We start from the raw sequence: 54,366 nt of genomic DNA on the forward strand, positions 1-54,366 counted from the left end.
TCAGACCCAGAGCTGAGGTCTTCTGTGTCCCTTGACTGGTTGCTTCCCGTCTTTTGGATTCTTAGATGTGATAGGTACACAATTTGGAATCAGCACACGTAAACTTTCTTAAACTCTTCCATTTGTAGTTAAATTATATCTGTACCCATAACTAGGACTTGTACAGCATCTTTTTCCCCATGTGGAAATTTAAGCACGTTCACGTTGATTATTTCTCATTCATTCTAAAATGCAGAATTTATGGCAGAAATTCTACCCCCTCATTGCTTTCTCTCTCCTTCCCATGACCCTATGCTCCTGCTTTTATCCTAGGAGTCTGCCTTGTATTGGGGTTCCTATTACATGAGTCAGACATCCCTTCTCTATTGAGCTTAGAGGTGCTGCTGGAAGAAGTATCTGAGAAACTCAACCTCAGGGGCTCTGGGAGAGGGAAGTTGTGTGCCTGCTGTGGAAGGACAAGCTTCACATTATAGTTGAATCTAATGCGCCACACGCAATGTTTTTCTTTTTTTTTCCCCCCCCCAACTGAGGTGAAATTCACATAACATAAAATTAACCTTGTTAAAGTGTACACTTCAGTGCCATTTAGTACATTCACAATGGTGTGCCATCACCACCCATATCAAATTCCAAACCATTTTCATCACCCACACCCATTAAGTAATCACTCCCCATTCCCCCTTCCCCATCCCTGGCAACCACCAATCTGCTTTCTGTCTCTGTGTATTTACTTATTCTGGGTAGAGCTCATATAAATGGAGTTATACAATATATGCCCTTTTATGTCTGGCTTCTTTCACTTAGCATGAAATTTTAGAGGTTCATGTACATTATAGCATGTTTCAGTACTTCATGTCTTTTTATGGCTGAATAATATTCATACACACACACACACAGACACACACACAGCATTTGTTCATTCATCCGTTGATGAATATCTGGGTAGTTTCAGGCAATGTTTTTCGGAGCATGTCTGTAAAGATAAAGCTAAGATGGGAATCTAGTGCTTTCTGACTAACAAAAGAACCTCCACCGCAGTGATGAATTGAAATAACACAACACTGGTTCGGTTGGTCAGTTGCTTTGGACACAGATTACAGTGGTGGGTTAAGTATCATTAGTGTGTTTATTTACAATGTTCGAAGCAGATACCATTTCCAAAAACAAACATACCTTATGTATTTGTCATCAAATACATTACATTTCTCCACAAAGCCTTATTTCTTTTTTTTTTTTTTCATCTTAACTCAATAAACCTAAGGAGAAGGTTTGTCATAAAGGCAACACGCAAGATGGCATGGTGTGGTGTAAGCCAGAAAACCTTTGACCCTCCTGGTTAATGATGTTTCATATAAAACAGCCTCTAACCTTTTTCGTATCTTGCTCTTCGATGGAGCAATTGAAGGTTACAGGGTTTCTTATTATAGAAAATTGTAACACGTTTTATGATTAAGGTCCTTCAGAGACAATTTCTGCTTAAGACACATTGTAGGCATTAACAAGCAGCTACACCTTTGCTGCTTCCAACTCGGGGAGTGCTTTTGGCTCCCCACCCCTTTTCTCTCCAGCACCTGCTCCTCGCCCCTCAGAGCTGCCTTGCCCCTGCTCTCTTTCTCATCCTCTCCAACCTGCCTTGACCCTCTGGGTCTCCACCATGCACAGTTAAGCTCTGCTGGTGGCCCTCCTGTGTGCTGGCCACACCTTCCATGGCCTCTCAGCTGAGGTCTTTCCTTTCTTCTCTCTGCCCCATTCTGGCATCAGTTTTCCACCTTCCGGAAACACTGCAATCCACAAACTCCTTAGGGGACTTGGTTCTTTATTCTGAGAAGCACAATGCAAGTGCATCAGACTTAAGAGAGAGATCAAAGCTTTTCCTTCAAAGCCTATCACTTTATGCAGGTAAAAAAGTGTCCCGAAAAATTGGAAACCTTGTGACTTTTGACAGAAACTGAACTGCTTTTGCAATATATTTGGATATATTAATTGTTACACCTGAAAATAATGAGATTGCTGATTGCATTTAAAATTCAATGAAGTAGGTTAATATTTTACGGGGATAAAAGAACTGCTTGTGAAATATGCTAGCCTGATATAGAAGAAAATTCTGAATATCCTATCATCACTAATAAGAAACTTTGAGTCCTGTAGATACAATACAATCACATGGAAAACTACATAAATTGTGTTAGAAGATTCCGTGAAAGGAACAGAGACTAAGAAATATAATCATCTAAGCTAGGATGGGAAGAACATCAAAATTCCTTAAAGCAATGATTTTCAAAGTGTGTTCTCTGGACAGCAGCAATCACCTGCAAACGTATCAGAAATGCAAACTCTCTGGTGCCACCCCCGACCTACTGGATCACAAACACTAGGGGTGAGACCTGTATTTAAATCTGTGTTTTAACAAGCCCTTGGGTGATTCTGATGCACACAGAAGTTTGAGGACCACTCCCTTAAATGATACATGAATGGTTAATTTATTACAAAATTTGCAGGTTTCTGTATTATTGTGACTTCTTATTTTGCAGGAGTCAAAAAGCACCCTATGGTGGTGGAGATGAATGGATGTGAAACACCAACAAGAGCAGAAGAGATTCTTTATGACAGCTGAGGTCTATCCTCCAACCCATCTGGCAGGTTTGTGTTCTTTGTGGTTTAACAGTCTTTAGAGACATATCTGCCACATTCTGGGTACCTGCATTCTTCCTGCCATTAGCAGGGGCAAATACATTCTAGGAAGCACAAGAGTAGAAATCTGTCCCTCCTCACCAGACTCTCTTAATGGACTTTTGGAGAGAGAAGAGTGGGGCTTTTGGTAGAAGTAGAAATGGGAAGGGTGTCAGCTTTTGGCTCACATTACAATCTATCTTAATTGGATTCCCTCCAGAAGAAGATCCTGAGGTGATGATTGAGAGCATGTAGTTCTCCTGGAAGGTGCAAAGACAAGAGCAGAGGGAAGATGATACAGGAAAAGGAAGACTTCCAATAAACCAGCTATCAAAGTAAATCTTAATCCCATGGAGAAGCTGGGGAAAATGATGCAGAGCACATTCCTCAGAAGTACCCTAGCCAAGGAGTAGGGAAGTGGGGTATATATACCACCACACATCATTCCCAAGAACTTATAGCCTGCATCCAACAAAGGTATAGGTGCTTGCCATTAGCAGATGCTGGCTGATGTACACAGACAAGTAAAGGGAATCCTAAGGGTCATGGATCACCAATAGCGTTGGTATATGCAAGGCCAGACAATAATGTCTGGTCCTGATTCTAGGATTGGAAAATGAGGACTCAGTCCCTGCTTAGGATGGAGTTTTATTTTGGTTTATTCCTGAAGCAGCAAATAAGCTTTGCAAATGATCAAAACAAAATAAAAAACAGGTGGGTACACATGGCTCTCAACGGCCTCCCTTATGACTCACTTTCACAATTCTGTGGTCTCAGCAGTTGTACTGAGAAGAGCCTACTGTTGTGGGTTCGTAACGTTTTATTACCTCTAACCCAGACACAACTTATTCTACTAAATAAGACATCAGTTATAATGCTCAAGAATCATGTTTTGTGCTTTTTGAAAGAAAAAAACCAACCTTTGACCTTTTAAATAAATAGATGCCCAAAGATTACTAGACAATGAGAAAAACTAGCGGCATAAAAGAGAAAAAGCTAAGCAAACAGAGCAAATTCACTCTTGGAGAAACAGACGACTGGAACAGAAAAGAAGGTCACAAAAAGCCAAGTTCTAAAAGATTTGAGGTGTTGGTGGATCCATAAAACAAGAACAGGGTGCTACTTTAAAAAAAATCAGAATAATAAAGTGCTTTTGAAAATTAAACACACAATTGCAGAAATAAAAATTCCATTGGAAATCAAATAAGTCCTCCGAAACCAAGGACAAAAGTACAAAGGGATAAAAAAACAAGAGTGAACAGATTAAGAGACATCAAGGGTCAATGAAGAAAGTAAAACTTCCTACTAATAAGAAGAGAACAGAGAAAATGGAGAGGAGAAAGTATCTGAAAAGCAGTACAATGATGGGACTCCTGGTTCTGGATCTACATCAATACGCAGCTCAGGACAGCGATCCTTGAGAGAAGAGAAACAACTGAGATAAGTTCTGTGATTGCCCAGGCTGACTTTCTGGAGAGAACTGCCAGGAATCAGCACAGAGAGGAGGAATCCAGAGCCCTGTGGGTTGAGTAGATGGAACTAGGAATCCACGAAGGCTGAAGCAGCTAGATTTCACAGGGCAGAATAACAGGGTATAAAATCTGGATATCAGAAGAGAGATCTAAGTTGAAGACAATTTTGGGAGCCACCGGGATAAATGATAGCCAATGAACTCATGGAGGGGAAGAGGCCATGAGGGGAGATTGCTTAAAATGAGTAAAAAGAGGGGTTAGGACAAAACAGTGAGGGACACCAATATTAAGTAAAAAGCAGTGGTGTGGGTTTGCGATGGAGCTTGAGAATGGCCAGAGAGACAGAAGGAACAGCAAATGAGTGTGAAATCATGAGACCCTGAGAACAAGGGAACAGGGAACGATGTGGTATATATATTCAATGGAATACTAATCAGCCATTAAAAAGAATTAAATTTTGCCATTTGCAACAACATGGATAGACTTGGAGGGTATTATGCTTAGTAAAATAAGTCAGAGAAAGACAAATACTGTATGATATCACTTTAATGTGGAATCTAAAACACACAACAAACTAGTGAATATAACAAAAAAGAAACAGACTCACAGGTATAGAGGACAAACTAGTGGTTACCAGTGGGGAGAGAGAAGGGAGGAGGGGCAAGAAAGGGGTAAGGGATTAAGAGGTACAAACTGCTATGTATAAAATAAATAAGCTACAAGAGTATATTGTACAGCACAGGGAATATAGCTAATATTTTATAAGAACTATAAATGGAGTATAACATTTGAAAATTGTGAATCACTATGTCAAAAAAAAAAACAACCCAGTCAAAAAGTGGGTAGAAGATCTAAATAGACATTTCTCCAACGAAGACATACAGATGGCCAAAAAGCACATGAAAAGATGTTCAACCTCACTAATTATCAGAGAAATGCAAATCAAAACTACAGTGATGTATCACCTCACACTGGTCAGAATGGCCATCATCAAAAAGTCTACAGGGAATTCTCTGGCAAACCAGTGGTTAGCGCTCTGTGTGGCACAGGTTGGATCCCTGGTGGGGAATTCCCGCAAGCCACACGGCACAGCCAAAAAAAAAAGCCTACAAACAATAAATACTGGAGAGGATGTGGAGAAAAGGGAACCCTCCTACACTGCTGGTGGGAATGTAAATGGATACAGCCACTATAGAGAACAGTATGGAGGTTCCTTAAAAAACTAAAAATAGAACTACCATATGATCTAGCAATCCCACTCCTGGGCATCTATCTAGAGAAAATCATAATAGAAAAGATACATGCACCCCCAATGTTCATTGCAGCACTATTTACAAAAGCCAAGACATGGAAGCAACTAAAATGTCCATTAACAGAGGAATGGATAAAGAAGATGTGGTACATATATACAATGGAATATTACTCGGTCATAAAAAAGAAAGAAATAATGCCATTTGCAGCAACATGGATGGATCTAGAGATTGTCATACTGAGTGAAGTAAGTCAGACAGAGAAAGACAAATATCGTATGATATTTCTTATATGTGGAACCTAAAAAAATGGTACAAATGAACTTACTTACAAAACAGAGTCACAGATGTAAAAAACAAATTTATGGTTACCAAAGGGGAAACGTGGTGTAGAGGGATAAATCAGGAGCTTGGGCTAACGTACACACACTATTATATATAAGATAGATAACCAACAAGGACCTACTGTATAGCACAGGGAACTCTACTCAGTATTCTGTGATAACCTACATGAGAAGAGAAATGAAAAAGAATGAATATATGTATATGTATAACTGACCTGAAACTAACACAACGTTGTAAATCACCTCTACTCCAATAAAATTTTTTTAAAAATTGTAAATCACTATGTTGTACCCCTGAAACATATAATATTGTACATCATCTATACTGCAATTTTTAAAAAATTAATAAATAAGAAAGAAAAAGAAAGAAAGGCTGTGTCACTCCCTTGGTTTCCCTTTTTTCTCTGGATGGCTATTCTGGGACCCATTTGTAGATTCTTCTTTTCCTTCCTGAATTTATGTGCCTGTGTTCCTTAGTTCTCTATCATTCTCATTCCATACACTTTCCCTCTTAGGGACCTCATATGCATGCATGGATTCATTTAATAAAATATAAAGCTGATGACTACCAAATCTATTTTTCCAACTCAGACCTCTACATGCAACATTTACCTGCTAAAGCAGGTAATGTGTCTCAACATAAACTCATTGTCTTTTCCACCCTACTCTTCATTCCTCTTCTATTTTCTGTCTTGGTGATGGGCTCACCGTCAAGTCATTCTTCAAAGTGGAAACCTAGGAGTTATCCTTGTTGACAGAAATAATCAATAAACAGTCTATAACTGGAATAGAAAATAATTTTATTTGAGCCAAACTGAGGACTATTGCCTGGGAGACACAGATTCAAGAAGCACTTGAATTCTGTTCCGCTGGACTACAAAAAAGGGGAGGCTTATAAAAGCAAAACCCACAAAATTATATAAATTTGTCAAGAATTATAATTGGAACTGGCAAGAAGTAAGGGTGTTTGTGAAGCAAGGATTGGTTGGGGTCTGAAATGGTTGCATAGTTACAAGGGGAGACCTCGAGACCAGAAGGTTGCAGCTGGCAGCCACTAACAGATATTGTTTTGAGAATGGCTGTTGGTGTCCTTGAGTCTGATACAGTTCAGAAAATTCAGGTTCTCAGTGATGCAGGAACATGTCTGAAACCACATCCACAATGGCCACCCAGTTCCATTTTGAATGGTTGAACTACAGCTACTCCATTTTGAGTTTTAAATGCATTCTTTTCTTTAATGGTTAAAGCAGATGTACAATGCATGTTTAATAAGCCACAAAACAGGCTGTTCTAGTTAGCGTAAAGTTAAGCCAGAATGACTTCCCCATATCTCAACATGTGAAAATTTCTTCCATCATCCTCAACTACAACCTCTTCCACGACTAATTAGCAAAAGATAGACGCTGCTCCCTAGTATTCACTAGCTCCTTACCTTATCCATGACTCCAATCCTACCTTAAAGGCCATCCCTTTTATCCTGGCCTAACCGCAACCATATTTTAAGAAATCTTTCAGTCTCCCACTGTTCTCTCTAACTCACTCTCCACACTGCTGCCAGAGTGTTTCTACTGGAAAATTGGATCAGGTTATTTCTCCTTTTAAAGAAATCCATTTATATATTCTCCATAGCCTTCAATTCCAAAATTAAACCTCTCAACTTAAAAAGGGTTTAAAAAAAGAAGAAAGAAAGAAAAGGAAAGAAGAGCTGCAAGTTCAGATGCATGTGAGATTTTGGTGGTGAGAAACTAAAGTCTGATCTGTGGTTGCTTGAATTTTCCAAGAAAGTAGGAGTTGAGTGGGACATCTGTTGAAAATGAGAAGTGGTGGGGCAGAGATTTGCAGTGAGTGCAGAAGGTTTTAAATGTCAGCCCAGTTGAGGTTAGACAAGAAAGTTTTGATTTTGGGGTCACGATCCTTCAGAATAGCAGACCTAGATCTTCCCCCTGAGCCTTTCTGAAATAGAAAATACAAAAACCATAATGGCCAGGGGAAAAATTAGCCAATATCTATTGAACACCTTGTGCCAGATTCTGGTGTTGGGGTTCAGGGAGGGTCACCCCAAAATATGCTGATGGCATGTTGATTATTTTGAATTGAAGTTGTTTGAGAAGCAGTGGATGCAAGAAGAAAACGGACCCTCCTCTGTCCCCCTGAAAGCAGGAAATAAATCTTCCATGTGAAAGGTGCACTCCCTTGCATCTGGAAGTAGGACACCCTTATCACAAGAGATAGGGAATTCAGGCCCAAGAAGCCTATATAAACCAACTTTGTTACTTCTTTAATTTACTACCCCAAACCCAAACTCTGTTTAATATTTATTTATTTATTTGGCTGTGCCAGGTCTTAGTTGCAGCATGCAGGCTCTTAGTTGAGGCATGCAGGATCTAATTCCCTGACCAGGGATCAAACCCAGGACCCCTGTATTGGGAGCACAGAGTCTTAACCACTGGACTACCAGGGAAGTCCCCCAAACTTTGTTTAGATTCTGCACTAATTAAGCACCCAAAACTAAGTTTCTTTGTCCTGACAATTCCTCACAAATTTATTATTTCTTTATCAAAAAAGTATAAAAGCTGCCTGCTTTGGCCACTTCTTAGGGCCCATTTCTATGAGAACTCCATATATACAAGTTAAAATTTGTTTCTTTCCTCCTGTTAATCTGTCTAGTGTCAATTTTATTATTAGTCCAGCTGCAAGAACTCAAGAAGGGAGGGGAGGGGGAAATTCCCTCCTCCCTGACAGTTGGTAAGCCAGCCAGGAGACTGGCCAGACCCTTGCCACCCCAAGGCTGCTACAGCTGAGAGATCCTGAGACACCTGACAAAGACCAGCAGAAGCTAAGATTTCTTATCACATCAGCCTCCCAGATCTCTGCCTGCAGGGTCTGGTTGAAGGGAAAGTGGTGGGAGTCCCTTTTCTCTCTCTCTCTATTTAGATTAGCAGGAGATTAGTTTTGGAGCTAGTTCCTTGTGACATAGAGCCTCTGGCATTTGGTAAATGAGTACTCTTGCTTTTTATTGATTCTGTCCTCCCAGATGGTCACTGTTTTTCTTTGTCTCTATCTGTTTTGTCATTTGTCAGAAGGAGGAAGAACTATAGGGCAGAACACATGAGTAGGCCCTATAAGCCTGCTGTTCAAGCAATAGTAGAAGTCTTCCCCCCCAGATTAATTGGTCTAAGGTCAAACTATACACTCAGAAGAATGGGGAACATCCAAAAGCCTTTGTTGAACGTTTTATACAAACTTTTCAAAGACACACCGCACTGAACCCAGAAGCCCCAAGAACACAGGAATCTCTTCATATCTGCTTTAGTGGGAAATTTTCTCCCTGTTATTAAAAACAGATTCAAAATAGTGTGGTCAGTTGGTCTGGGCAACCGCTAAGCTAATAATGGAAGCTGTAGCTCAATTCTTTGAAAATAGTTTGCAGGAATGCCAGGGGGGAAAAACAGTTAAAAGCAAGAGTTCTTGCTTTGCAACTGGAATCTTTAGAAAAACAAAAGCATGATTCTAAGAGCAACTCCACGCCCACTCAGAGCTCTTCCAGACAGTTGCAGATACTGTAAGAAATCCAGACATTGGAAGAAAAATTGTCCTGCACTTAAGAGAAAGGAAAGTTTAAGAAACAACCCCTCTAGGTCCCATTACTCCCAGGTTCATTTTTCTCCTCCTGACAGACAATTCCCCCTCAAATGACAGTGTCAGCGGATCCCCAGTTCAACCCCAAAAGCCTACCATTAAACTTAAAACAGAGGTTCCGAACTGGATTTCTTAATTGACACTGGTGAGATTTTCTCTACCATCTGCTCAGAGGATTTATCTCTACCTGTCACCTCTGAGTCTATTCAAGCAGCTGGAGTCTCTGGGCAGCCTACCTCATTGCCCATGTCTCAGCCCACCCTAATATCTTGAGGGCCTCTTAACACCTGTCATGCTTTTCTAGCTTCAAACTCCTCACCAGCAAGCCTTTTGCTACCTCCTTTGCAGCCTTAAAATTAGCTCTGGCTATACCTCCAGCTCTTGGCTTACCTCATTTTGACTAACCTTTTCATCCATACTGCCATGAAAATAATGGAATTACTGCAGGCATTATAGGACAGTCTTTTGCCTCTCAGATGAGTCCTATAGCATATTTCTCATGCCAGTTAGACACTGTAGCATTAGGTAAGGCCCCACACTTACATGTGGTGGCCACAGCTGCCACCTTGATTGACAAAGCCAGTACTCTAACAATAGGGTGTCCCATGCAACTTTCTGTTCCCCATGCTGTGTCTGCTATCTTGCGAGTTCATAGGATGCAGCATCTCCCTACATGGGCAACCAACCACCTATGAGCAGGCTCGCTTATTCATTCATTCATTCATTTATTGGTCACGCTGCATGGCATGCAGGATCTTAGTTCCCAGACCAGGGATCGAACCCACGCCCCCTGCAGTGGAAGCATGGAGTCCTAACCACTGGACCACCAAGGAAGTCCCCAGGCTCTTTTTTTTTTTTAATAGATCTTTTTTGGAGTATAATTACTTCACAATACCGTGTTTGTTAGTTTCTGTTGCACAACAAAGCGAATCAGCCATATGCATACACATGTCCCCATATCCCCTGCCTCTTGAGCCTCCCTCCCACCCTCCCTATCCCACCCCTCTAGGTCATCGCAAAGCACCACCCAGGCTCTTTTAATTAACCCTTCCGTCATCTTCCATCGTTGTAATACTCTAAATCCAGCTACTTCATGCCCCCTCCCTGGTGATGGAGAGCCTGAGTCCATTCCACATGATTGCCTTGAAACTACAAAAATGGTCTCAAAGCCACAAGAAGATCTCTCAGACATCCCTTCAGACAACCAAGGCTTACTTCTATTTTGTGATGGCTCTTATAAATGAAATTTTGAGAGAAACATAATAACTAGTTATGCCATGGGTTCCCCACATGAAACACCTGAGGCATAATCTTTGCCCACTGTCAAACCAGCCCAAGCTGCTGAACTTGTAGCTTTTACTAGAGTGTGTACATGAGAAAAAGGGAAAACCACCTCTTTTTTGCAGTCTGCCAAGCTGTTGGCTCAATTTGGAAATCCCGTGGATTCTTAACCTCTGCAGGGACTCCTATTGCTAATGGGCATATAATTGCTGCCCTATTACAAGCTATCCACCTCCCTTCTAAAACTGCTACTGTTCACTGTTCAGCCCATACTGAGAAGACAGATTCTATACCTTTAGGGAACAATAGGGCTGGCAGAGCAAAACGGACCCCCTTATCCTTTCTCCAGCCAGTTTTTAAACCTGCCTTCATCCCTGACTGATATTATCAGGCAAATGTCCCACAATCTGAAAAAAAAACAAATAAAAATAAAATGGTACCAGACAATTATGAGATGGATTAGACATTGAGCCAAACGAATTTCCCGTAGCTCCTTTTCTTTTGACTTTTTGATTTGCACTTCTTTAATTAAAACAAAAGTTTTAGTGCCCCCATCTTGGTTTCTAAATACTATTTCCCACTAAAAGAAGCCTGGGCCCCTTGGAGAAATGGTTGATTTCAGGGCTGGGGCAGGAAAAGTATAAAATGAGCCTAGAACATTTTATGCCCAAAGGTAAAGAAGTGCTCAAAAAAAAAAAAAGATGGGATGTATCAAAAGAAACAGGAGCCAGCTTGAAATGGCTCCCCCTGGCCAAGACTGGGACAATTTGAGCACTAAAATAAAAAGGGTGAATAGCTGGAGTACAGGGGATTTTGGGAGCAGTAAAACTATTCTTTTTTTTAAATAAATTTAATTATTTATTTATTTTTGGCCGCATTGGGTCTTCGTTGCTGCACATGGGCTTTCTCTAGTTGCAGCGAGCGGGAGCTACTCTTCATTGTGGTGCACGGCCTTCTCATTGCAGTGGCTTCTCTTGTTGTGGAGCACGGGCTCTAGGTGTGCGGGCTTCAGTAGTTGTGGCACGTGGGGTCAGTAGTTGTGGCACATGGGCTTAGTTGCTCCGCAGCATGGGATCTTCCCAGACCAGGGCTCGAACTTGCGTCCCCTGCATTGGCAGGCAGATTCTTATTTTTTTTTTTTTTTTAGAAATTTCATGTAATGTCTGAAACATTTATATTAACATATTTCCATACAAATAACCCAATGAAAGTTTAGTATTAGTTGTTTTGTTTGTTTGTTTGTTTTTATACTGCAGGTCTTGTTAGTCATCAATTTTATACACATCAGTGTATACATGTCAATCCAAATCGCCCAATTCAGCACACCACCATCCCCACCCCACCGCAGTTTTCCCCCCTTGGTGTCCATATGTCTGTTCTCTACATGGCAGACAGATTCTTAACCACTGGAGCAGTAAAACTATTCTGTATGATACTGTAGTGGTAGATTAATGACATTAACCATTTGGCAAAACCCATAGAACTATACAACACAAAGAGAGAACCCTAATGTAAACTATGCACTTTAGTTAATAATAACGTATCAGTATAGAATCATTAATTGTAACAAGTGCACCATACCATTGCAAGATATTAACAATAGGTGAAAGGTGGTGTGGGGGGGGGGATGGAAGGGAATATATGGGAACTGTTTATACTTTCTGCTCAATTTTTCTATAAATCTAAAACAGCTCTAAAAAGTGAAGTCTATTAATTTAAAAAGTTTTTAAATAAATAAGGATTGGGACTTCCCTGGTGGCTTAGTGGTTAAGAATCCGCCTGCCAATGCAGGGGACACGGGTTCAAGCCCTGGTCCGGGAAGATTCCACATGCCTTGGAGCAACTAAGCCCGTGCACCACAACTACTGAGCCTGTGCTCTAGACCTCGCGTGCCGCAACTACTGAGCCCACGTGCCGCAACTACTGAAGCCCGCGTGCCTAGAGCCCGTGCTCCACAAGAGAAGCCACCACAATGAGAAGCCCACGCACAGCAACGAAGAGTAGCCTCTGCTCACCACAACTAGAGAAAGCCTGCACGCAGCAACGAAGACCCAACGCAGCCAAAAAATAAATAAAATTTTTTAAAAATCATTTTTAAAAATAAATAAATAAGGATCGTAATGAACTATAAACACTGAATAAAATAAGAATCTATGAATCCATACTGATAATAAATGGAAAGAAGAGAAAGCTCTCTCCTATAATATGTCAACCAATACCTGCATTTGGAGAGGCAGGGTTGAAATAGGAATTTCACAACTATCAGAGTAGACTGGTTCAGGCAGGCATCATTAATGGATGCTAATTCTAGATGTAAAAGTTTGATGAAAAGCTGGGTATTTGCAGCATCTTAGGGCATCTCTCCATAGATTATTGCAAGGAGACGAAGGACTACAGAGTGGAGACATTGGATTAACATCTTGATCATCTGTTCAAAATTAGCATCACCAGTGAGGGGCTAGGAACATGGTGTGCCTTCAGATGGAATATCTGAGAACACAACACAATTTATGCAGTATTCCAGCCAGGAATGCATAGTCTGATCCCAATCATGAAGAAACATCAGACAAGCCCAAATTGAAAAGCATTCTGTAAAATAATTCGCCTGTATAAAAAAAAAAAAAAAAAAAAAAAAAAAAAAGTCGGTGTTGTGAAAGACCAAGGCCAGGTAACTGCTCCAGATTAAAGAAAGCTAAAGAAGTTCAGGGAAAAAGAAGTTTGTATGCATACTTGTATGTGTAGACAGAGATGACACATGTGACAAAGTATCAATTTGGTGAATCTGGGCAAAGGGTATGCAGGAGTTCTCTTACTATTTTTGCAACTTTTCTGTAAGTTTGAAATTATTTCTGTGGGAAGCATGCAGTCTTAGCTGGAGGTAACTCCTGGAGGAGACAGTATGTCTCTCACAAAAAGCAAAGCCCTTACCTTGGAATGCACTCTTTTTCCCAGGCCTGAGGAATGTAAAAGAGATTAGCAAAGCTATCTCAAGCCAGGAGACCTCAGGGAGCTGAGAGTCCTGGTTGTTCCTTATGGCTGGGGGCTGTGTGTGAGCCTGGTTAAGGGAAGATAATGTTCAAGGATAGTTGTTGTAAACTTGTTGACGTCCGTCCGTGGTAGTGACTGAACTGAGACAATAAGCAATTCCATGGGATTATTGTCTAATAATGAGCTCCTCTTCTGTCTATATAAGATTCAGTAAATTCTAAATAAAGTGCCTTGCAACCATCAGTTGTCTTGGTCCTTCTGACCCCCATACTCACGGTGCTATTCAGTCCCTTACCCCTCTCCGTTGGGACATGGAAGACCCCCTGCGGTGGCTGGACCATCGCAATTTCAGAATAAAAAGTTTAAAAGAACATGTTTTATGGAAAAACTGCAAGTGTAACTGATGCCGAATTTCAGCCTCTGCACACTGGTGCTGGATGAAATCTTGGAGACAGAGTTTTGGGTGAAGTAGAAAGAAATAGCTTTATTGCTTTGCCTGGCAAAGGGGGCCACAGTGGGCTAAAGCCCTCAAGCCTGTGTATCCCGTCCTGCAGCGGGTAGTGAAGAGTCTTATAGTGTTCAGGGAGCAGGGTGTGATCAGCTTGTGGACATTCTTCTGATTGGTTGGTGGTGAGGTAATCGGGAGTCAACACTATCAACCTTCTGGTTCCAACCAGTCTGGGGTCTACGTGCTTGTGGGCAGCATGCAGTTAACTTCTTCCACCTGGCGGGGTTTCAGTATCTGCAAAACAGCTCAAAGGCTGTGGCTCAGAATATTATCTATAGCCCTTGAGAAGGAACTAAAGGTTCTTGACTCTGTTTAATGACTAAACTATTATTATTTTGCCTTGCTTGACTGCCTTCCTTTCTTTCTGCATTTTCTCCCTTCTCAGGTCAAACTTATTCTTTGACTAAAGTTTTTCTACAGACAAAAGGCAGGTGGAGGACATGGAGGGGTGGGAGTAGGGTCTATTCTGGGAAGGCCTGATAGGGTCCTGCTCAGTTATATAACCTCTGATGGATCATTTTGACTTGAGTAAAGGGGGTGAGGGGGAGGTTCTAGGTTAAGGTTACAGAGCTAGCACCACACAGGAAATTAATTCATGTTTCATCCAGAGACAAACTATCACAGCAAACAAGTTGAAACTGAAGTGCACAAAGTACTACAGGGTGTCACGCCTGTGGTAATTTTTTAAAATTCAATCCAATTTTATTAAGATACAATCCAATCTTTACAATTATTGTATTAAGATGGGAAAAACTATGAAAGTCTTCTGTGCCATTCAACTGGTTTTACAAAATATATTTACTGACCTTTTCTTTACTAAGTGTAAAACATTAGCATGTCATGTAGCAATACTGAAAAACAAAACAAAGCATTTAATCCATTAAAATTGCTTTTATTGTGAACAAATGAAAATCAAAAGAAACTATACAGGTATTCAGTATATATAATTCTTGCATTTTAAAATAGATTTGGAGGACTTCCCTGGTGGCACAGTGGTTAAGAATCTGCCTGCCAATGCAGGGGACATGGGTTCGAGCCCTGGTCCGGGAAGATCCCACATGCTGCGGAGCAACTAAGCCTGTGAGCCACAACTACTGAGCCTGTGCTCTAGAGCCCACGAGCCACAACTACTGAGCCCACGTGCCAAAACTACTGAAGCCCGCATGGCTACAGCCCGTGCTCCGCAACAAGAGAAGCCACCGCGATGAGAAGCCCACTCACCCCAACGAAGAGTAGTCCCCCCCCTCGCCGCAACTAGAGAAAGCCCGCGTGCAGCAACGAAGCCCCAACGCAGTCAAAAATAAATTTTAATAAAATAAAATATATTTGGAAATATTTCCATTTGAATGTGATTTTTGTTGCCAAAAATGCTATGTGCATCTAAAAAACCTCGAGCTGCCCACCAAAGTGAAGGGAAATTTTTCAACATATTTTAAAATATTTCGAATGAAATGTTTCAGTCCATGAAATACTTTGGGCCCATTGTTCTATTCCAACTAGTTTGCAAGAACAACTTTTGGACGGCAGGAAATAAAAACTTTAATGAAAACCATAAGCCGTTGTCAAGGCTTTTAATGAGAGTATGATTAATAAGTGCAATCAGGAACTTCCTTCTTCCATTTAGAGCCACATATTCTCATCTGGTATTTTTCCATCTATGACCTCAATGGAAGCAAGACACTGACATACTCAGAACCAAACCTAAAATTTTATGAATCACAAAGTAATAATCCAAGGTTTTTAAAAATGAGGGCTAACAACTGGACAGATTTACTAAAAATCATTGTTCACTTGAAATGGGTGAATTTCATGGTATTCAAATTATACCTCAGTTGTTTATAAGGCAATATTCAAGCACATAGTTCTTTACCAAAACTCATTTGACTTTATAATTGCGCATTAAATTTAGTTCTTATAATTAACAGCTACGCCTTTGACTACTTATTTCATCTTTCGTCCTTTACATTTTCCCTTTTGTGTATTTTTATAATGTACATAATCTATTATTAACGTACTTAAATAACCATTGAATAATGGACTCAAATTATTTACTGATAAGGGCAGACGATCAAAAGAGCTTAGAGACCTCTGTTCCGGACACCACCCCCAAGGCCCGGATGCCGTCACGACCCTCTCCAAGGGACCCGTGCTGCCCCCGGCCAGATCGCTCGGAAAACGGGAGCTCAACGTGTCTAGGCTTAACTCTGGACACGCCTACCCTTCGCGGCCTGACCCGCTCGGAAGCTTCCTCATTGCTTTCTCCCTTAATCCCCAAGCCTCCCCAACACCGCTTTCCCAGGCTCCCTTGTCCGCTACCCGGGCTGGGGAGGGCGAGGGACGAGAGCGCCCGACAGTGGCCTCCGGTTGCTACTAGCGGGAAGTGGTGGGGAGGCGAGGAGGACGGGGGAGCAGAGGCCAGGCCGCGAGGCTTGCGCAGACGCACTGGCAAAGTTCCGCGTTCCCGCCCGGGTCAAGGCCTCCGGTTAGACGCGGTCTTCCCGGAACCCGAGGGTGCACCGCGAGCGTGCAGTCCCGGGCCGGAAAGAGGGGTCAGAGAGACGGCAACGGAGGCTGTGCAGCCCACCAGTGTCCGACGCGCGTGCGCGGACGCTGGCACGCGCGCAGAAGGGACGGCGCGTGCGCGGGAGTCGGTGGGCAGAGGGGCGGGGCGACGCGGAGGTGGGCTCGGCGAGTTTGGGGCGCCGGCCCGGGGCCAGCCAGTGCGCCCAACTTTCCTTCGCGCCGCCTCGCCCTACCTGCGGTGGCAGGAGATGTGACTGGAGGGCTGCCGGCGGCCCGCGGACGATGCTCGCGCTCCTGGGCGCGACGACCCTGATGCTGGTCGCTGGGGCGCCGTGGGTGTTGCCCGCAGCCTCAGGTGAGAGATGGGGGTCCATGGGTCGGGGGCTGGGCGCGAGGCTGGACAGCGGCGGCGTGGGAAACCTCGGACCCGGGAGGGACAGAGGTCCTCTCTGGGAGACCTCTGGTTGTCCGTGGTCGCAGCGCTCACATTGAAACCGACTTGGGCTCGAAAATCAAACGAGAGAAAGTGATGTTCAAGATCCTTCCATACCGCTTGCTTGGGGGCGCCCTCCTCGCCATCCCTTCGGCTCTGTGCCTGTTCCCTGGGCTCCTACCCCGCGGGGCTGGGTGTGGGAGGGCTTTGGTGTCGAGTTTGTTTCCGTCCGGAAATTACGGCAGCTCGACTGGACTTTTTAATAATAAACAAGGCTTTAGCCACGAGCTATGTGCTGCTGTTTCCTCAATTTAGTAAACAGTTACTTGGTCCCATGTGGGAGGGGGATAAGGTTTGCAAGCATTTCTCTGCCCTCAGGATTCGTACAATCTAATCAAAAATAATAATAATAAAAGAAAAATACAAAGCCAAAATACAAAGGCTGGGAGCCACCAAGCTAATTTGCTGCCTTTCTTAACTTAGCTGGGATGCATGGAGGAATGGCAACTATCATACGGTTGACTTTGTAGTGAGAAGGGGAACTCGGTGTCCCCCTTTGTCTTTGGAGGCCCAAAGACAAACAGGGCCTAGCAGCTGAGAGCAGGAATCCAGGAGTTGGTGAGGCTGCCTCGTGGGCTTAAGATACCTGTTTGTTTAGAAAAGCATATCCTTATTTTCTGGGGTACATGGTATCCTATCTATCTTGTCCTAAAAAATAAAACAGCCAGTTAGTTATTTTACCAGCATAATGGGTTTCTTCCAGAATAGCAGAGGAATTGCAATTTGGGACAAGCAAGTTAGGTCAAAAACCTTAGGCAAGTCCAACAACAAAAAGAGAAGAAGGTTACTTTATAGAGAAAAAGGAGGAAGTTGGGTGGGGCTGTTTTGAGAGTAAGTCCATTGGAGGAAAGCAAGAGTTCAGGATGGTGCTGCTTTTCCCATTGGCTGTGCTTGTTGCTGGTAGAGGAGAATTCTTCCTCCTGGGGTCTGGAATTGATGGTGAGTGAAAGTGCGTGAAGGCTCCAGCTTCTGGCCTCCTGACTTCATTTTAAATGATGTTTCCTTTATTCTGTTTCACACCTATTTCTCAAACTCTTCCACATACATAGTATATAGTATATGGGTACTGGGGTCCTGGTGTAACCCCTGGTAGTTTCTTTGGAGTCTTTTGTTCATGAAAATTTTGCCTTCAACTCATGTTTGCTTTCGTATAAAAAGTCTTTCCCCAGAATTTTCATGTAAAATTAACATTCCAGGAGGTTGTTCATTAAGATCACAATTTTAATCTAGATTAGAGGAGAGCTAAAATAAACTTCATACACAAGTGGCATTTATTGTCCTCTTAACTATGTGCCAGGCACTACTCTTAGTGTTTTAAAGGTGTGAACTCATTCAGCTTTCAGAACAAAGCTAGGCACTGTTATCCTAATTTTACAGAGGAGTGGACTGAGGCCATATAGCTAGCCAGTGCTTTAGGAGGAAATCAAACCCTGAGAATCTGGCCTCAAAGCCCTGGGGCCTAAGGCTAGACTTTTTCTAAAGGTCACACAATTTAGTTCTTGATTATCCACCTATATGTTAAGGGCTTAGTTATCTTTCAATTAACTAATCTACTTTTTTCTCAAAGGAATAGCAGTGTTGAAAACTAAATGAAATGTTAACCCTAACTTGAGATCATAATGTTGCTCTATGTTTCAAAATCATCAAACTGTTCATACTTTCAAACCTAGTAAATGCAACTCTGGGATCCTAGTCTAAGAAAACTATCCAAAATATGGGAGGAAATTTATATTTGTATAGATGTATGTGTCTGGATTTATGTCAGACTTAAAAATATAGTAAACCATGGGACTTCCCTGGTGGCGCAGTGGATAAGACTCTGTACTCCCAGTGCAGGGGGCCCGGGTTCAATCCCTGGTCAGGGAACTAGATCCCACATGCATGCCGCAACTAAGAGTTTGCATGCCACAACTAAGGAGCCCACGTGCCGCAACTAAGGAGCCCATGTGTTCCAACTAAGGAGCTGGTGAGCCGCAACTAAGGAGCCCATGAGCCACAACTAAGGAGCCCACCTGCCGCAACTAAGACCCAGCGCAACCAAATAAATAAATACTAAAAATGTATATATATAATAAACCATTTCTAGTCATCAATATGAATGTGAAGGGTTGAAGCAACCAATTTTATAAATAGAAATATTGGATTAAGTACCCTTTTATATACTTTACATGCTAAATGTTGAAATAAACTGTTATCAAAGGGATATTGCTAATACTAATAGAACAAAATCTATGAACTCTAAAATCCTATTTAATAACTATTTCCAAGTCCCTGTCCATTTATCAGTCAATTATTTGTTTGTCTCCCAAATGCCAAGATGCCTCTAACTCCAGGGTCTCCTTCCCTTAGTAGCAGAAGGATTTCATCTCTGAGGAAATACCTGGCTGTACCCCAGGTATCAAATTGCTGCATCCTATCTCAGGGCCCAGAACTACTAGAATTAGAATATTCTGGGCTGGAGACTACAGATGCCATCAGGCCTTTTGTTAACCCCATAAACGCAGTCACTGTCCTCTGGCTGCACAGAATCTCTAAAATTCCAACAACTGGGATGGGGATTAAGTTTAGAGTGGGACACGGGGAAGTAATTCTATTCGGTGATGAAGTCTCGGAGAATAGGAGTGTAAAATAGAAAAATGTGGATGAGGAGACTCAATGAGTACCTCCCCAAATTAAAAAGAAAAGTCAGAAAATGTTTCCTCAGATGTCTCCTCTTTTTTTGACTCCATACCATAATATCTCTAACTGGAAAGTAGAGGCAGCAATCCCAATTAAAAAAAGTTCTATACAAGGACCCCTGTAGTAGAAAGTCTGTGAGGAGATAACATCCTTGTCCTGAAGCAGAAGTAAAGGCTAGAAATGTTGTAGGGAAAAGAGTAAACTTAAAAGCTGGTCTTTTAAAAATTGTAATTTATCATCATGAAAGATCAGTCCTTTGTGATATGGAAAAAGTTCCTGTGAACTCAGCGTTAGTCTGAGGACTCTGAAAAATGCAGGTTAAGTGTGAAGCTGTATATACCTTGCCTTAAGGAACTTCCAGTCTGGTTGGAGGTTGTGTTTAACATAAAGAAGCAATTTTTTTTTAATAAATGTATTTATTTTATTTATTTATTTTTGGCTGCGTTGGGTCTTCGTTGCTATGCGCAGGCTTTCTCTAGTTGCAGTGAGCAGGGGCTACTCTTCGTTGCGGTGCGCGGGCTTCTCATTGCGGTGGCTTCTCTTGTTGCAGAGCACGGGCTCTAGGCGCGCGGGCTTCAGTAGTTGTGGCTCGCGGGCTCTAGAGCGCAGGCTCAGTAGTCGTGGTGCACAGGCTTAGTTGCTCCGCGGCATGTGGGATCTTCCCAGACCAGGGCTCAAACCCGTGTCCCCTGCATTGGCAGGTGGATTCTTAACCACTGCGCCACCAGCAAAGTCCCAAAGAAGCAATTTTTTAAACGACATCTTCAGTCAGCAAGTTTTGGGAGCCTGTTAGATGTCGGATACTGTGCTGAGTACATCTACTTTAGTGTGAAATTGAGTGGTGCAGATTCATGATACAATGTGTAAAGAAAGAGCAACGTTGGCATGAACTGCAGTATTTGAGGAAGGTTTTCTGTTAGGGGGCAGACTTGAGCTGGGTCTTGGAGGATTTGGGCGGTCAGAGAGGAAGAGAAACGCTATTTGGAGGAGCCAAAAAGGAAAAATCAGAAGAGAGGGCATCCAACTGGTGGAAGATTTGTACTAGAAGTATAAGAAATAAAGGGCAAAAAAAAAAAAAAAAAATGGCAAGGGGGGGTTATAAATTAGGAGTATGGGAGTAACTGATACAAACTACTACACATAAAATAAGCAACAAGGATTTACTGTATAACACAGGGAACTATATTCAGTATCTTGTGATAACCTAAAATGGAAAATAATCTGCAACATGTATATATAAAACTCAATCACTTTGCTGTACACCTGAAGCTAACACAATATTGTAAATCAACTACACTTCAGTTTTTTAAAAAAGCATAAGAAATAAAATAGGTCTCTAGATGGAAGTCCTTAAAAATAAACAGAAGGGTTCAGACTTGATACGTTCAGTGGTCAAGAACTTTTCAGGTTCCTGTAGGGCTTGGGTGACGTGATAAACTTATATATCGCTATCGATTTTGTTATGTGAATGTTTGGTTCCTATGAATAGTTGTCAGCTCTGAAACCACATCTGTTCAGCTCTCTATCAGAGTATATCCCTCTCTGAACATAGTATGCGAAACCAAATTGAGGCTGTTAAACAGTCCAACCCCGTATCCTTTACGTCAGTATCACTTCTAAGACCAAAGAAAAATACTACTTTTATACAGAGACTTTTTTTTTCCAATTAAAAGACAATGCTTACCTTTTTATGATTTATTTTTTCCACGTTTATTGAGATATAATTGATATATAATGTTTGCTTTTTATAGATTTTAAAAACTCAACCATTTTCCAACTCTCTCGAATGCAGAGATAGAAATAATTAGCAGCCTCCCCATGCTGAGAGCAAGCACTAGGTTTTTTTAGATTTTTTTATATGCTTAACTTTTATATTTTATATTTAAATGTATTCATTCTCCAATCAGTGATGTGAAGAATAACATTTTAAAATATATAAAATATCTTTAGTATGTGTATATGTATGTATGTATAACTGTCTTCTTTCTTATTGCCTTGACAGGGGGAACAAATCTAAAATCTCCTGAAAATGGCAGGGTCTGCATCATTGATGACAACTTTATCCTGAAGTGGAACAGCAACAGTGAGTCTGTCAGGAATGTGACTTTTTCAGCAGAGTATAAAATGTACGTTACTCTACTTATTGATTTGCTGAATAATTTTTACCATTTCAACACCATAAATTTTTTTTTCAGATTTCGGAAACATTTGGTTTTTCCATTTTTTTAAAGAAAATGTATGGCTATTTTGCATAACACTTATAACTTCATTTCTACAAATAGAGACTCAGTCAAATTCATCCTTGGGTATTGAAACAAGAGATTCTGGGGACGAGGCTAGCAGACAACTTCTGTAGTCCACAGCCATACCTTCTCTGTTCTGTATGCTCCAACTTCTTTAAATATAAATTAGGGGCTGACCTAGAGCATACCTTGAGGATATGGGAGAGTGCCCCTAATGGCCTAGCCACAGTCTTGGAATAGGCTTCTGTGGTCAGGCTTTCCTCTTGTCTCCATCATACACAAAGTTTTAATTCTAGATACACTTTATAAACATCAGTATATTGGACCCTGCCTTCCCACAGACTCAGTGTTTCTGGTGTTTCTGCCTCTTCCCTAGTGCTAACTTTCTACTTAACGATTGCCAAGAGGATAGGCAGACAGGGAGTTGCGGAAGAAGGGATTACAGAAGGAAATGCCGCTTAGGAAGTATAGTACTTTGCTTTGGGTTCTGGGCCCTGTCTGCTAACCATGATCCCTGTCCAAGAAAGAGCAGGCAGGGAATCAGGCAGTGAAGAAACAGGGTGTAGGACCTCTAGAACCAGGATTCCACCACTTCAACCACAGCCCGGTTGTTCTCCAGTTGTTGGTGAGTAATTTGTGCGTGTGTGTATATACAGTTGACCCTTGAACAATGGCGGGGGTTAGGGATGGTCACCCCACCCTACCCCTGTCCCGTGCAGTCGGAAATCTGAGTATAACTTTACAGTAGGCCCTCCGTAATCTGCGGTTACGCATCTGTGGATTCAACCAACCCTAGATCGTGTAGTGCTGTAACATGTATTTATTGAAAGAAATCTGCATGTAAGTGGGCTCACACAGTTCAAACCCGTGTTGCTCAAGGGTCAACCATATATATGTATACACATACACACACACACACACATATGTGGTTTTTCTCAGAACTGATAATTTAACACTTTTCATCTTTAGAGATTTTCTTTAAATTGAACTCTGAGTTTTGTTACCAAATTTGTTCTTTGCCTTAGTTCAGAATGTTCTTATGAAACAACTGTTTTAGCTATAACAGAGATTATTTCAGATTCCTTTATTTAAAATTACCCTTGTAGGGGCTTCCCTGGTGGTGCAGTCGTTAAGAATCCGCCTGCCAATGCAGGGGACATGGGTTCAAGCCCTGGTCCGGGAAGATCCCACATGCCGCGGAGCAACTGAGCCCGTGCACCACAGCTACTGAGCCTGTGCTCTAGAGCCCGTGAGCCACAACTACTGAAGCCCACGTGCCTAGAGCCCGTGCTCTGCAACAAGAGAAGCCACCACAATGAGAAGCCCGCGTGCCGCAACTAGAGAAAGCCCATGTGCAGCAACGAAGACCCAACGTAGCCACAAAATTAAAAAAAAAAAATTATTTTAAATAGATAAATAAAATTTAAAAATAAAATAAAATTACCCTTGTAATAAAGAACAGAGCCATAGACAGTGCACTCGTGTTCTTGTTCCTTCACACGTTCTGTCACTTCTACTGAATTCTCCAGTTCATGATAATCTGTCCGTTCTGATTTTAGTATCCAATGCACTATTTCAGCGTGTTCTTTCTCTATTCTGTTCTGCTTGCTTTATAAACAATTGCCTTGTAAGAACATGCCAGGTCACAAGTTTGCGGAGCCAGTTTAGCGGTTAGTGTGGTGTAGTGTGGTATGAACTTGAGCCAGGCTGCTTGGGTTTAAATCCATCCTCTGCTACTTATTCTCTCTGTCACAGTTTCCTTATCTGTTAAGTAAAGATAAAAAATTAGTATGATCATATGTAATTTATCATTGAAACCAGGATACTTCTGAGAGTGAACAGAAGCACTTGATTTTAGATAAGCTGGAACAGTAAGCTTAAACCAGGGCAGTCCCAGGCAGACTGGCCTGGGACACCCCAGTGATGAAGCATCTAACTCGGAAGGCTGTTGTGAGTGTTGCACAATTGTGTATCAAGTGTGCATAACAGTGGTGCGGAGAACGTGATCAACCAAAGTGTAGTTAATATCAGCAGCAGACAGATATTCCACATAGTGTTTCTCAGAACATTAGACATATCACTGGTGATAAATGATACACAGACACATAAATAAGCTATTGGGATACCAGTGCCTGTAGAACATATACTTATCTAAGATGTCAGTGTTTGTGACTTATATCTAAAATGTATTATGGGGACTTCCCTGGTGGCACAGTGGGTTAAGAATCCACCTGCCAATGCAGGGGACATGGGTTTGAGCCCTGGTCCGGGAAGATCCCACATGCCATGGAGCAACTAAGCCCGTGTGCCGCAACTACTGAGCCCCCATGCCACAACTACTGAAGCCCTTGCGCCTAGAGCCTGTGCTCCGCAACAAGAGAAGCCACCGCAATGAGAAGCTTGCGCACTGCAATGAAGAGTAGCCCCCACTCGCTGCAACTAGAGAAAGCCCACATGCAGCAACAAAGACCCAACACAGCCAAAAATAATAAATTAATTAACTAAAAAAATGAATTTATTTATTTATTTAAAATAAATAAAATAAAATGTATTATGACGTATGTAGTGTGCAGTCTTCATTCAACAAACATTGAATGCTTTTTATGCCAAACACTCTTCTGGGTACTTGGAATACATTAGTGAATAGGAGAGACAAAGATGGCATGAAGTTTTATTATGAAACTGGTTTTATGAAATGAATTTTCTATTGGTTACACATTTATTTTCAAGTTATATTTCTGTTGTGATCAAACACTGTATATGATAAAGTTTGGGGTTTTTTTTTAAGAAAATATAAATGTAGCTACCACTGCAGTAGCTCCCTTACATGCAAAAGCAGTTGTAATAGAGTGGGCAGCTGCATCTCCTGGAGCAGGATAGACAGATGTAAAGAGTGAGGGTGGGTTGAAACCATATCAAGGCTTAGTTTTAAATTTTTTATAAGGTTTTCTGTTGAGTATAATAAAAGTTCTCCATATAAATGGACCAGAAATGCTGTACTGGCTTTTTGCCTGGAGCTTATTTTATTTTGACCCTCTGTGCACCTGATTTAAAGAGGTCTGTGTACTGTACCCACTTCCCAGACTTCCTTAATCTCCTAATTTCTCTGGAATTATATTTTCTAATAAATGACATTTGAGGGGAAAAACAATCTGAATTTTTGGTTTAGATTTTTAAAGTCTGGATTTTAAAAAAATAGATTCTGTTGTGGAGGAGTTTCTCAGGAAGATTTGCATTTAAATCAAGGTATTATTAATGCCAACTCTAATCTCAAAGCTCAGATAGGTAAAGAAGGGGAAACTCGCCAGGAATGAAGTGTATATGGTAGTGTATATTTTTGGTAACTTTTTTTTTTCTTTTTTGGCTGTGTTGGGTCTTCATTGCTCCAAGCGGGCTTTCTCCAATTGTGGCGAGTGTGGGCTATTCTTCATTGTGGTGCACGGGCTTCTCACTGTGGTGGCTTCTCTTGTTGCGGAGCAGAGGCTTTAGGTGCGCGGGCTTCAGTAGTTGTGGCACGCAGGCTCAGTAGTTGTGGCTCGCGGGCTCTAGAGCACAGGCTCAGCAGTTGTGGCTCACGGGCTTAGTTGCTCCATGGCATGTGGGATCTTCCCAGACCAGGGATCGAACCCTTGTCCCCTGCATGGGCAGGCAGATTCTTAACCACTGTGCCACCAGGGAAGTCCCGGTAACTTTTTTAAAATGTTTCTTTTTTGAAAAATAAGGTAGACTTGAATTGGAGTCAGCACAAACATTGTTTAGATATCATCCCTAATTTCTATTAGCTTTTAATAGAGCATCCTTAGCTTTTTATTAAAGATGCTTTAGGGACTTCCCTGGTGGTCCAGTGGTTAAGACTACATGCTCCCAGTGCAGGGGGCCTGGGTTCGACCCCTGGTCAGGGAACTAGATCCCACATGCATGCCGCCACTAAGAGTTCGCATGCCACAACTAAGGAGCCGGCAAGCTGCAACTAAGAGCCCGCATGCCGCAACTAAAAACAAAAAAAGATCCCGCATGCTGCAGTGAAGATCCCCAGTGCCACAACTAAGACCCAGTGCAGCCAAATAAATAAATATTTTTTAAAATAAATAAATTTTTTAAAAAATAAAGATGCTTTAGCATCTTTAAAATGAGGTCTACAATATTACCCAAAAAATAAAAATCAGCTAGTGCTAGAACTATGAATTAGGCTTGACAAAAATGCCTTCTCAGAGGATAGTTTCTCTCTTTGGTTTAAGGCAGACAGGGCTTACCACAGGCAAAAATTTTGAAACCTAATGTTTGTCTTCTGTCCCTCACCTTCACTTCAGCTCCTGTCCCCTTTGTAACAACATGTCCTTTCTGTTTAAGGCACTCTGTGCCAACTTAATTTCTTCACGTGCTTAAAAAAAATCTAATATCACTCAGACTTTTTAATGGACTAAATCCACATTGAGAAGTTTGTTAGTTTATGTTAACATTTTAAGTTCTTTGTTTCTAGTCATGTAACAAAGGAATTACAGAGATCAGTATGCAGAAGGAATAGTTTGGTTTTGAGAAGAGCAGAGGAAATTCTCAAACCATACTGATTCTGAGGTCTTCCTTAGGGTTAGTAAATCTCTTCATAGGAGGAGGTCAGAAGGGAATCATCAAATCTACTTCCCAAATTTTCAGTAAGGAAGAGAGGATCCAGAATACAAAGTAGTTGGCCAAAAGTCACACAACTATCTTTAACAAAGCCGACAGTAAGTCCACTTTTATCTTACGGGTTCTTTCTTTCTCTGCTTCTTTGAAATCCTAATGCATTAGGATTTTTTATATTAAAAAATTATATGTCAGAATTATTCCATTGTATAAATAATAACTTGGTATATAGGTATTGAAAAAGAGTAGAATATTACGCACAAAAATATTGTCAGGACATTAACTCAAGTAGAAGAAATAACTACTTACACTAGCTTTATAATGTTAATGTAAATAGAAAACATGTTTGTCACTCTTGTATTTATAATGTTCATTCATTTATTTGCTATTTTATCTTGAAGACCAGGGATGGATAATTGGAAAAAATTGCCTGGGTGTCAACATATTACTAGTACCGAATGCAACTTTTCTTCAGTCAAGCTTAAAAATGTTTATGAAAAAATCGAATTGCGCATAAGAGCAGAAAAAGGAAACAACGCTTCTCAATGGCATGAGGTTAAGCCATTTATACCATTTCAAAAAGGTAAGAAGTTGCCAGCTGAATTACATTGTATTTTTTATTAAATATTACCAGAACAGTTCTCTTCCCAAGCCCATTCATTTGCATGATATAAAGTCTCCCATCTTTAAAAACAAACAAACAAACAAACAAGGATTCCCTTAAACCGGTGTCTCCTTCCTGCTATGGCCTCATTTTCCTGCTTTCCCTATGGTGCAGGGGTCCCCAAGCCACCCCTTCCACCCCGGGCTGCTCAGCAGGAGGTGAGCGTCGGGCAAGCGAGCGAAGCTTCATCTGCCGCTCCCCATTGCTCCCCGCCGCCCCCCGCCTCTCCTCACCGCTCCCCGCTGCTCTCTATCGCTCCCCATCGCTTGCATTACCGCCTGAACCGTCTCCCCCCATCACCACCGCCCCCCCAATCCGTGGAAATATTGTCTTCCACAAAACTGGTCCCTGGTGCCAAAAAGGTTGGGAACCGCTGCTATAGTGGTAGTTCTCAAAGCGTGGTCTCCAAGACCCTTTCAGGAGGTCTATAAAGTCCAAACTATTTTCTTAATAATTCTAAGACTTACTAGTCTTTTTCATTTTCATTCTCTCATGAGTGTACTGTGGAGTTTTCTAGAGGCTGCTTGATGTGCAATGGTGACTGACTGAATGCAGAAGTAGGTGTGAGACACAGCTGCCTTCTTTATTAAGCCAGACATTAAAGAGATTTGAACACAATGTGAAATAGCACCACTGTTCTCACTAAGCTTTTTGGCTTGTTTGTTTTGGGAAATATAGTCATTTTTTATCACAGATATTTTTTATCACGTAGTGGGTTTTATCATTACTATTTTTTAATGAATTGATAGATATTTTAAATTTTTATCAAGTTTAATGTTTAATATGCTAAATATTCAATGACATAGCCCATGCAAACAAAAGCTCTTTAGGACCCTCAGTTTCTCTAAGAGTGTAAAGGGGTCCCAAGACCAAACAGTTTGAGAACCACTGCCCTGTACCAAAACTCACACAAGAATGATCTGTACCCCCTCTCTGTGCACTTTTCCTCCTACTCCCTCTTCAGCCCTCTCCATTTGAGCTTTGTTCCCCATCACTAACCTAAAACTACTCTTGCGAAGGTCACCGTGACCTCCACAATGCCTGGTGGATTCCCCGTCCTCTTCTGGCCCAGTTCCCCTGTGGCATCGGCGTGATCATCACTCCCTTCTTCTTGCAACCCTTCCATCTCTGATCTCTAGGGCACTGCTCTTTCCTGGCTCTCCTCCTGCTCCTTGGTTGCTCCTTTGTCAGTTTCTTCTCATCCCCCAGACCTTTAAATGTTGGACAGCTGCAGGGCTCAGTCTGCAGGGCTTGGTCGTTGAACGTCTTCTCTCTACGCGCCCTCCACCAGGAATCATATGGTTTTCAACATCATCTGTGCTCTTGACTCCCCAAATTATATCTCTCCAGCCTCATTCCTTCCCCTTACCTTAGACTCATATCACCAGCTCCCTATTCAGCATCTCTACTTAGAGGTCTACGAGTCGTTTCAAATTTTAAATGGCCAAACAGAGCTCTTGATTTTCCCCCTCCAGACCTGCTCTTCTTGCAGTGTTTTTCATCTCTGTTAATGACATCACCTATTTATTTGCTCAGGCCAAGAGCCCTGGCATCACCTTTGACATCTCTTTGTCTCATGCAACATCCCGTCCACCAACAAATTCTGAGTGATCAACCCTCAAAGTATATCCTGAATCGGATCCCTTCTCACTTCCACCCCTGCTACCAGCCTTCGCCAGGCCACTTTCATTTGTAACTCAAACTGCTGCAGTAGCTTCCCTGCTTCCTCACACATCAACCAGGGTGATCTTTCCCGGATGTGAATCAGGTCTCAGCAGTCCTCCAGAGACTGCAGACTCAGACTACAGAGTTCTGCCTGTTACCTGGCTCCTAGCTGCCTCTCTGATCTCATTTTCTACCACTCAGCCGTTCGAGCGCCCCCTACTGTCTCTTGAAAATGGTGAGCACATTCCCATCTCGGGGGCTCTGCCCTTGGCGCCCCCTCCGCTGGGGATGCTTTTCCCCTCGAGACTTGCATGGCTGACTCCCTCACCTTGTTCAACTCTCAGCTCAGACGCCTCGGGGAGCCTCCTCCTCACTAACTTACCTAAAACAGCTCTTGCTGCCATTCTTTGTCCCTTGATGTTGCTTCATTTTTTCTTACAGCACACACGACCTTATAACATTATATGCATTTGTTTATTTGGGATTTTTGGCCACATCCGTCACTAAAGTATAAGCTCCATGAGGGATTTTCTCCGTTTTCTATGCCAGGCACATATTAAGCGCTTAGAACTGTTTGTTGTATGAATGTTTTGGCTTGTATTAGTGAACTTATATAGTAAGTGTTTTTGTTTTTACAGCTCAGATTGGTCCTCTAGATGTACATTTAGAAGCTGAAGATAAGGCAATAATAATACACATCTCTCCTCCTGGGACAAAAGACAGCATCATGTGGGCTATGGATCACTCCAGCTTTATATACAGCTTAGTCATCTGGAAAAACTCTCCAAGTCCAGAAGTAAGCAGGATTTTTATCTTCGTTTGATGTGAGAGAAGAATGACATGAATTAATTCTAAAACTTGACTTTATACTTTTTTAAAGAACAGACTTCTTTTTTTTTTTTTTTTAATTATAGGAAAGGACTGAAACTGTTTATTCCAGAGATAAAATTTATAAACTCTCACCAGAGACTACTTATTGTTTAAAAGTTAAAGCAGAACTACGTTCACCAAGAAGAGTTGGTCTCTACAGTCCAGTGTATTGTATAAACACCACAGGTAAGGAGGAAGTCTTGCTTCAGATTCAACAACTGTGTATACAAATCGGCAACCTATTAATTTTGGCATTTTTCCAATAGTTGCTAAAGCTTATGTGATGGTTTAATAGACATTAAAACAAAAGCGTTCTAACAGCATTTACGTAAGCAACAAATGTTATTTGGGATTTTTGTCTCAAGTAAATAGTAATGAAAATTTTGCGTAAAATCCAAGTATTTTCTAATGAAAAAAACTGTTTTTATTCAGAATCCACAAGAAAGGGAGGTAGTTGCTAGAAGAACAGTTAGTCTTCCAAAAAGTTTACCTTTATAGATGAAATGTTAAAATATGAAAGCATCCTGATACATTTAATCAGTGACATCTTGCCAACAATTAAGGTTTAAGGGCAGGAGCTTGGATTTATTATTTTAGTTATAAGTTTAATATGCTTTGTTTTTAAAATCAAACAGTATAGAAGGGTTTAAAGGTTTCCTCTCCTGCCTCCTGACCCCCAATTCCATTTACCAGAGATAAGTATCACCAGCAGTCTGTGTACAACCTTTCATACTTTTTTCAGGGCTTATATAAGTATATACTTGGACTTAACAGTTTTGGGGTTTTTGTCTTTTAAATTAAAAAATAAGGTCCTGCCAGATATATTTTAAACTTGCTTGTTTAACCCAATAGATTGAGGCTCTCTTTTTATGTCGGCCCATATAGATCTATCACATTCTTTTAAATGGCTGCATAGTATTCCCTTGCGTGAATATACACCATAACTTATTTAGCTGTTAGGTCATTATGATAAAATGCGAGCCTTGGGGCTTCCCTGGTGGCGCAGTGGTTGAGAGTCTGCCTGCCAGTGCAGGGGACACGGGTTCGGGCCCTGGTCTGGGAGGATCCCACATGCCGCGGAGCGGCTGGGCCCGTGAGCCACAGCTGCTGAGCCTGCACGTCTGGAGCCTGTGCTCCGCAACAAGAGAGGCCGCGGTGGTGAGAGGCCCGCGCACCGCGATGAAGAGTGGCCCCCGCTTGCCGCAACTAGAGAAAGCCCTAGCACAGAAACGAAGACCCAACATAACAATCAATCAATCAATCAATAAATAAATAAATCTTTAAAAAAAAAAATGCGAGCCTTTTATCTTCTTGCTCATGCCATTAGGAATTCTAGCCGTCTGTTATCTCACTAGAGAAAATGTATGTGTGTGTTTTTGTGTGCTCTTTGTCTTCTAGAGAAACATAAAGTGCCTGCACCAGAAAATATTGAAATCGATGCTGAAAATCAGGTCTATGTTCTTAAATGGGATTACGCATATGAAAACACAACTTTTCGAGCTCAGTGGTCCCAGTAAGTTCTATTGCATAAGTGTCCTTTGGCAGTTTATTTTGCCCAGTTTGTTAGGTTTCTTTTCACCCTGCTTCAGCCACCTGCTGCTCCGTGCACACGTGTGGCCTGATGGAAAGGTGGTTGTGATATACCGGAACTGGAGTGTTTCATTCTAGTCCCAGGATGTCATTGAGCTAATCACTTAACTTCTTTGGGCCTCAGTTTCTTCACTTGTTGTAAAATGGGTACATTCTAATACTATCTAGTGTTCTTACTGGCTCTCTTTTTTTTTTTTTTTTTTTTTTTTAAAGGTGTGATTCTAGTTGCATGTGCTATTTCCTCAGTCTGGAATACTTGACCCATGGCCGTGATCTTTCTTCAGAACCCACTTCTTCCATGAGCCCTTGAAATGATTTGACTCCAGTCACTCTGTCGTGTTCAATTCAAGTTAGCCTTCCCATTGTCTTGATTATTTTCGTGGCTTTGGCAGATTACTTTAGTGGGAAATTAAGAAAGTTGGAGAGAACTGTGCTCTGTGTGATTGAGTAGAGACCAGCCAAATATGAGTGAAGCTTAGCACCACGTGAGTGGAAAGGGACTGCATATAGTTTATACTGATTGGAAAACTGTAGGGGATAAGTAGAGAGGGAGAAGAGAAGAGGATAATCAAATGGAAGGTGAAGTGCACCATGGGGAGAAAAGGGACGGGAAAGAAAGAGCTACTGAGAGCAGAGGAATAGAGGGACCAAAGGCAAGTATAGGCAAAGCAGGAAGGGAAGAGTGAGAAGAAAGAGACTAGAAAGACACAGAAAAAATGAGGGAAAAGGGAAGTCAATACTGCTGTGATTGATGACTCTCTACCCTTTGGTGTTAGTTTCGAAGCAATAACAGTTTGTATAATAAACACATTCATGTCATACACGCCCTTACAGATATACATACATACATACACACACACACACTGATCAGGAAACTGTACAGGAGTCTTTTATGTATTCTTCACTTTCAAAAGCACGTTAAACAGTAGGGCCACAGACTAGACAGGGATAGGGGTTTCTGATGGCTGGTCTCTAAGTTTCTTTTGGGTACTTAGCACACTGTACAAAGCACTGAAGGAATCGTAAAGGTACAGCAGAATAAAACACATGGTGCTAGAAATCCGAAGCAGTTATCTGCCTTTGCATAGCAAAATGTGATTTAGGACTGAGGAGTGGAGTACAGATTATAAGGGTTACAGAAGTCAGAAATGTAAAGGTGGTTGGGGCTGTAGAGACCAAAGAAGCCCTCTGGAAGGAGATGCAGTGTGAACCAGGCCTTGATTGCTGAGTCACATATTTGTAAACGACAAGAGAGGGCATCCCAGGCAGGGGCTACACACAGGGGAAAGCTCAGGATAAGAAGAGACAAAATTAGGTCGGGGTAACAAGAAGGGGTTCATTTCCCATTGCTCTGTAATAAACTACCACAAACTTAGCAGCTTAAAACACACTGTTTATTATCTATCTGTCCATGACTTTGGGTCAGGAGTCCAGGTGTGGCTTAGCTGGGTTCTCTGCTCGGGGTCTCGCAAGGCTGCAGTTCAGGTGTCAGCTGGGGTGCTGTCTCGTACACGCTGTCTCGTGCTGTCTCCTTAGCTCATGTGGTGGTTGGCAGAATCCATTTCTTGCAGCTGCAGAACTCATGGTGACCTGCTTCTTGGAGGCCATCAGGAGAGAGAATCTCTGTCCTCTAGACCCTCTTTTAAAGGGCTCATCTGATCAGGTCAGGCCCACCCAGGATAGGCTCTCATTTGATTAACTCATAGTCAACTGGTTTGGGACCTTGATTTCATTTGTAAAATCCCTTCACCTTTGCCAAATAATGTAACCCAATCAATAGTTCACGGATCCTGCCCACACTGAGGCGGAGGGGATCATGTAGGGCTTGTGCACCAGCGGGTAGGAATTTGGGGGGCCAGTTTGGAATTTTGCCGACAAGAAGGGAGGACCTGCTTTGAGAGTAGCAGAACATTTGGGCCTGGGAGAGCAATGAGAGAGAACACTGAATTAATAGGATGGCGTAAGCTTAGGCTTGGCCTCAGACTGCCCTGTAGGCATTTGAGTGCCATTGGGAATTTTGTGTTGAGGGACGGGTAACATGAGGGCTGTGTTTGAGGAGGGTGAAGGTGGCCACATTGTGTGTGGTGCAGCGGGACTAAGGAGACAGGACAGACAAGGGGACAAGTCAGGAGGCTGTTACAGTTCCAGGCTTGAACTGAGATGCTTGGAGCTGTTTGTTTCTGAGCAGCTTACTTAACCTCTCCAGGCCCAGTCTTACTCTGTGCAGACTTGCTCTTAGGACACTGGTGTGTATCTCTGATACAGCACTTGCCCACAGGTGTACTGGTACGTTTAGCAGCTGGCTTTCCAGTAGGGAAAAGCCTTATCTGTAGCATTTGCCAGTTTTTATAATATAACTACTCCTATTATGGCCACTGTCAAGCTCCCAACAGCATGTCACTGAACATGCATTTGGGAAGATGCACAGTAAGCCCTCCGTCATGTAGCGTTTCTGCTGTGTAGACACGATAGACGTAAATAGCCTTGAGCACAGATAATAAAATGTAGGAAAATAATTAGGACAAGATGAGTTTTGAGTATTTATTACCTTTGTTTTTAATATAATTTATTTATTTGTAAGTTTATGTAACTTAACTTTTAATAGTGGCTGTATTTAACAACTAGCTGGCAGCATTCCTGAAAATTTAGCAGTTGTTTTTGTGCACCGGTACGAGCCAGCTCTAGCACACCACTACCTTATCACACTCTGGAGCAAGATCTTTGGTTTTCTTTTGTGAACATGTCTCTTCCACCGTCCTGTGAGTTTCCTGAGGGTGAGGACCGTTTACCTCTGTAACCTTAGCCCCTAACAGAGTGTCTAGTGTATTATAGGTATTCAGTAAATGTTTACTAAATTAATGTGTTTAGACTAAAAAACATTTTTTTGTCTTAAAAGTGAGTTTTTAAAAAGGATTCCTGGGAGTCATTCAGACAAATGGAAACAAATACCAAACTGTGAAGATGTCAAAACTACCCACTGTGTGATTCCTCAAAATGTTTTCCCAGAAGGAATTCACCGTATCCGTGTCCAAGCATCTAATGGAAATAACACATCGTTTTGGTCTGAAGAGAAAATATTTAATACTGAAATGAAAAGTAAGCCAATAGTTTTTACTTTACATTGTAATTCTCCAAGTTGTTGCGAACTCTTAAAATTGTTTTTTAGTCTAATTTGAACTTTGTGTCTTTACACATTTTTTCTAGCTATACTATTTCCTCCAGTCATTAGCATGAAATCCGTTAATGATGACTCACTGCACGTCTCCATCGGTGCTCCAAAAGAGTCTGAAAACAAGTCTGTGAACCAGCTTTACCCACTAATTTATGAAGTTATTTTTCGGGAAAACACTTCAAATGCTGAGGTAAAAAGACTATGTAGTATAGGTTTATAATTTAGAGTTATAACTGTGGTTTGGGTAAACAAAGCTTGAAGTTAAAATTCTAGGGAAATTTTTAAACTTTATGTGATTAACTCAGATATTTACAATAGGAAGAAATGAGCATTTCCCATGTTTTACACAGTAAGAGTTACGATCACCTGCATCTGGGCCCCAGTTAGTTGTTGTTGTTGTTATTGTTGTGTTTTTGGCCACGCCTCGTGGCATGTAGGATCTTAGTTCCCTGACCAGGGATGGAACCCGTGCCCCCTGCAGTGGAAACATGGAGTCCTAACCACTAGACCGCCAGGGAATTCGCCCCCCCACAGTTAGTTTTTAAAATTCAGATCCTGAGTTTATTCCTACTCAGTCAGAATCTCTGGGGGTAGAACTCAGGAATTTGTATTTTTAACAGGATTCTCAGGTATTCATGAACCAGGGTTTCTCAACACTATTGACATTTGGGTTGGCTGAGTCTTTGTTGTGGGAGCTGCCTTGTGCATTATAGGATGGCTAGCAATACCGTTGGCCTCTACCCACTAGGTGCCTGTAGCGCTCCCTCCCAGTTCTGACAACCCAAAATACCTCCAGATATTGCCAAATATCCCCTGGGGGGTGGGGCACCTCCAAGAGGGCAAAAATTGGTTTCTAGGGTGCAAAAGAATCTTACCTGTTACAGTGGTTCGTGACCCTCCAGGAGGAAAACCTGCCTCGAGTGTTCAACTTTGCCCAACAAAATCTTACTCAACTTTGTAAAGGGGGAGGGATTAGGAAAAAATGGTCTAAAAAGGCTCCTTAGGGGAGTAGTCATGACAAAAGGGTTGAGAAACACTCGTTTAAACCCTAAAATTCAAAAACCACTGACAAAGCTAATATACATCAGATAATCCACATTATTCCTAGATCACTTTTCCCTGTGGAATTACAATCAAGGAATCAACCTTTAAAAATCTTGTGCAAATAAGTTGGTAAATTCTATAACTTCATTTCCTGTTGAAAATCTAAGAAAATTCCAGCGACTTGGCTGCTTTCATTTTAACTATCTGAACACTCTGTAACCATAGCAGAATTTAACCCTATTGAGCACTGTGGTTAGTTCTCAGTCATCCCTAGATCAGAAAGATGTAAATCTGTGTCTCAAGCCACCAAACTGTGTAACCTTAGGCAAGGTGGTTAACTGCTAAAGCTTTGTTTCCTCTCCTCTAAAGTGGTGGTGGTCATAGTAACTTAATTTTTTTTGTTGTTTTAATTGGGGTGTATTGTTTTACACTGTTGTGTTAGTTTCCACTGTACAGCGAAGTGGAGTCCCCTGTGCTATACAGCAGGTTCTCATTAGTTATCCATTTTATGCATATTACATTGTAACTTAATTTTTTTGAAAGGATGTTTATAAGGTTTAAAATGAGGTAAAATATATGAAAATACATACCACATTGCTTGACAAATAGTAGATTCAATAACTTTTTTTTTTCTTTTTTTGCCATCCTATGCTGGGTAACACATCAATAATTACAATCGTAATAACAACTCAAATTTATTGAATACTCATTATGTATCAGGTACTGGGCTAAGTATTTTACATGAATTGTCTCAATCATTCTTCAACCCTGCCAGACAGTTTGATTGATTAAATTACTATTCAGCAAACACTTGGGATGGAATATTCGTTACTGCCTCACTGATACTAGGCTGTAAACAGTGGAATGGGAGTGGATGTGGTGTGAGCAGAGGCCTTAAGTGCGCATGCATGCTTCTCCCATTTGTCAAGAGGAAAGCAAGCTCCACGTGGTCTCTGGCCCCAGGCGGATGGGAGACGGTGGAGCAGACCTAAACCTGATCCACGGCCTCAGTGAGCGTTCCCCCAGCACTTTGGGACGCTCACGAGTAAGAAAAACAAATATCCTTTGAGCCACAGGCTGTTTTGTTACACAGCATTGCACAACATTATTTTGTTGGCCTTGTAATGTTTTGTTATACAACATTATTGCGGCAATAGCTGACTAATACAGATAGGAGTAATAATTGTCCTCACTTTACAGACCTGGGAGTAGGGCCCAGGGAGATTAAATAACTTGCCTAAGGCCATGTAGCTGTGAGTGATATCTTGATACAGGCAGTTTGAGGCCAGAACCTCTGCACTTAATTGTTCTGCCACTAAACAGAGACAACACGATGGTGATTAAACCAAATCAGCGTGTACTTATAAAGTAGAGTCATCTTAGGAACATACTGTATTCTTTTTTTGGCAGCAGCCATGTTTAACTTTTGAGTTTGGTTATAATGTGTTGTCCAAAAGAAATTTATATTTCTCAAACATATACCAACTAAGTGTTTGGGAGAGGCCAATCTTGACTATTTAAGGAATTCAGAAAATAGATATTCCCTATATGATTTCTTGGGGTTCTAAATTTTATCAATGATTTACTTATTTTTTATAGAGAAAAGTTGTAGAGAAAAGAACTGATTTTACCTTTCCTAACTTGAAACCGCTGACTGTATACTGTGTGAAAGCCAGAGCACTCACTGAGAATGACAAGTGGAATAAAAGCAGTGTTTTTAGTGATACTGTGTGTGAGAAAACAAAACCAGGTCAGAATCTTTTATTGTATCTTTTCTTTTTTAATGTAACAAGACTTAATTGAAAATTGTAAAATATTTCCTTTTTACCACAAAAATATAGAGAATATTTTCTTCATGAACTGTGTGAGTACTTCACGCTGAGCCTTCCAGTTGTAGAAAAAAATTTTTTTTTTTAAATAAATTTATTTATTTATTTAGGCTGCGTTGGGTCCTCATTGATGCGCATGGGCTTTCTCTTGTTGCGTTGAGCAGGGGCTACTCTTCGCTGCAGTGCGTGGGCTTCCCATTGAGGTGGCTTCTCTTGTTGCGGAGCACGGGCTTCCGGCGCGTGAGCTTCAGTAGCTGTGGCTCACAGGCTCCAGAGCGCAGGCCCAGCAGCTGTGGCACACGGGCTTAGCTGCTCCGCAGCATGTGGGATCTTCCTGGACCAGGGCTCGAACCCGTGTCCCCAGCATTGGCAGGCGGATTCCTAACCACTGCGCCACCAGGGAAGCCCCTAGAGAATATTTTTAATACTCAACTTAGTTCAGTGGTTTTTGCATGCTTTATATTTCATGGATATCTGCATAATTAATTTCCTTTTATTATTACTCAGAATTTAATGAGACTATTTTAATTTTTTATATAATCCTTAATATTATTATTATGTGGAAATCCCTTAATTAGTTCAGTTGTGAATTTTTTTATGTTATTGTTGGTATTATTTAATAGAATGTATATTTCCTTTCACATGGCTGTATTTGTTTCACACAGACTGTCAGCAGTCTTAACGTATGTGTGTCAAAACCTATATTGATGCTAAACACCATTTACTTGTTTTTAGGAAATACTTCCAAAACCTGGCTTATAGCTGGAATTTGCACTGCATTATTTTCTGTCATTGTTGCCGTTTATGTTGTGAAAGTCCTCTTGAGATGTATCAATTATGTGTTCTTTCCATCAAGTAAACCTCCCTCCACTGTAGATGAGGTATGTTACTTTTCTTTTCAAGAGCTAACTGGATTTTTCTTAAAATGAATGGGAAATATATTCGATTTCAACAGAATATAAATGTTTTCTTGATATTCAGAAAATAATACAGACTGATTTGGGTTTTCTTCTTCAGAGTTTCAGAAAATTAACTTTAGAAACAGTCATTTAATAGCATATAACATGGAATAGTAAGGTGTGTCCTTAATCTCATATTTTTCTGGCAGTTTGGTTACTGTGGCACTTGTTTTACCATTGAAAGTCTATATTCACAAAAAGATTAAAACATTATCATCAGTGCAAAAACTGATTTCTGTGGATGAAATCACAGAAAACGAAGTAGCAGAACGTGAGTTTCCTTTCACAGCACCTCGGTGTTCTGGTTGGCATAGTTAGTGAAAGCACTGAGTGATGGAGACCGGAGTGTGGACACCACCCTGGGGGTGGTGTGTTCACCTGGAGCAGCTTCCGCGCTACCTGCCCAGTTTCAGGTTCCCCAGGCTTTGGAGCTAGAGACCTGAAGGTGAATTGTTGATGGGCTATAGTGTATTTGCCCTTACTGGCTCTGTGAACTTGAGCAGCTCTCTTGAGGACACTTGAGCAAGTGCCCGTAGACTGTAAAACAGAGCCAATAGTACCATCCTGCAGACTTGTGAGGAGCGAAGGCGATAAACCAGAAAGGCCTAACACTGTACAAACGTTCTGTAAATATGAACTGTTTTACTCTTTTATGCCTGAGTTTTTTAATATCATTTCTATATACTCTTCTCTTCAGAGCTGTTATTTAAAGAACTTAAAACTAACAAGTTACAGTAGCTCTTTATTCTTAGTGGGACAGGGAAAAATTAATTTCTCCCTGTGCTTTTTCTGGGTATTTGTGGATTAGATACCAAAATTTTTATTATGTCAAAATAAAATGTCCCAAATCCCAGGGCTCTCCCTTTCCTTCCTCACGCACACTTTTCCACTCCCCACCCCTGATAGCACAGTGGACCTTTCTTAGGGACTCTTCATATAATTCCCAAAAACGATACTAACACGTACGTGACCTCACTAGTGATGGTTTTATTCTAAACATTATAGTGCGATCGATATGCTCTTAGCTTGCTTTTTAATATGCATGTCAAAAGATAGGGTTTCTAGATAACTTAAGAAACCACAGCTTATTAGAACTAGAAAACTAATTTTTGTTATTTTAAATAATCTGTTTCTGTTCTTTCCCTTTTGAATTAGTATTTCTCTGAACCGCCAGTAAGGAATCTACTCCTTTCCACTTCTGAGGAACGAACAGAAAGATGTTCTGTAATTGAAAATGCAAACACTCTTACTGTAATAGAAGAGACTAATCCAATTGATGAAGATCACAAAAAGTACAATTCCCAAACTAGTCAAGATTCAGGAAACTATTCTAATGAAGACGAAAACAGTGGAAGTAAAATAAGTGAAGAACTTCTGCAACAGGAAACTGTGTGACCAAGAATGAACTCTAAAATATTAGGGAGTCTTGCGGGAGTTGCAGTGGGAGCCTGGGCTCCTTGGTCCTCTCAGTAACTGTTGAGAGAATATTTGCTTGTGGGGGAAGAAAGATCATCTTCAGATCGTAGGTCCTAAAAACATAGGCAAGCACTTAACTATTTGAAAGGAATTTGGAGAAGAGTTTTCTACATTCTTTTCCATGTGCAAGGTCTTGAAAGACCTGTCATTGGACCGCCCTGGATGAGAGGAGTTAAATCCAGAAGATGCCCTCTGTCTTCCTAATGATCCCCTAAAGCCCCACCATGCCGTCGTGTGGTAAGGGCGGCGCTTGTGTTCGCATCAGCTGCTACCGTCGCCGTGCTGCCACTGCCGCTGCGTGTACCATCTGTCCCTTCTCCGTCCCAGTATTACAGTCCGTTATTTTTCAGGACATATTTAGAACATTTGGTCTTTTCTTTGGACACGAAAGTAGGCCCTTTGGAAATGGCTTTAGAAAAGCCTGAATACCACCATCACTTGGTTTTCTGAAAAAGTCGCTTACTCTGGGAAACAGCTGCAGATGCCAGAAACACGGTATGGTCCTTACAGTTTTTTCAGGGGAATTCTATCCGTTTTACCAATTACATTGGCTTCTACGTCACAGTTACCTGTCCCTTCTGCGGTTTAGGACTAAAACCAGACAATCTTTTGCTATATGTCCATGAAGTCTTCCTGATTCAGAACATTGGAACAATAGCCTCTGATGACAGAGTGCATAATCACTAAAATTACAGAGAAACGGGAAACTATCTGAGGAGATAACTTACTATTCGCTTTTAAGATATGGGAGTATCTTAAAAGATCATTAGTCACAGTGGATGTAAGAAGTCTTGGGACCAGAAAATGGTACTGAGAGAAGAGACAGAGTAAGAAGTAGAGTCATTCCGTAGGAAAGAAGCAGGTGGCTTTAGCGAAAAATAAGGATAATGTGTGTAATCAACTGCTGATTACTAACATCCTGAGGGTGGTTTGTTTTCGTGGCTTATCTGTATCATTTCTGAGTCCAGGCCAGCTTCTGTACGCTGTCTGGAAGTATTAGGCACCCCTTCTGCTCAGCCTACATGCACTCAAGAAAATGTCCTTGATTTTTTAGTATCAAGGTGTGGGAGGAAATGTACCTGGGAAGAAAACCTAATTTTTTAAATATATAATGCCTTTCAGAGGCATCTGTAGCTTATTTTTAAATGATTCGCTATTTGGGATTATTCGTGGAGAGCCTGCAGAGGAAGGAAGTGTAGGAATTGTGGTGGCCTCTGAGGCCGGGTTCTCGGCTTCAGTCGTTGCAGAAGGACCAGTGAAAGGGAAGGGAGATGGAGCTACCCACAGCGTCACGGCAGGCTAGTCTTATTTACACGGTGGTCCACTGTGGTCTTCTGGGTGGAAGAAGAGGTTGAAAGCAGCTGCCCTGGGAAGGGCTGTGACGCTCAGCATGTCCTCTGCAGAGCACACCGTGTGCTTCCCCGGACCTCGGTCCAGCTCCTAGGGGAGCATACAGTATGGGCCGGGGATCCCCGCCGAAGCAGTTCTCTGCTGCAGGATCCCTACAGGGACCCACACACACCTTTGATCCTGCTGACCGGAAGCCTTTGGTTCAAAGCAGATCTGGGTTGGCCCTTCGCTTGTAAAGGCCCTGTCAGTGGGAATTTGCCTCTGTAGCGAGGAAGTGAGGAACACGCCAGGACCCTGTCAGCCCGGGCCTCCACGCTGTGTCAGTGCGACAGGCCGGGTCAGCACGCGGGCCCGGGATTTACCACAGGAAGAAGGTTGCTTCACAATGGACACCCCAAAAGGAAACAGCGCCTTCGTGGGATGTGGAAGAGGGAAAACTCGGGCATCAGGATGAAAAGACACCACAGGAGTCGCCAGGTCCCTGGATGTGGGAGTCTGTGTGTCTTTGGGGTTTAGGGACCCCCTGTGGTTTTCAGCGAACAAGCATCTGAGCAGCAGCGAACAAAAACCTCTCGATTTTGCCTTGTCTTCTGACCTAAAAATGCAATTCCATCTCATTCTTCACTGTGGCCCACATGTAGCTTAAGCAGGATGTGCTTACTTATAAAGTAACAAGTATTTTTTCTGAAGGATAGTTTACTTGGAAATACGATATACTTGGGAGCACCAATAAACTGCCTCAGAACTACAATATTGATAGTTCTTGGAGAAGCTAGATATAACCTACGCATTATGTAAAAGATTTGTATCATTACAGCCAGAAATAATGTATTAATACGTAATATAGATTAACATATACGTAAGTGGTGACATACGTCTGTAAACATACATACATACATACTTATGCCTACACGTGCACGTGCATGATGTGGGCCATACTCCAGTAGTACAGCCATAAAGACTTAGCATAGCTTCTAGTTAGAAAAGTATAAATGCTGCTCGAGAACTGTGAACTAAAGAGTCTGACCAGAAATTTGTAACCTATAAAAAAGTTATTTCAAAAATATAATTTAGAGTTTGTATCTTTTCCCCAAACTGTGACCTTCAAAGCAGCCTCTGATTGCTCCTAAGAATTTGGAGAGTGTACAGAAACTTTTCCTACCTGCCCGCTCCTCCCCGTAACCCTTTGACTACCTGACATGTTTGTTTCGTGGTGTCTGTCTGCCCCCCAGGGGACCAGAAGCTCTGTGAGAGCAGGAATTTACTTTGACTTATTACTGTATCCCCAGCACCTACCACAGTGCGGTGCCTCACACGTAAAAAATGCGCAGGAAATAATTGTCAAACGATCGTAATCTAAAATTTGAACCAAATGGGGGTTTTTGACACTGTTTGTGTGTCTTGTTGAGTTGTGGAAGGACACAACCATGTTTCCAATGTTTCTATGCAGTGAGCTTTGTATCTTATTTCATTTGTACTTTGTCTTAACCCCCATTGCTGTTTTTTAAGCAGTTTGTTAAACAGTTTTCTGTAATAAGCACTGAGGCCAAAAGTCTTGGGTTTTATGGTGGTTCTGCTTGAACTGATTAAACATGCATCACAGGAGTGGCACCTGCTGTCTTCACGAGGTATTCACAACTGAGGGGGGCTGGTCCCTGTACCCGGTGTGCGCATGCCCGGCGTTGTTATCCTGAAGGGGCCCCACTGCCGTCACCGCCCCACGGAGCTCCTGGACAGGGAGCTCTCTTGCTTGCCCTTTGCTTTTTCACAGCCTCAACTTTAGACTTGGCCGGAGCACAGCCTTAACCCAGTGAGTCTGCAGCGTGGTGCAGACTCCGCTCTGGCGAACTACACTGCTTCCTTTTACCAACATTTCTTCTCAGGATAAGCTCTTTAAGGAGACTCCCTAGTCCCACATGTAAATTGATCTACCTTCTAGACACGTTTGAATCTGAAGTTAAACACCACTGACGTTCAGGCTGGGAACTCTTTGTGTGTTTTTAGTAAGCTTCCACGAATTTTTTTTCAAACTGTACAGGGAAGTAAATATTAGTAAATTCATCTCTGATGCCTGGGAAACTCCCTGTTACTTAACAGTAATGACAAATACCAGTAACATCCAGTTTTTTCACCTGAGTGAAAAAAAGGCAAGAAGAGAGAATTTGATACGTCTTTCATGCAAAGGATATACCTTCCCTTCCCACATTCTGTCCCCACTAGAACTCATGTTCTAGCAGAAGATATCTTCTGTGTGAAGAAGTAGTAATTGATGCAGACCAAGAAAAGAAAAAGTGGGCAGAGTCGATATGCTGGCTTAGAGAAAGGTCTTGGGAAGAGGGAGGAAATGGAAAAATTCTCTCAGGAGCAGGTTTAAACATTTCTCCTCACAGTGACTCTGGCCATTCCCGGTCCTCTGTCCCAAAAGTTCCTGGATCCATCAGAGAGAAGGAGCTGAGGGGAAAGGGAATGACTGAAGAAGAAGAAAAACATTTTCCTATCTCTCCAGTAGAAAGATGGTCCATTTTTTCCAAAAGACTGGAATTAGTCCTTAACTGCATAACAGATAGCAGAGTGCCTTTTGTGTACTATTGTCTGTTCCCAGATTTTATAAGGCTTTAATACCCTGGAATTTAACTTTTAAAAAGAGATGGAGAGAAGGGCTTCCCTGGTGGCGCAGTGGTTGAGAATCTGCCTGCCAATGCAGGGGACACGGGTTCGAGCCCCGGTCTGGGAAGATCCCACATGCCGCGGAGCAACTAGGCCCGTGAGCCACAATTACTGAGCCTGCGCGTCTGGAGCCTGTGCCCCGCAACAAGAGAGGCCGCGATAGTGAAAAGCCTGCACACCGCGATGAAGAGGGGCCCCCGCTTGCCGCAACTAGAGAAAGCCCTCGCACAGAAACGAAGACCCAACACAGCCAAAAATAAATAAATTAATTAATTAAAAAAAAAAAAAAAAAAAAGAGATGGAGAATTCCCTGGCGGTCCAGTGGTTAGGACTTGGCTCTTTCACTGCAGTGGCCAGGGTTCGAAGCCTGGTCGGAGAACCAAGATCCCGCAAGCCGAACAGCGAAGCTGGAAAAAAAAAAAAATGGTGATTGGGCTTCCCTGGTGGCCCAGGTGGTTAAGAATCCGCCTGCCAATGCAGGGGACACGGGTTCGAGCCCTGGTCCGGGAAGATCCCACATGCTGCGGAGCAACTAAGCCTGTGTGCTACTACGGAGCCTGCGCTCTACAGCCCACAAGCCACAACTACTGAGCCCATGCGCCACAACTACTGAAGCCCACGTGCCTAGAGCCTGTGCTTCACAACAAGAGAAGCCACTGCAATGAGAAGCCCAGGCACCGCAACAAAGAGTAGCCCCCACTAGCTGCAACCAGAGAAAGTCAGCACGCAGCAACGAAGACCAAATGCAGCCTAAATAAATAAACAATGTTTAAGAGAGTCAACATTGCAAGCATTGCAAGCCAGAAAAATGAATGCCAATCTAATTCTGTCCAAGGAGAAGGCTCTGAGGGAGGCAGCTCCGTGGGGTGGGGACCTTCTGAAGAATCTGGCCAGCTACCAACTTCCCCTCACTTCTCAGCTGGCTCTGTTCACATGTTCTTTCATGTCACAGTTACTCGCATGCTTGTCCTGCTGGACTGTGAGCAGCTTGAGGTGAAGGGCTGTATTCATTTGTCTTCGATTCCTCAGGCCAAATGGTGCCCAACATACGTGAGTAGTTGCTCAGAAAAGGGATCTGTTGAATTGAAATGGATTCACTGTTTCATTTAGAGTTATTTCTTTCAGATCACTCTCCAAGAGTAGGATTACTTGGTCAAAAAGCCAGAATAGGGCTTCCCTGGTGGTCCAGTGGTTAAGACTCCACCCTACCTAAGCTGGGATGAAGTGAGAGAGTGGCATGGACATATATACACTACCAGATGTGAAATAGATTAGCTAGTGGAAGGCAGCCGCATTGCACAGGGAGATCAGCTCGGTGCTTTGTGACCACCTAGAGGGGTGGGATAGGGAGGGTGGGAGGGAGATGCAAGAGGGAGGGGATAGGGGGATATATGTATATGTATAGCTGGTTCATTTTGTTATACAGCAGAAACTAACACACCATTGTAAAGCAATTATACTCCAATAAAGATGTTAAAAAAAAAAAAAGACCCCACCCTACCAATGTAAGGGGCACAGGTTCGATCCCTGGTCAGGGAACTAAGATCCCACTGCCACACAGCGTGGCAAAAAAAAAAAAAATTTTGCCAGCTGAATTACTGCCTTCCATGTATTGGTCTGCCTTTCTTTCTTGCCCACTAGGCTGCCTTCCTTCAGGGCAGGGAGAGCCTTTTACTCTACTCTTTTCAGCACCTCCATGTACTGACCTCTTCCTAAGAAATCAGTAAACGTAGATGGAGAAATGAACCTCCAGGCTCCCCTCCACTGCACTCTGTGCCAGCTCAGGAAATGGATCCATCCTTTTGCTCAGACTGGAAACCACAAGGTGTCCTTGACCCTTCCTTCCTCCTCACTCCTTATCCAATCCTTCCCCAAGTCCCATTCATTCCACCTTCTCAACTGCTCTTGAATCCTTCTGCTTCTGTGTCCATCGCCCCTGCCCTAGTCTACGCCACCATCTGGTCCCCACACACCACCACCTAACCTGTCCTGCTCCTCTCTTGTCCTTCTCCAAGTCATTCTCCTCACAGGAGAGAGTGGCCCTTTAAAGACAATATTTGGGACCTATCAGATGCTTTCCCATTGCTCTTAGGTTAAGCCCTTTCCTCGCCTAATGTGGCTCCTTTTTCCAGCCTGACCTTCCCGGCCTTACTCTTGTTCCTTGAACTGTTACTCTCTGACTAGTCTTTGTCCTCCTGTTATAGGCCCCTCAGCACGCTGTACTTCCACGTTACCCTAGAAAGAACTCGTATAATGACATTTCCCCTATTAGACTGCCAGCTCCTTGGAGGCAGGGACAGTGACACTCGTGCTCACTACAATGATCCCAGGCCTCAGCATCACACCTGCTACAGGGTGGAGCTTAATACATGTTTTTAAATGATTGAATAAATTACATGCCTTTACTTGTACTCATGAATCCACCAAATGGCCTGGAATAAAAGAAATTAGAAAATCATGGACAAAGAGGTCTGGGGAAGGGGCACGTCTGGGTGTCTATTACCAGTGCTCACCAGAGAGCTTCCACCATGAGGGAGCCCTGGGCCACTGGGTGGAGAGAGGCCCACTCATCCTGTAGAGGTCAACCAGTCTCCATCTTCAGCCCCCATGGTGTTTGCACAGTGTGCCCAGGACTAGAGGAGCCATGAAAGAAGCTATGCACGGGCCCAACAGCCTCGGTTCCCTGTCACCAAGGCTGGTCGTTCAACCCCACATCAGCCTAGAAGGATGCTGAATCCTACACAGTAATATCCTTCATCCACCCACGCTCCAAGCATCTGACCACTTCCACCTGGAGGGGTAGCAATTCATTTTACTGGGATTAATGCTATTTCTTACATGCCCGGCAGTGCCTTAGTCCCCATCACCATCCAAAGGTCAAAAGAGTGGGTGGCATTTTACTGCATCAAAATAGCTACGCAGAAGCTACTTTTCCCAGAATTTCCTTCTCTGTATTGTTGCAGGTTAGCAGCCCCCTGGGAAGCAATTTGCCGAAGATGTTTAAGACAGAGGCAAGCATCCATCATGGCACTGGGCAGCTGGGCACATGGTTGCTGACTCGCTTGCTTGCCTTGCTGGCGTGGGACAGCAGCTGGTCAGTTCACGTTCAGCTTTCCTTCCTGACAGCATAACTGCCGAGGGTCTAATCCCTATGATAAATATCACTATTAGTTTTCCGTTGCTACTCTAACAAATTACCACAAACAGTGGCTGAAAAGAACACAAATTTAAGGACTTCCCTGGTGGCGCAGTGGTTAAGAATCTGCCTGCCGATGCAGGGGACACAGGTTTGATCCCTGGTCCAGGAAGATCCCACATGCCGTGGAGCAACAAAACCCATGCGCCACAGCTACTGAACCTGTGCTCTAGAGCCCGCGAGCCACAACTACTGAGCCCATGTGCCACAACTACTGAAGCCCACGCGTCTAGATCTCGTGCTCTGCAACAAAGAGTAGCCCCCACTCGCCGCAACTACAGAAAGCCTGCGTGCAGCAATGAAGACCCAACGCAGACAAAAATAAATAAATATAAATAAATAAATTTATTTTTTAAAAAAGAGCACAAATTTATTATATGACTGATTTGTAAGTTCTGTGACTCAGAAGTCCAAAATGGTTCTCACTGGGCTGAAATCAAGGGGTCAGCAGAGCTGTGTTCCTTTCTGAAAGCTGTAGGGGAGAATCATTTCCTTGACTTTTTCCAGCTTCTAGAAGTCACCCATATTCCTTGGCTTGTGGTCCCTCTTCCATCTTCAAAGTCAGCAACAACAGGTCAAGTTCTCACTTGGCATTGCTTGACCTCCTCTTCTGCCTCCCCCTTCCACATTTAAGGACCCTCATGACTATATTGGGTCTACCCAGATAATCCAATTTTAAGGTCAGCTGATAAGCAACCTCAATTCCATTTGCTACCGTAATTCCCCCTTTGCCATCTAAACTAATGCATTCACAGGCTCTAGGAATTAGGACGTGGACATCTTTTGTGGGGAGCATTATTCTGCCTACAACAATACGTTATTCTACGTCATTCAGGGTGGTTCTGCTTCTCTGATTGAATCCTGACACATTGCCTCAGACCAAGGGTTCCATTTTATGTCAAAGCAGGTACAACAATGGACACATGATCCTGGGATCCAGTGATCCTACCGTATGGAACATCACCTAGAAGCTACCAGTCTGATAAAACATTGGGATGGTCTGAAACACCACAGCTAAGGCACTAGCTGGCAGGTGATTGCTGAAGGATTGAGGTGCTGGTTTCTGATATGTAGAATTCAAAGGTCTGGGAACCAAGGGATGGAAGTCTAGTGGCATCTCTCACCATCATTCCCAGGGTCCCCCTGGGGAATCTACAGTTTAGGTTTGGCTGGACTAGAGGTCTCCGTTTCCTGATGGGGATAAGGGGGTGTTTTGCCAAAGGACATAGGACTCCACTAAACCTGAGTCTGTGGCTAAAACCTAGTTATTCTGAGCTCCTCATGCCAATAGACCAGAAGACAGAAAAAGGAGATGCTGTAAAGGCAAGCGTAATTCACCCCAATTATTATGAGGAGATACAGCTACATAATGGGACAAGAAGGAGTGGTTCTGAAACACAGGGAATTCCCTGAGGCATGTCTTCATGCTTCCATGCCAAGTCATGACTGGGAATGGACAATTACAGTAACAGCCTGATAAGGGCACAGTCATGGGGGTACAGATCACTCAGGGATAAAGGTCTGGGTCATCTCACCAGGCAAGCAACCCAGATCAGAAGTGCTGGCCTAGGGGCTTCCCTGGTGGCGCAGTGGTTGAGAATCTGCCTGCCAATGCAGGGGACACGGGTTCGAGCCCTGGTCTGGGAAGATCCCACATGCCGCGGAGCAACTGGGCCTGTGAGCCACAACTACTGAGCCTGCGCATCTGGAGCCTGTGCTCCGCAACAGAGGCCGCGATAGTGAGAGGCCCGCGCACCGCGATGAAGAGTGGCCCCCGCTTGCCGCAACTAGAGAAAGCCCTCGCACAGAAACAAAGACCCAACACAGCCAAAAATTAATTAATTAATTAATTAATTAATTAAAAAAAGAAGTGCTGGCCTAGAGTGAGGAGAATCTCAAATTGGTGGGAGAAGAGGGAGAAGATGAGTGTCTATTATGGCCTTAAGAACATCTTCAGAAATAGGGACTGTAGCTGTCCCTCTAATCTCCCTATCATGATGATTTTTAAAATTCTTTTTTAATCGTGACCAGCCATCACCTGGAAGAACCAGTTACAGCATGAAGTGAGTTGACATGGGACAAAAATTGTTCTGATGGTATAAGGGTTAACTATAGCAGATGCTATTGGTGCCTCCCCATATCTCCTTGGCATTTAATGTTTCCAAGCCTGAGGGAACTTCCAAATCTCTAGTTTCCAAAGCGCATTTTACCCGAACATTGATGAGAGTTGACATCAAGCAGGTAGAGGCCAGAGATGCCGCTAAATATCCTACAATGCACAGGACAGTGAAGAATAAATTTTAGGATCAGCTTTTCAATTTCTGCAAAAGAGCCAGTTGAATTTGATAGGAATTGCATTGAATCTCTAGACCAGTTTAGGGGAATAGTGCCATACTGACAATATTAATTCTTCCAATCTATGAATATGGGATAGCTTTCTGTTGATTTAGGTCACTTTTAATTTCTTTTAATATTTTTTAGTTTTCAGTGTGTAAGCCTTGTACTTCTTTGGTTACATTTATTCCTAATTGTTTTATTGTTTTTGATGCTATTGTAAATTGAATTGTTTTCTTAATTTAATTGTCAAATTGTTCATTGCTAGTGTATAGAAACAAAATTATTTTTATATTTATCTTGTATCCTGTAACCTCACTGAATTTATTAGCTCTTTGTTCAGCAAGTTTTTTGTTTGTATGTTTGTTTGGGTGGGGTTTCTTGGTGGATTCCTTAGGATTTTCTATATTCAAGATTACATCATCTGTAAATAGAGATAGTTTTACTTCTTCCTTTCTAATCTGGATGCCTTTTATTTGTTTTTCTTGCCTAATTGCCCCAACTAGAACCTCTAATACAATGTTGAATAGAAGTGAAAGAATGTCCTGTTCCTGACCTTAGTGAGAAAGCTTGTGGTCTTTTACCATTAACTATGATGTTAGCTGTGGAGTTTTTTGTAGATGCCCTTTATCAGATTGAAGAAGTTCCTTCTATTCCTAGTTTGCTTTGTGTTTTTATCATGAACAGGTGTTACATTTTTGTCAAATGCTTTTTCTGTGTCTGCTGAGATCATCTTTTTTTTTTTTTTCCTTTATACTATTAAAATGGCACATCACATTGATAAGTTTTTGTGTGTTAAACCAACCTGCAATCCTGAGATAAATCTCACTTGATCATGGTGTATAATCCCTTTTTACATGTTGCTGGATTCAGTTTGCTAGTATTTTGTTGAGGATTTTTGCATTTATATTCTTAAAGGATATTGACTTGTAGTTGTCTTTTGATGCCATTGTCTGGTTTTGGTATCAGGGTAATGCTGGCCTCATGGAATGAGTTGGGAAAGGTTTCCTTCTCTTCTATTTTTTGGAAGAGCTTATGAAGAATTAGTGTTCATTTTTATTTAAATGTTTTGCAAAATTCAACAGTGAAACCATGCTGATTTGAGCTTTTCTTTGTGGGAGGTTGGATTGTAATTGCCTTCTTTGGCATCTCCTAATATTGACAATTTTTAAATTATAATATTCCTTAAATATGTGTGAATTTAAAACCAAATATAATCTTCAGTTCGTAGCTCTCATACAACCACAAAACCAAATCAAATTTATAAATGAATTCTAATCAAAACTGAAAAACAATAAAGTTAAAGCAAAAGCATTAATTCAATATTTAAAATAATGTTATTTTGACGACAGAATGAATCTGGTCAGAGAGAAGGTTCTTCTGAGTTCAGCACGGCTTGTCTCCCATGCACCCTCTAATTAACCAATTTAGCCATTGCTATTTTTTAAGATCAAACTACCATGACTATCTGATTGTACAGTATGGTTAATACCATTTGATTACATTTGGCTGGAATAGAACATATTAAGTCTGTCTCTGTTTAGGTCCCATTATCTGGAAATGATCAAAATGGTGCTAGTACATCTCAAGGAGGAGACCCTAAACACAAACACACAATAGGTTTATTCCGATGATTCCAGAATATGCTTATATTAGTTTTTTAAAGATTACCACCAAAGTGAAGGCAAATTCTTTAATTTCTGGAAGTGAATTAGGATACCCTACAAATAAACCTGCAATTTGAAAAACACTGGCTTAAAACTTTTCTTAAATGGTGTGCCTCAATCCTTGCTAAAGGGCTCCATGGGAATCCTTAGACATTGTTACCCTCAGAAGATAGTTCCTCAAAGTATGGTTACACAGGGAGCTTCGTCAAGTTCTTCTATTTGTGAATGCCTCATCTTGAACAAGGAGGAAAGGAAAGAAAAAGTAAGACTCTTGTGCTGGTTGCCACGACCTGCCCCAGAAATGGTTTGGTTGTTGGTTTTACTAAAGCAAGATAAAGCAATTGAGCAAATACGTAGCCATCGCCTCCTTTACTACAACCACCTTTGCCTTTTAATAAGTAGGACGTTGTAGTAAATGAATCATTGAGAAGGAAGCCCCACATCCGTAGAAATACCCTTGGAGAGGATGGGAAGAAGTAGGCCCTGCTTCAAAGCTGAGTTGGACCTGAAAGGAGACAGCCCTGGCCCCTCCTGCACACCCTTCTGGCTGAGTTGACTCTGACTCATCCTCTTTCACCTTTTGAACAAGCTACTGAAGACAGGGGTGGTACAGAACAGTCAGAGCTATTACCCAAGACAGATAGCTAACACTGTAGCTTCTCCTGCCCCATCACCCCCAGAGAGAGGCCAGACCATGCCAGGTACAACTTTGAGGTTATGGGTAGAGTGCAGTTTGGGGACAGAGTTTGGTATCACTCCTTCCTTCTTTGTCTACTGAACCCAATAAAAATTTTGAGTATACATATACTCAAATGACCTTTGACAAGGGTACCAAGACCATGCAATGAGGAAAGGACAGCCTCTTCAACAAATGGTATTGGGAAAATTGGATATCCACATGCAAACAAATGAAGTTGGACACTTACCTTATACTATTTACTAACTCAAAATGTATTAAAGACCTAATTGTAAGACCTAAAACTATAAAACTCCTAGAAGAAAACATAAGGGAAAAGCTTCATGACATTGAATTTGTCAGTGATTTCCTTTTTGGGGGGGAGGATATGACACCAAAAGCACAAGCAACCAAAAAAAAATAGACAATGCAGGTAATATAAAACTTTAAAATGGCTGCATATTAAAGAAGAAAATTAACAGAGTGAAAAGGCAACCTACAGAAAGAAGAAGATATTTGCAAATCACATATCTGTTAAGGGGCTAATGTCCAGAATATATAAGGAACTCCTACAACTCAACAACAAAAAAAACAAATAACCTGATTTAAAATGGACAAAGGAGGGACTTCCCTGGTGGTCCAGTGGTTAAGACTCCACGCTTCCACTGCAGGGGGCATGGGTTCAATCCCTGGTTGTGTTAGGGGAGCCACTGACTGAAACCCCCTGCTCTGGCCAGGCAAGATAGTAACCACTTGCATGAGTTATCTTACAACAGGAGGTCCTGGTAAGGAATGCAGAACTAACAAGCTACCACCAGCTGGAAGAATTCAGGAAAGGTCAAAAAGAGAGAGGAGATGCCAGTCCATACGTCCCGCCAACCTCCCAGAATTCTTCTCACTGGAATCCATCTTGGCTGAGCAATGCGCACGCCACCAAGAAGGATCCTGAGTGAGAATGATTGGCCAGAGACAACCCGGAAACTAACCCCGTCACTGTAAAACCTGAGACTGCAAGCCACGTGGCAGAGCAGTTCTCCTGGGTTCCCTTACCCTGCTGCTCTCTGCCCGGGCGACCCTTCCCAATAAAATTTCTTGCTTTGTCAGCACGTGTGTCTCCTCGGACAATTAATTTCTGAGCGTTAGACAAGAGCCCACTCTCAGGCCCTGAAGGGGTCCCCCTTCCTGCAACAGCTGGGGAACTAGGATTCTGCATGCCGCACGGCATGGTCAAAAATAAAATCATATTAAAATAAAATAAAATAGGACAAAGGACTAGATACTTCAACAAAGATGTACAAGTGACCAATAAGCATATGAAAGATGTGCAGGGCTTCCCTGGTGGTGCAGTGGTTAAGAATCCACCTGCCAATGCAGGGGACACGGGTTTGAGCCCTGGTCCAAGAAGATCCCACATGCCGTGGAGCAACTAAGCCCGTGTGCCACAACTACTGAGCCTGTGCTCTAGAGCCCATGAGCCACAACTACTGAAGCCCACACACCTAGAGCCTGTGCTCCGCAACAAGAGAAGCCACCGCAATGAGAAGCCCGCGTACTGCAACAAAGAGTAGGCCCTGTTTGCCGCAACTAGTAAAAGCCTGCATGCAGCAATGAAGACCCAACGCAGCCAAAAATTAATTAATTAATTAATTAATTAAAAAAAAATAAAGATGCACAACATCAGTGATCATTAGGGAAATGCAAATCAAAACCACAATGTGAGGGCTTCCGTGGTGGCGCAGTGGTTAAAAATCCACCTGCCAATGCAGGGGACACGGGTTTGAGCCCTGGTCCAGGAAGATCCCACATGCTGCAGAGCAACTAAGCCCGTGTGCCACGACTACTGAGCCTGTGCTCTAGAGCCCATGAGCCACAACTACTGAAGCCGACACACCTAGAGCCCGTGCTCTGCAACAAGAGAAGCCACCGCAATGAGAAGCCCGTGCACCGCAACGAAAAGTAGCCCCCGTTCAACGCAACTAGAGAAAGCCCGTGCACAGCAATGAAGACCCAACACAGCCACAAAAATAAAACAATAAAATAAATAAATTAAAAAAAAAACACACCACAATGTGATATCACCTCACAGCCATCAGGATGGCCACTATCAAAAAACAACAAGAAACAAACAAACAAACAAAACCAGAAAATAGCAAGCTTTGGTGAGAATGTGGAGAACTTGGAACTCTGTGCACGGATTTTTGGGAATGTAAAATGGTGCAGCTGCTATGGAAAACAGTATGGATGTTCCTCAAAAAATTAAAAACAGAACTACCATATGATCCAATAATCCCACTTCTGTGTATATATCCAGAAGAATTGAAAGCAGAATCTTAGAGAGAGATTAGCACAACCATGTTCGTTGCAGCATTATTCACAACAGCCAAGAGGTGGAAGCAACCCAAATGTCCATTGATGAATGGATGGATAAAAAAAATGTATTGAATATTTACAGATGATGCACCTCTTGCTGGAGGAGCACGTGACCATCTGTGGA

At 42.2% G+C, this 54,366-nt stretch overlaps 1 protein-coding gene across 5 annotated transcripts; it reads left to right on the plus strand.

Annotated features, from left to right (window-relative positions):
• The first annotated feature begins 16,424 nt into the window (after positions 1 to 16,424).
• On the plus strand, positions 16,425 to 44,025 carry IFNAR1 (interferon alpha and beta receptor subunit 1). 5 transcript variants are annotated; one of them, XR_005019702.1, is made up of 12 exons: positions 16,425 to 17,030; positions 21,850 to 21,973; positions 27,115 to 27,296; positions 29,681 to 29,838; positions 29,957 to 30,098; positions 31,311 to 31,425; positions 34,399 to 34,598; positions 34,707 to 34,864; positions 37,318 to 37,468; positions 38,283 to 38,428; positions 39,662 to 42,407; positions 43,991 to 44,025. XR_005019702.1 is itself a non-coding variant. In XM_036850557.1 (11 exons), the coding sequence occupies exons 1-11, from the start codon at positions 16,958 to 16,960 to the stop codon at positions 39,899 to 39,901; spliced, it is 1,689 nt and encodes a 562-aa protein (XP_036706452.1). In that variant the 5' UTR covers positions 16,425 to 16,957; the 3' UTR covers positions 39,902 to 42,943. The 5 variants fall into 5 exon arrangements, 4 of the variants coding, with proteins under 4 accessions (XP_036706452.1, XP_036706453.1, XP_036706455.1 ...); XM_036850557.1 differs by lacking the exon at positions 43,991 to 44,025 and having other exon boundaries at positions 39,662 to 42,943; XM_036850558.1 differs by lacking the exons at positions 16,425 to 17,030; positions 43,991 to 44,025 and adding an exon at positions 26,677 to 26,814 and having other exon boundaries at positions 21,851 to 21,973; positions 39,662 to 42,943.
• The last annotated feature ends 10,341 nt before the right edge of the window (positions 44,026 to 54,366 follow it).

Source organism: Balaenoptera musculus, chromosome 4 (assembly GCF_009873245.2).
Source record: "Balaenoptera musculus isolate JJ_BM4_2016_0621 chromosome 4, mBalMus1.pri.v3, whole genome shotgun sequence".
NCBI lineage: Eukaryota > Metazoa > Chordata > Mammalia > Artiodactyla > Balaenopteridae > Balaenoptera > Balaenoptera musculus.

Coding starts and splice junctions, on each gene's coding strand:
- IFNAR1 (XM_036850557.1), top strand. CDS start 16,958: ATGCTCGCGCTCCTGGGCGCGACGACCCTGATGCTGGTCGCTGGGGCG. Junction 21,974..27,114: donor TTTTCAGCAGAGTATAAAAT/GTACGTTACTCT, acceptor TTTATCTTGAAG/ACCAGGGATGGATAATTGGA. Junction 29,839..29,956: donor AAAACTCTCCAAGTCCAGAA/GTAAGCAGGATT, acceptor TTTTAATTATAG/GAAAGGACTGAAACTGTTTA.